Source organism: Crinia signifera, chromosome 9 (genome assembly GCF_055691185.1).
Source record: "Crinia signifera chromosome 9, ASM5569118v1, whole genome shotgun sequence".
Taxonomy (NCBI): domain Eukaryota; kingdom Metazoa; phylum Chordata; class Amphibia; order Anura; family Myobatrachidae; genus Crinia; species Crinia signifera.
The window spans coordinates 73,827,988-73,900,076 of NC_139225.1; the positions used below are offsets into that span (position 1 = coordinate 73,827,988).

The window sequence follows — 72,089 nt, forward strand, 5'->3', positions numbered from 1 at the left end:
GCCGGGTACACACTACTGTTTTATAGGCATGAGTTTCTCCCCTAGTATGTATGCCCGATTGCGGGCTCACTCATTTTTCATGAGAAATCATTCTGTGGTTCATTACATTGTGTAATAATAAAGAAAAATCTCTTTGATACTGTCATAATTGCTGGTCATGCTGGTCTTATCCAGCCTTAAAATAGCTGCAACAGTGGAAGATATTGTGAGGACCAAAAAATGTCTACAGCATTTGTGGCTTCTCATTAGCCCTTACTTCCAAAACATCACTCACCCCTTGTTTTCAGGTGTGTACCTAACCCATCTGTACAGAAAGATTGGCTACATGGAGCAGCACCAAAGGCGCATTGTATAAGAGGAGCTGTGATTCTCTGCTCTACCTGGGTGCTAGTACTGTAGCTTGCTTTAACACAATTTGATATGTTTATATTTGTATTTGCGTGCGCAGTGCAGGTGGACAAAAGCTGCTGTTCTCTATTATGACCACAAGGGCAGAAGTACTAAGCATTGGAGAGTGATCAAGTAAAGAGAGATAAACTACCAACCAATCAGTTCCTGTTTTTTTTGTTTACGCATAACTTGCAACATGATAGTCAGGAGCTGATTGGTTGGTACTATGGGTGGGATGTACTAAAGGAGAAATGTGGTAAAAACTCTGTTTTCTGGATTTGTTCCGTGTTTCCAAATGCACTAAACCCTGCACGTCAGGGTTCCATTGCGGAGGGTAATGCAAGCTGGCCTATGGGCTTTTTCCTTCAGCGCTGGTTTAGGGATCTGCGGCAGGTCCCTCACACCATGCCCTGTGGCCGCTGGCGTCACTCTTTGCATGCACAGATGGATCCCATGGTCAAAAATAGCAAATAATGTGGATGTGACGACCATGCAAGTGCATATATCACTTTACCTCTCTCTCCTTTCTCACTCTCCAAAGGCTTAGCACAGAGCCACTAAAAAGTATGTTTATTTAATATGTGACTGGGTTAACATGTTTGATCTTGTAACTATATATGATGGATAGATAAAATCTACAAAAAGCATTAATATGTATTACCATATATTTTCTAGCTTACCTAGTGGATACTGTATAAATTACCCACCAACAGAGAAATGTGGCCCCGAGGACAATTATATTTGTCCTACATGTAATGTGCCAATTTGTAACTAGATAAATGTATCTAATATAACACATTTGTTTGTTACCATATCAGCTTTGCAAAAAACAGTCATTCAATTAATGTGCGACTCGATTTTCTGTTCTAGGGAATCTGACAAGGGTTTCCAAGAGGTATGGGCAGTGCGGGATGCAGTTAAAATCCCGGCGGTCGGGATCCCGGCGTTCAGAATCCTGACGCTGGAATCCCGACCGCCGAAATCCCGACACATTCTCCCTCCTGGGGTGTCCACGACACCCCTGGAGGGAGAATAAATTAGTGTGCCGAGCGTAGCGAGGCACGGGGCCCGCTGCGTGGCGAGCGCAGCGAGCCCGCAAGGGGGGGTGATCCACGTCCCCCCCTTTTCGGGATTTTGGCTGTCGGGATTCCGGCTTCGGGATTCTGAACGCCGGGATCCCGACCGCCGGGATTCAGTACTGAATCCGGGCAGTGCAACTCCAGCTCCATACACAATAATAAAAGCGCAATACAACAACAACGACAACCATTAATCACATACCAGCTTACAATATAACGACAATTTTATTGCCAATAAGCTCTGAAAGACTCAAAATGATTCTTAATTTCTTTAATGTGTCAGTAGGACCGTTTTCTCCTCCTGATGAAAAATCTGGTCATAGGCATCTCTCATTAAAAATAAAATTATTTGAAATAAATAAATATATAAAATAAATATCATATACATTTTATAAATAGTTTTCATCCTTATGCACAGTATCTATGCTTGCATCTATATAAAGTTCCTTGAAAACAGGAGCATCGTGAGTTCAGGGGGTTAGGTTCCACAGCCGTATCTTCAGGAGAACATTACCCAGGTCACCATTGGATACAAAAGGGTAGTCAGTTCCTTGGTTTTGTTGTCATTTCTCTTCATGGGATGTTCGATCATCCATCCTAGTCATTTAGAGGTGCTAAGTTGACATATATACATCCAATGTTGCAATCAATTTTTTTAACATTCAAAATAATATTTTTGGCCTTATCTTAAGTGCCTACATTAAATACACATACATATGTGAACGATTAGTGGGTATGTGAAATTTAATTTACTGCAATATAGAATATGCACAGCCACAAACAAATGGAGCACTTGTCACTTAGGCAAATGGTGTGATGAGTGTCTGTTTTATAGATTGTTGATTGCACTGTTTACACCTAAGTCTCCCCTGCAACCTTACAGATACAATAGAGGGTGCGGGGCCTTGTGGGTTACATGGCAGTAGCCAGGCCGAGCCATCTGTCTAAGAGGAATGTGTCACATCAAGGTGTACATACCGACACTGTATATGTATGCGTGTGTGTTTGTGTGTGTGTGTATATATGCACACACACATATGTATGTGGTTATAGAAGAGTTATGTCAAGCTGAGGAAAGCTACTAGTGAGAATAACACTGTAATATTGCGGTATAGTGACAAAACTCATAAACCACAATGTAGCCGCTCCCCACAGCTTCTAGTCACGTTGTGCTTGTGGACGGTTTCAGTGATAGTTCACAGTCGTTAGGAATGGTACATGTGTATTTCTAACATGAGCTGATGGTCCATTTAATGATCGGTTTATTTGTAAAACCACTGCACGGGTGTGTCATTAATGGCGCACGCCTCTTATTTCACCCTGTCAGAGATTCCAGAAAGAATCCCGCTTCAGGTTTGTGTTTTTTATTTTAGTTTCTTTAAAAGAAAAGAAGGAACAAACAAGTGATCCCCTTACTATGATAATGCTCTCTTACATTCAAGCACAGTACCATTACTCTCAGTTCAAAGCCTTTAGTAAATAAAGGTGCATAACGGGCCATTATTCTCTGCCTCTTGTCTACTAAAGGCTTTAACTCAACCAATATCAGGAATGGATATTTATATTGGGTTCCAGAGACTGGTAACCAGTGGTATAGGTTTGTTTGTAGAGAATGGTACAAAGTACCCATTGTCTTATTATTTACAAAAGTAAGCATCTCTTTAATATAAAAAGGAAAAGTGGTCTATATTCTGAAGGCCATCTCTCTCCCTTCTAGGTCACAAAACTTTTAAAAATGTCCTCTCACAACGGTTTAAAGGAATTGTGCGTTCAGGTAAGTAATAGCTTTAAACAGCGCTCCAGCCAAGGTAAGTCTCTGTTATGTACATTAGCATCAGTAGCCAGTGGAACATCACCTATAGTGAAAGAGGTCTCTGTACATGACTGGTATTTTAGAAGCCTCCACAGGCCTTGGAAGGAAATGTGTGAACTTCTGTTGTTTTCTAGTCTTGAATCCATCTCTTGGAGAACCATCTTTATTCAGGGCAACATAGAACTGTTTATATAAGGTGGATGCGTAAGTGTTGTACCAATTTTCTTCAAATTGCTCCCGAAAAACACACTCCCTGTTCAGCTTCTTCTGTCAAAGAGAAGAGAACAGACTGGTGAGGTACAGCACACAAAGTGATTACCATATAACTATCAAATACAGAAAGAAAAGGTCACATGGCAAACACATTTACTATCAGTTCTACACACTTTGTAAAAAAGGAAACACATTAATATTGTTTTATCCCTTAATTAAAAAAAAATATATATATTTTTTATTTTATTAAAGTAATGTTCAGGTTCTATTCATTATTGTTACTTTTATTTTAAATCACTGAGCAACATCATAGGGTAAATTTACTAAGATGGGTGTTCTTTTGAAGATGGTATGTTGTTCATAGCAACCAATCAGATACTATCTATTATAGTCTAGAAGGTGTTAAACAAATAAGAAGTTGATTCTGATTGGTTGCCCATTTCATCATCCCATTTTAGTAATTTTACCCCTATATATCTACAACATGCCACATTCATCATTTTTCAGGAGAATCTGGCCACTATGTGGCACTATTCTACTGCTGTATAGTTACTGTCTCCAACATATGTTTCTCAGTATATTAAAGGCGTTAACAGAGACACTGGGCTTTTTCCCTAAAGCATCTTATGTGTGGTACTGTCTGTATGGCCCCTTAAGGTACTATAGACCCCATCAACACATTACTGAACTTTTATTCGAAAATGTGTTTCCTTTTTGCATTTTCAGTTCTCATTTTGAGAATAAATGTAAAAGTATAGATAATTATTAGTCTGCAGAATAGAATTGACGGTAATGTACAACTAACACGGTTTCTATTCAATTATCATAAAATGTATATAAAAAGATCTACCACTCTTCAATTATTCTTTCAAATATATTATATGGGGTTTATTTACAAAGATGGGAGTTCTATTGAAAATGGGATGTTGCTATGGGCAACCAATCAGATTATATCTATTGTCTTCTAGAAGGTGCTAAATAAATAATAAGTAGATTCTGATTGGTTGCTATGGGCAACATCCCATCTTCAATAGAACTCCCATCATAGTAAATAAACCGCAATTGGTTTTGTCTCTAAAAAAATAATATATAAATCAAATGTGGCACTACTCCACACACCACTACTACAGAATGGAAAGGAGATCTGGAATGTAGACAAAGGGATATGGTGAATTATGGAAAGCTTTAAAGAGCAATCTAATGCTGCCCATACACTTATGCAATTGGATTCGATGCAACATCTAAGTGCAATGTCCATCTCATCCAATCGCATCTTATGGCTGCCCAGTGTTTTAAACAATTCTGCCAACACTGCTGACCCCCGCTACCCACTAGTGCTACTGCATAGCCGGCAGTGGTCCCTCCGGCCCCCTCCTCAAAGCCCACATCACCGAAAGCGCTCCCTCCACCCCCACCTGCGGATTGTATTCAAGCAATCGAATGTGGTTAAGAACCATGTGCCATCGCTTCTGCAATTCGAGAAATATTATGCGCAGCACATACTATGCATCGACGTGACATTCGACGGCGGTCCCACGCATTACATGGTCCCTATAATTTGGATGCAATCATTCAATTTATCTAACAGATGTGGTCGTTGTTGAACAGTTTATAGAGAAAAGAACCAGGAAATCTACGCATAATCCGCTACCTTCCCTATGTTGGTGCCCATAACCCTGAAGTACCAGATACCAATCTGGCAAGGTATGAGTTAAACAACTATGATTTTTGCTTGTGTTCTTCCAGCTGGAGCTCTGGGAAGAAAAAAAAATCCTTGACTTTTTCCTTTGGACCAAGAATGTTTTTCTTTTAGCGTTGCTAATTGTGTCTTTGATCATTTTAATAGGAAAATCTCCACCTGTACATAGATTTTTTGAAGATTGTTCCCTTATGCCTTGGCACAGACAGTATATGTTTTCAACATGAATTTTACAGCTTTGACATAAAAGAAGCTGGCTTGCAAGTGACACATCGCAGGGCCAGCTCAAATCCGCAGAGGGAAGAGAGCAGGCTATTGTAGAAACACATTTTTAATCATGAAATGACTACCATATGTATATATGTTTCTGAAAAGCGAGACTTCGCAGGAGAAGAAAAAATGGACCCTTTTTCTTTTTACAGAATATTCTTTCTGCATAGTGCAATGCTGAGTGAGTAGACACAAAAAGCAATATACAAGGTAACAAGACCTCTAATATGGGCAATGTTCTCTATTTCATTCTATTGTCCAGTCAGGCCAGAGCAGGGAGAGCACGGCTTCCCCTTACAGCCATTAGATGCACCTCACATCAGCCATACTATCCCAGCATCAGGTGTAAGATGGCGGGATTGGATGAAACATGGCCAAACATTCAGATATGTAATGTTATCAGATTTCTGTATCTAAAGGGCACAGCAACAACTGTTTTTTTTTTATAATAACAGGACAAACTTCCTAGATGAGTACTGATCAGTGGCCAAGCATGTCCAACACAGGTAGTGCACCAAACCCAACATCTCGCAGAAAATATAACTGCAATGAACTGACCCCTTGGGTTCGGACTGAACCATGATGGGTAATTCTACTACTGACTTTGTTGTTGCAAATGTAAAATAAAGGATTTTACTTGTACTGCTTACAAACTCACTGAACTATATATGGTTACTGATACAGACATACACCTAAGATATATTGCACTACATGTCTTAAAGAGAGACTGCATAGATATCTGTAACAAAGGTCAATGGGTGTATACATGGGCAGGCTGCTGGCTTAGGCCAAATACACATAGACGTGCAGCTAATCAATATTGCCTTGCCTGCACTGTAAATATCACTGGGTGATAGCTACACTCCGGGTCCGAGCAGCGCTATCGCCCGCAGTGTACACATGATGCAATTTTGGCTAATCTAGGCGATTTTGACTAGTCAAAATCGGCTAGCTAAATCGCAACATGTGTACACAGCTTAACCATTCACATTTGGTACAAGGTCGGATTTTGGGAGGTGCCACTGGTTCACTGCATTTAACCCAGCACTTAAGGAACCTGGTGGCTCCACTAACTATGGGGCACAGTTTTGTATTCTATGTCAACCCATTCTTCCAGCTCATGAAGATTCTGAATCAATTATCTCTATGGGTACATCTAGTACAGGATGTATGAGAAATCAGAAAAACTGTTTTAAAATGATAGGCTTTAGGTTTTCCTACACTATATAACCACTCTAGACACATCATAGCAATTAGGATGTAGTGTGTGCACAATTAGATATTTGATTGTATTAGTCTTTAACCCTTTGAGTGCCAAGTGACGTTTTCAAAATAAATGTGAAAATTGCCAAGCAAACATGTATTCATCATAATGAACTGTAATGTTTACCTTATATAGGAAATTTTATATATTTTTTTACACATTTTTAATTTGAATTTATATAACAAATGTGAGCGACGCTGACTCAGTCAGCAATGACAGTATATTATAATCATACTTGCCTACCTGACCCTCGCCATCAGGGAGAAAATACTCTGTTCCTGCACTTCCTGGTAATGTAGGATTTCCATCACCTGTGGTGAAACACCTTTCTTATCACTGACCTAGCTCCCCACAGGTGATGACAATCATACATTACCAGGGAAGTCCAGGAACAGAGAATTTTCTCCCTCATGGAGAGGGTCAGGTAGGCAAGTATGATTATAAATGTATACCAAGTATGTATATCAAGTAAACCACATTGTGTATAAATGTTTACCAAATTGATTGATTCTTAAAAGTATTTAAATATAATGTGTAGTGTAATGTTATGTGGCATCACTTTTGAATTGGTCTGGTACCTCAAGTAGAGAAAGCGCTAACCCTCCAATATTCAAGCACTCTACTACTTAAATTCCTGCCAGTGTGGGCACCGTTCCAATGTATTGTATGAATATTACATAATACAATCATTTTTACCCTTTAGTTTAGTGTTTACTAACGTCAATTATCAAGGCATAGTAATGGGGCCTACACACATGCTGATATTAAGGCATTGCTTAGTTTGGCAAAGTCGCTTAGAAAATGCCCCTACATTGGTGTGTGTGTGTGTGTAGGAGCTATAGCAACAGCAATGCGCATCCCCGCATGTCACTGGCAGAGATTGATGGGCAGCATTCTCCACAGGATGACATCTGGCACTGACAGCTCGTGCTGTGTGTGGGCTGTCAGCGCTGTGTGCTGAGCGACAGTACTGCAGCAGAGACCAACCTAGCATAGCTAGGAAGCCCTATACACATCGCTATGTGTGTAGGCCCCATAACTGTCCAGGTTTTAGTGATATCCATGCTTGACAAGAGACGACTAAATCAAAATAACTGTGGCACTAATGAAATCACCTGTGCTTAAGTATGGCTATCTTTACAATCTGGAATGTTAGGGCGGTTTCACACATTCTGGCTCCTGCCGGGTGACGAAAACCTGCACGGCCAGGAATCCGTGCAGCACACAGTAGTTTATCATGGAGGGGATGGCCACAGCCCGGTAGCCGTCCCTCCCAGTGGCGGGGTCTGGCTGCAACAGGACGGCCGGGCCGTGGCCGTCCCGTGTGAATGGACACAATAGTGGGATTTCGCTGTCTGGCAGGAGCCGGACAGTGTGAAATAGCCGTAAGTGTGCCTTAAGGACCTTGATTTTAAATCCTGTCTGCAGGTTGACGAAAGTTTTTATTAATGAATGAAAATCTAAATAAAAAAAAACGTCATGACTTATGCACTATTTCCAAATGTTTATAAATGCAAACGTGAAAAATAACCCCAAATACAAATAATCAGTATTTTCTCTTTAAAGAGGAGGCTTGTGACCATGGGCCAGATGGACCAAGCTTGAAACAGTGATAAAGAGGAGAGAAATATTGCACCAGCCAACCAGCTCCTAACTGTCATGTTACAGGCTGGGTTGACAGTTGGGAGATGATTGGCTGGTTGTTTATCACTCCAGCTTTTTGAAGTTTGGTCCATTTGACCCTATGTATTTAACTGAAGAATGACTTGTTTTTCATTTCACTGCATGGGTTAAATAAATGGGTAACCAGCTGCAAAGCAAGGAACATGTCATCCAATTTCCAGCTGACTACAAACACACTTATTTAGTTGGGCCCTTGGGCACACAAGAGGTGGGGTTACTGTTTGTAACCTAATTACTAATGTTTTATCAGCTTCACTGATCAAGATGTTTTTCAAATTAAAGAATGTGATTATCACAAGTGAGCACAGCTTGACGAAGTAAAAACTGGGTGAGGTTCTGTTGAAAGTATGGCACAATAGGCATAGTGTTTTTTTTTTTTTTTGCTGTTCTTTGAGTTAATTGAATTACGTTACTGATTTATCTATTTCTAGTAAGGATCTTAACATTTGTACCGGTGCCTAGGATACCATGATGACATCTGCGGTCAATGTGACCACTTGGTTGTAAAACAACTTCTGCTTTATCAGGGAGAAGTTGTATTGCAAATGGAACCCAATGAGTGAAGAGTCCTTTTCATGTACACTAGAACCCAATGAGTGTACTGGAATCCAATGAGTGAAGAGACCTTTTCATGTACACTAGAACCCAATGAGTGAACTGGAATCCAATGAGTGAAGAGACCTTTTCATGTACACTAGAACCCAATGAGTAAACTGGAATCCAATGAGTGATCCAATGTAGATTGCAACCCCCGACTAGAAGCACCTCCCAGGATTTTACGGTTGCATTTATTGCTGCCTTTGCATTCCCTGGTGAATAAGATAAGCTGTGTTGCACTGTGTGTTCTGACAGTTTTATATCACAGCCAACATTATACTATTTGTGTTACACCATGGGATAGGACCACAGAGACTAGCCTTCCCTTCCCACATGCACAATGAGTCTTGGGCATCCATGACCCTATCATCAGTTCACTTATATTCTTATGCTTGCACATATTCCCTCTTCCAACACATCAGCTCACTGGCTACCTAATAAACCCCACCCCTTCCCAGATGCCATTGTAAAGACATAATCAATGTTATTTACTTCACCTATCAGTAGTATTAATGTTATAGCTGTACTAACCTGTAGACCAGTGGTTCTCAACCTCGGTCCTCAAGTACCCCCAACAGTGCACCCTACAGGTGCACTCATTATTTACTAACACATTTTAAAAGATCAGAAGTGGAGCTACTTATTTCACCTGCAATTCTGTGAGGACACCTGAAAAACATGAACTGTTGGGAGTCCTTGAGGACCGATGTTGAGAACCACTGCTGTATACTATCTAACTAAACTGAGCTCTCTGGAGTCTTGTTGATGAATGCAGATGATGAAAACACACACACACTCTCTGTGTGTTTTCATCATCACCACTGATATTGGCCATGACTGTAGTGTTCAATCATAAAAAAGTAGTTAAGCAGGCTATGGTGTTATTGTAGAAATGTTTACACTATTCCAGTGCTCCTTTTTATGTATAAAAAAAGTATTGAATAAGTACAAATCTGATCTGGTCAGTCAGGATAGGTAACAGTCTGCTAATTACACACATAATTGCAAGTCACCAAAAGTAGTGTAATGGTGTGTACACACGGTACAATCTAGCATACATTTTTGACTATATAGTCAAAATCGCATCGGGTTTGCATGCACATTGCACAGGTTTTTTTACCTTGCGATCCCGATGTGATCCCGATGCGCGCTCCCGCACAGCACAAATTGAAACCCAGATAGACTGGGCAGCAATGACTATATAGTTCAAATCTGTACTATATAGTCAAAATCGCATGCACGTTGGGTGGCTTGCCGTGCGATTCGATCCCCATGCGATCTGATCGCAACAGGATCAGATAGCAAGCTTAATCAACCGTGTGTACACACCATAAGGAATAGTCCCATAGTCTGCTCATTTGGCAATCTCCCGAAATAATCGATCTAGAAACTATGTTGTAAGCATACTGTGACCAAACCAGAGAGCATCATCCGTGTAGTTTAAAGACTCCTTATGCCATTTATGGTCCACACTATCAATCAGTGCAGTGCTGGTTTTTGCTGTGATTGTGGTTACAACTTGTAAACTAGGAAAGTCATGAAAGATTCAAACTTACCGACCCATACAGTTCTCCTCTTTCATTCATTCCCAGGTAAAGTCCAGAGTCCACACCACGGATACTGACAAGACCAAAAGCCAAGCTAATGAACTCCAAAATACCTAAGAGATAAACACATGTACAATATGAACCTTACATGTCACAAATCCAAAAATCAGCTGGTAATCTTACAGACAAACTTGTAACACAACTCTGAAATCTTGTCATATTATTATTAAGGATATATTTCATTAAAACATTTTATGAATACCATAATGTCACAAACTAAAAGGGTGCCTTGGAGCACTTGGAGGGGTGCCTCAAGTTGGTGGTCCAGAACCAATTCAAATTATTTATGGTCAATGAAATAGGCAAAATCAGTGCTTGTGGCTGCCAATCATAAAATATGTGGGTAAACAGAAGTGAATCATCACATAACTGGACCTAAGGATAAAATTAAATCACAACTTATTTATTTAATATTTTTGACTGAAATTCTCAGCATAAAATTTTGGCCTAGGGGTGCCGTGATAAATATTTATAAAGTTTGGGAACCACTGGTCTAGCTTATTCCTCCATATTTACTGACTTTTAAGACTGCCATTTCCTCTACGTTGCTCATATCTCATTATTATTATTAGAAAGGATACATTAAAAAAAAAAGGGCTCATGTCAACTAAACTGAAATTTCCGGCTTGGGGTTGTACACATCAAGGAGCGGTGACCACCAGAAAATATCCCATTCAGCATTTTCTTGTGGCCAATGCCCCTTTCAGTATTACAGATGTCCACAGAGAAAACAATGAAATATATTTTCTTTGACACAAGGTATGCAGTCTAATTCCTAGTTATATAGAAATGTCTCTTTCTAATCAGGGATTATACATCAACTGGACAACCCCTACCTGTAGTAAGATTTACCCGGTATAGCTTGAAATAGCTTCCCCATATAGATGCATAAGCAAACGCAGGTGGTGGTGGTGGCGGGGGGGGGGTTCTGGTTGCCCAGAACCCCCCCTCCTCTTGGCAAGTGTCTTAAATAATTATGACAACAATAGCACTGGTATATAATATGATCAATAGAGCTGCCACCACATCAGTGTAAGGGACAAGGCAGAGCTGCTGCACATGCCCTATGGGAGCAGACTCTTCTACCACATTTACTGTATGTGTGGCTCTGAGCCCTCAAACATCACAATGGACCAAAGAGTAGCTACCAGGAGGAAGTGACAGGAGCCTTAACATGAGGTGGGAGAATGTGAGCTTAGAAAGTGCAGCATTGGTTCTATTATGTATGTGTATTTATTTATTTATTTATTTATTTTAAGTTTAACCTTTTCCTGGCCACTTATCTTATTTAAATGTTTGAAAAAGCCGAAACTATAGACAATCTGTACTGTTAAATATTAATACTGTATTCCGCACAGTATCCAGTGTATAAAAAGACTAATTACTAAAACCACTCCCCCAGACTCAGGTACTTACTCCAATATGCTGCAGAGTGGCAGACTTTGGATCACATCTTGAAACCCCCCTCTAAAAATCCTGCGTTTGCCACTGAGATGTTTAGAACATATTATCATATGTTGTGTTTATAACAGTGTCCTATATTATTGTGCTGTTACGTAAACGCAAAAAAGAGCTGTGGTTTTCTTTACATCGATAACTACTCAGAAGTTGCACACTGCATGCCGTCATATTTTTCTGATAGTCCATCCTATAATTCTCTCTGTACATATAACACAGTAGCATCCTTTTTAAATGAGATAATTTCAGCAAATTCCACTGAGCAAAATCTGAGGTCGTAAGTCCCCCCCAAAAAGAACCTGCTCTCTCTGTGTGCATAGATTAGAGGAGTTTCTTTTTTTCCCTAATATGTGTCTATGTCAGGGTTGCCGACCCTCCCGGAATTTCCGGGAGTCTCCCGAAAATCGGGTCCCCCTCCCAGCCCCCCGGAAGGGTGGGCAACCCTCCCGGATTCAGGGGGGACCCTCGCTGTCCTCCGGATCGCGGCATTAAAATGCTGCAATCCTCGGGTCTCAGAGGAGGGGGCAGAGCTAAAATGACACAATCGCGTCATTTTACCCCCGCCCCCTCCACGGAGATCCGTGAATTCGCTGGTTTAACATCATGGGGGCGAGGCCTAGTGAAGTCACACTTAAGCCCCGCCCCCTGAGCGGCTGCTGAAACTCTCGGTACTTATGTAGTATCTGGGCTGCCGATTTTTTGATTGTATGCCTTAAGTTAAGGCATACAATCAGATGCGATGCGATGCGATATCGCATTGCATCGCATCGCATCGCATCCGATATCGGATGCGATGACCCGATTTTTCCATAGGAATCAATGTTAAAATGATTCCTATGGAAAAATGGGTCCTTTTCATACCCCTACTATCCAAGTGGGCATGAAGTTGGATATAAACCTGTGGCGAGCGTAGCGAGCCACCGAGCCCGAAGCGTGGCGAGCGAAGCGAGCCCCGCGAGGGGACGGTATTCGTCCCCTCGCGGGGCTCGCTTCGCTCGCCACGCTTCGGGCTCGGTGGCTCGCTACGCTCGCCACAGGTTTATATCCAACTCCATGCCCACTTGGATAGTAGGGGTATGAAAAGGACCCATTTTTCCCATTGAATTCCATGTTAAAATGGACTCAGTCCATTTTAACATTGATTCCTATGGAAAAATCGGGTCATCGCATCGCATCGAATCGCATGGTCGCATGCGATGCGATGCGATCTCCCGATCCGACCCGATTTAGAAATCGGCAGCCCAGATACTACATAAGTACCAAACTCTCCTCTCCGGGCTTCTCCCAGAGAGGAGAATAATAAAGTCGGCAACCCTGGTCTATGTTAACATGTGATGATTCTACAGGTAAATACATTTTAACCACACCTAACTTATATAACCTACTGAATAATTATACAAAGGAAAGAATTGGAAGTATTAGATGGGCAGCTATTGTGATCTGCCAGTTGTATCTTGTTAGCTCATATACAGTCAATACATTAGCGCAAGAGCTGCGTAACATAAACTTTTAAACTTTGCACAGAATAAAGCCTGCAGTACATTGTGTCCTATACGGAGAGATCTGTAATAGCACATCTGGATTTGGTAACTAATAAACAGAAGATATGTATCTTGCTTGCCTCTGGTAAAGATTTCAAAATGATATTAAATGGAAAATTACTGCTACACTGTTATGTAAATAGTATATGTTATGTATGTATTAATATTATATTGCTTTATAGAGAGAGATAAAAACAAATATAAGTACATGCTTTACAGGCTGGCGAATGTGATTTCCATTTTGGGCAAGTCTTAAAAAGTGATCTTACTGTATATAAGAAAAAACATCTGCCACATGATTGTTTAATGAGAGTTTTAAGTTAAATGATAAATCCTTAATTTGTTATTCATTTTTATAAAATAAAATTTGACTAAGTATTCGGCAATCAAGATGATTGCGTTTCCTCGCTCAGTTAACCTTAGACTGTAGTATTTTGGTGCCCTTCATATTGGTAGATGGTTTGCTAGGTACAGTAATGGTATTTGGACTCAAGTTGTGCTTCTGTTGTATGAAGGTGTCAAATATGAAATGTCCATTAGGTGTTTCATACACATTACCAATGCGACTGCTGCTGTGTCTCCAGTCAGCAGCAAGTACAGTGAAAATTGCTTAATGCGACTAGAAACCTGTGGTCGGATTTGTTCTGACGGTTGTGGCCGTGACTTTCACTAGACAATTTGATAATGCAGGTCTCACCGTGAGTTGATGTGGATATTAATTTGCATCTCCAGACTATGGGAAAAAGGAGAGGACAATCCTTATTTCAATGAAAAATATGACAGGACAATGTGCAGTACCCCTGGGACACCTCTCACTATGAATACTAATGTGTTTATAGGTTTATCATTAAAAAAATATGGGCACATTTTTAGCAGGTGCTAAATAAATAAGTAGATTCTAATTGGCTGCCGATAGCAACATTTCATCTTCAGTATAACTCCCATTGGGGCAGATGTATCATAGCAGCGCTTATCGCGCCGCTATGATACTTCCTGCTTCGCCTCAATAGCGAGGCGAAGCAGGAAGGGACATCGACAAGATGTATTAACATCTTGTCTGCCGAAGCGGGGGAGCGTTAACTCCCCCCTTCGGCGATGTCCCTTTCTGAAGATAGCGCATCAGTTAATACTGATGCGCTATCTCCTGTCCCCCGGCCGGCAGCACTGGGCATGCGCGGGATCTCGCTGTTCACGCGAGATCCCCAGCGCAGCCCAGACCTAACAGCAGGGACAGCGCTGTCCCTGCTGTTTAGATAGGGCTTCGCCAGCCTGATGCTGGCGAAGCCAAACACGGCTTCGTGCGGAACGGTCAGCGATGCTGACCGTTCATACATTCGGCCTGCTATCATTTTGATAGCAGCGCCGATATGGACAGGGGCGCATAGCGCCCCTGTCCATTACCGCATCCCGGCCGCGTCATACATGGGGGAGAAGCGGTATCAGTGCACATAACGTGCGCTAATACCCCTTCTCCCTCATAACGACCGTTCATACATCTGCCCCATTATCTCTTACATATTTCTTGTCTGTAATTTGATAGTCATGCATTTAAACACTGTTGAACCGATTTGGATGAAACCAACGCGAGGTGACTTGATTGGGTCCAGATTAAATTTTTATGGCCACTAAAACCAGCAATCTCCCCCATGGGGGACTCGGGGGCCAAAAAAATGGGTCAGCCCACTACACAAAGCGGGTCTGGGAAGCAAGATATGGCAAAGTTGCATAACATACTTGGTGTTTAATTAAAAAATTTGGCCAGATTCAGGAGCCGACCACAGAGAGGTGTATGCTGGGCACACCATGGGCATGGGGAGCATGTTCAATGCCTTCAACTGGACAGATTTGAATGAGAACTTCATCGAGGAATGGCAAATAGTCATTGCAGTGGCCAGGACCTCTGTTCCGTGTTAAGTTGGTGTACACTAGGCAAACCTTAAACCCGGGGAGGGTATTCTGGGCCTTCCACTAGATGGATTTCGATGACAAATGGTCTGGGATGCTTAACAAGTGTTCTTGGGTTCCTGGTGCGATTTCCTGTTGGTGGGAGCCATGGAGAAATTGACCAGGAGAGCCTGTTCTCGGCCTTTTAAGTGACCAGTTTTAGATGAAAACTTCACAGATGAGTGGCAATTGGTTAGGGAAAATTGGGAGGGCTGGGAGTTCAGGTGAGCTACAATGCCTTCTAAACTAAATAAATCTCTGACCAGAGCATTCTGTGATGCTAAAAAAGGAAGCAACAAGAGCAGCTGAGACTCGCAAATAATACCTCCAAAAAATACAAAACTCCTAAGAAAATAAAAAAAATGTACAAAATGCTACAGATACAAAAAAAAGGCAAAGGCATTGCCCGCACCCCTGACCCGCACCAAAACAACAACAAAAAAACAAACAAAGATAAAGAAGATTGCTGCTCAGAGAATATCTGGGGATTATGGCTACAGGCGAAACCCCATCACCAAGAATGACACTAGGCAGCCACCTCCGGGGGCTGTTGGAAGAGCTGTCCAGCTTAAAACAAGATAAGGATAAAGTTCAAGTATTACTAAGTGCACAACCAAATCTGTGCAGCGCCAGGTACCCCCGCTAGTAGTAAATAAATAGCATTGGGGGAAATTTACTAAGATGGGAGTTCTATTTCAGATAGGATGTTGCTATAGGCAACCAATCAGATACTATCTATTATCTTCTAGAAGGTGCTAAATAAAGTAGATTTATATTGATTGCACATAGCAATATCCCAGGTGAAATAGAACTCCCATCTTAGTAAATTTCCCCTCATAGTGTCTAGTTTTATGCTATTTGTATAAAATTGTCAATGATTACCATTCCACATGTATCTCTAACCTTTTATGAACACACCCAAAACAAAAATATCAATGTTCCCTTGTTTATTTCCTGCCAGAGTCACACTGTTGAAGATGTCACAAAGCAAATGAGGGCATGTGCTACCTCTAGGTGAAGAACAGGGCCACAGTCAAAGAAAAGTGTCCAACTCAAATTATGTAAAATTGAACTGGCAAACACCTTTGTTGTAGGCAGGGTAAACCTACCATAATATGGGCGAGTTGTCGAATTAATGACTATATACTGACCATCAAATAAATGACTATATACTGATCCTATTCCCATTTGAAAACAACCTATCTATATTTTAGTGAAAGGCTCAAAGCATTTTTTTTTACTGATTAACGTAAAGTTCCCGAAAGCCTGGATTTAACTATTTACAGACAAGAAATTGATTTGGTAACTGGAACATTCATGAAAACATCAATTTGAAAGCAAGTGAAAATACATATTACACCATTTGGTCATTCTAGTAGGGAGTTACAGGATGTGAATATTATTAAACAGAGTACAGCTTGATCCCAACTACACAACACATGACTCAAACCTCCAATACAGTTACAGGAATAGAGAACTGTGCACATGTGCTCCAAAGTGGCCACAATATAATCATTAAAGTGTATTACTAGTTGCAGCAGCAGGGAACTCACATTTGTATTTTAATAGATGAAGAACGGTTTGTGCTGTGATGATGCAATTCGTCAAATAAAAGCTGGCATTGTAGCTAACAGACTCATTTCTTTTATGTACCTTTAAATATCAAAGACTTCTTTAATGAGTCCTGTGTACTTGGCAGGGGAATTGTTGTCTAATGGACAGAAGCAGAACATACTTTATCCCAACTTACCTCTTTAGTTTTCCAAGTGTACCCAATGCTGTATACATTTGATAAACCAAATGGATGGAAACAGGGCTACCATCAGGAATTTTAGGGCCCGGGACTCATTTCCAGTCCGAGCCACCTCCCCCCTTGACTTACGTAACCCGGCTCCTGCTCCCCATCTCCTTTTCCACTGAGCTGCAGCCCGGAGCCCAGGCTTCTTCAACTCTGGATGCCGGCGGGCAATTAAAATGCAGCACGGCTAGTGAGCCAATCAGAGCCGCTCACGAACTTTGATTGGCTCAAAAGCTGGTGCAGAATTTGAATTGGCCACTGGCATCCTTGGTTGAATAAGCCTGCGCTCCGGGACCTGCTTTGTTCAGTGCACTGAGTGCAGCGCAGCGGAGGCAGTCGGGGGGTTGCAATGGGCAAAATGAACTGCCCGGGTCCATCCGGAGGCCGGGGCCAGGGACATCTGTACCCACAGTACCCCCCTATTGGCAGCCCTGGATTGAATTGGATGATCCCTTTCACAAACCTTCAGAAGACATAACATCTTACAGTATGTCAAACAGCAAAAAAAAAAAAAGCCATGTTGGCAAGGATCTATTGAAACCTATTTAATCACAATGAAGACATCCACCATGGTAATACGATTTCCTAAGCACCAGACTTGCTGAAAGCAAAAGGATTCATTACTAAGACAGACTTCAAGTTACCCTAAGGAGAACTATGCTCTTTGCTGTACAGTAAAGCACGGGGAGTCACTGGCTCCATATGGAAGCTGTTTATTGGTAGCAATTTCAGTCAAAACACAGTATGTGATGTCCTGGGCATGCCCCTTTGTACTCATATTCACCAGATGCAGCAATTAGGCAGGAGTTTGGATGATAATGTGCCTCCAGCCCTTAACTCAAGCAGAAGCCCCGAACTAGGCGCAGGGATTCCAGCTGTCTGAAGCCAGCTTTCTGGAGTCTTCCTATTCAATGCAGACACAAGGAGTTATTGGTGACAGCGTGACTGATCAGAACCACTAGGAACTAAGGATACCTCCCCATAAATGTGTTACCAAATGTGTTACCAATTTTCTTCTTATCACACACACACATCACATGCCATATATATGATAGAAGATTACATATTGATTCTGTGATTTGGCTAAATAAAAGTACAATTTACAATAGATGATAAAGCAAGATAAGATGGGGATGACTATATGTACAAGGTAGACCTATTTACTATGAATTGATCCCTTTAAAGCAAATCCAACTTCTAATCCACACAAAGGTGCTAAAACATGAAATGGTACATTACCAATAAATAACATACAAATAGTACATTTGTTCGGTTATATCCATGGTTAGTGTAGGGTAGAAATTACACAACAGGTCAGTTATACCCCTTTCACACTGGAAAGCACTTGCAAGCCAGGTCCAAAATCCCATCTGCGACCCGGCTTGCAAGCACTTTCACACTAGCCGGCCGATCCAGTATAAGGCCACGCGGGTGACGTAAATTGGGAGGCGGGGCCGGGCGGTGCGGGGAGATGTTACCATCTCCCAGCGGTGCCTTTACAGTGCAGTGGACAGGACCTGGGTCAATACCCGTTCACAATGCCTCTGGACCTGTGACTGTCCCGGGTCCAACCATAGTCAAGACCCGGGATGAAATACCGGAACATTGGACCCAGGACAATCTTCCAGGACCCTTTCACACTGACCAGTTTCCCAGGTTGTTGCACGTTCATTTGCAATAAACTGGGGGATATTTGGCAGTATGAAAGGGGTATTACTAGATCACAGCTGCTCACACAGAATCCAATTCAGTTAGATAGTGTGAGGAAGTCCATACATACAATGAAATGGAGATGTAGTGTATGTAACATCGTGTCTGCAGCAGCTTTGTGCAATTTCTATACTAGGGAAGAACATTAGACAAGGACGGTGTAACTACAGTACAGATCTTCTGTATGGTCCATATTCCCTCAGAACTCAAATGAGTAGCTTTCCATTTCCATAGGATTTGTTTGAGTGCCTCAGACACAAAGGGGACATTTACTAAAGGAAATTTGTAAAAAATAGGTGTATTTGTATCCAGAAATACACTTATTTTTGACATTTACTATTCTGAAAATACGGCAATTCGTATTTGTATTGATAGCACATCAATTCGAATACGAATTGCCGTATTTTCGGGATAGTAAATTTCAAAAATAAGTGTATTTCTGGATACAAATACACCTATTTTTTTTACAAATTTCCTTTAGTAAATTTCCCCCAAAGTGTGTACAAAAAAAAATGTATCTCAGTTTAGTGCGCAGAAGCTGCTAGTATGGTTTAGTGCAGAAAGGTTCTCCTTCACCCTTCAAAGATATAAAATGACACAAAAGTTGCACTCATCTTCACCAGCGCTACAAAGTATCAGGTGGTATCCTTTCTCCTTCTCTCTGTTTTAATATGGTTCAACCGTTCAATGGATCATGTGGAGAGAAATTCAGGAATATATGTATAGTATAATTTAGTGGGTACATAAAAACATCCAAAATACATAAATGTTCTCATTCAAATCACATATGACAATAATGACAAAAAAGTGCAAATAGAAAGAAGGGATCCTAAAGTAGCTGGACCGCAAACCAATTACCGGCTGTGCTGGAACGGTCAGGCAGTTCTTTATGAGCATAGTAGTGCCAGGCAGTACACCTATGCAGGTCTTCCAGACAGTTGCCGGTGAATGGATTTCATTACTGTCATCAGGATGTGCCCCCCCCCCCCGACCAACGCAATTCCAACTGGAATCTTTATCAAGGTCCAAATAGCATTTGCACTCTTATAGGGTAATATTTGGTGAAATATTTGAAATTGAGAATAGCGTGTTGCTGATGCTATCTTGGCATTACAGTATAATATTACACCAAATATGATCATTACAATATTTACACTGCTCTAAGTTACTGGTTCAAACATGTATTTAACTTTTCATCATGGAATTATATTAGACTTTCCTCTCTGTGTATGTTGACTGTTTGTGCTGGAATTTTGTTACACTGTACGGTACTTATATGTTAGTTGGTCGCCTACTAAGCTATTTGCTTAGTTTTCCGCTACGCTCGCCACGCTTCGGGCTCGGTGGCTCACTGAGCTCGCACTATATAAAATCGACTCCATGCCGACATGGATAGTGTGGGTATGAGCGTACTAACTATAGTGGACACCCAACTAACATATAAGTACCCACTGTACAACAGCAGAACATGCCGGAGCCATGTAACTATTGCATTATAATAATGAGACAGCTTTGTCTAAATGGACAGGAGACATCAGCATCAGTCTCCTATTTGTTGGGAAGAGCAAGAACAAGAGAAAGCAATAAGGTTGTTACGTATATACAATGTGATGAGTCTCTGTATTTAGGTCTCTATTGTCCACTGTGGAATTGTATCAACGTGATATTGTAAATGTTGGAATATCTGTGACAGATCAATAGTGATGGGAACAACAATCCGAAGATAACATGGGCATCATATTCCTATTTTCTCATACTCATAAGTATAATGGACTTTTTACATTGTGAACCTCAACCAAGATCTACAGAAACATCCATGACATCTTCATGCGTATTCAGCTGGAGATGGTCATCAGCGGATGCCAAGAAACTTCTATGAGGGAAGATAATAATAAAAATACATGACATGAACTGTTACCTGCTATAAACTGTTCCTCTAAAAGAAGGGAATGTAATAAACTATTATTCCTATAGTATAGTATCTTCTATCCATATAATAAGCTACCGCTGTCCATTTAGGCACATGTATTCGACTCACCACTGCTTCTAAAAAGAACTTATGACCAACAAATAGTATCAAATGAACAGTATCAGAGAATGTGGCATTCTACACTTGAATATATCAGGCATGGCCAAACTATGGCCCTCCAGCTGTTGTGAAACCACAATCCCAGCATGCCTTGCCATAGTTTTAGCACTTCCTAATAGCAAAACTGTGGCAAGGCATGATGGGACTTGTAGTTTTGCAACAGCTGGAGAGCCATAGTTTGGACATGCCTGATCTACAGTATATAGCATTACTTTGAAGAATGTATAAGAGTTAAAACAATAATTATCCATTTGGAGTTAAAGTTTAAACCTATAAATCAAGTTAGATGTTTGCTGGCCACCCTGTGTTCTTCAGATTATATTCTGGTAACTTTAACATTTTGAGGTTGCAGTGATGGGAATTAATGACATGTCTGCACAGGCCAAGTCCTCTAGAGAAAGTCAGAATATTTCGAACCGTTTTTGAAATGCTGTATAAGGCGGCTCCTTATGTGTGCACTGACTACTGTTATATACAGTCATAGTAAATCATATATATATTTTTAAAAAGGAGCTTTTTAGAGTAATAAAACTATTGATCCTAAAACTATTGATCCTAAAACTATTGATCCTAAATGTGTATCTTATTGGTGACAAGGTTTAGTTTCTCTGATGATGTGGCCACTAGTGATGAACGAATGTTTTGGAACCACATGTGAAGCCCTCTCTAATACCATGGAATAGGAAAGAATCTTTCTACATTGCCAATTGCCCTAATTTATGCAGTCTTATAAATACTATACATCCAAGTTATTACAAATATAATGTCAGTGTTAGACATATGCAATTAACACATAAATACGTCAGAGCTAACATTACAATCATGGGTGTAAGGTATGCTATGCCTCACTAACAACTCTTTGACAAGTAATGTTATGTTAGTGATGCTGCCTGTGTAATTTAATATTAGAGTTAACTGGGACCATCACAACCCTTTTACAAACCGAGACAGCAATGAGCAATAATGCCAATCTTTTAGTATGCACCATATGGGGACATCACACTTAATTTACTAGAAGTGTGTAAGAGTAAGTAGAGCCTGTCATTTTCTGCCATCATACAAATTGTTTTCTCTTCTAGTTCCTGAAATTGGGAGTAAACCTAAATTCAGAGCAGTACCAGTAAGTGATTAGCATAATAGCAGCAAGCCAAACAGGTCATGTAGAGGCCGGGATTATTGCACGATGAGTATTGAACCAATGCAACAAAATCTGCCTGATCAGCTTTATTTACTGTTTAACTTTCTGGGTCAGAGGTTCTTAGATATGTTGAACAGCAACCACAGGCGTTACCAGAAAAAAATTAAATATAGAAGTGATTTTGTATCTTAACTTTGTGGGCAATCTAATTAGCCGCAAGTGGGACAAAGTACAGCGGCTTAGATATATTGGCAACAGTCCCTCATACCGCCCCGGAAATGCAGACATTTATACACAATCCTATTGCAATGTGTCCACAAAAGTCGTCAAGTTCAGGGCTACTATAAGTGAGGCATATGCATGCATGCACGTATTTGCAGGACTAGCCGACTCTAGAACTTTGCATAGCATACATACTCTCAAGCCTATGTGCTCACAGTACAGAGATTTTGGGCATGCAAGATTTTCATGATGGGGATTTCTTCAGTGGTGTAGCAACAGCCCACACTGCCTGGACCTGCAGTCTGTGAGCCAGTCGCCCCATTGAGAATGCCACCCCAAAATGGCCACTGCCTCAGAAAGACAGTTATCATGGATTCTAGAGAAGGCAGCGTCCATTTTGGGAGGGACATTTGGGGGGGGGGGGGGACTCCTCATTCAGGTCAAAATCTCTATAATCAGGTTTTTTCATTACAAAGAATTTAAATGTATCACTCTGGTCAAGGACAATTTATATTGTGTTTTTCCTTATTTTTTTCTGGTAAGATGTTAAAATTCATATTGAAATTAACAAGTCTCCCATCTGCTTCCCCACCAACGCTGGACACGGATGCCGGTTGGTCTGTTTAACATAGTAGCTTACTTAGAACACTGGCTCCGGAAAACCGTTTCCTTGGTAAATGTAGAAACTATTTTAAACTACACTATGTATGGTCAAGTATGGAGAACCTCACTGTATTTATGGCAACTGGTCTTCCACAAAGGATAAAGTAGCCTGAGGAGTAAGCCATGTATTTCTTTATAATGAGCAGCACATTCCTCTGTCAGCTGAAGAGTTAATAGCAAATGAATGTAGCATGTACTGTACATAATATTATAGGCTTGTGGTGCATGATTCAGCTCCGCTTTATGCACAGACACAGGTTTCCAATAAATACTATTGGGCTTCTCTTTCAAATCCAGCACACAAATATTCATTTAACACTGCCTTGGGGAGCTCTGTAACGTTCAAACCCAGAATGTCTTATATTGGATGTCTAGACACGTTCACTCACACGGATAATGGGGAATGAAACATTTATTTTACAGAGACTACAAAGCGAGGGAGACTGGGACAAGGATTAGGTGGAACTACCAGCAACAGCTGGGACCTGGAAGGTAATGCTAAGCTATCAGGCTAGGACAGTATCTTATCGCTACAGTAGCCCAACCCTTACTAGTGGCACAGTGATTGTATGATCGCTGATGTGATGTTTGAGTTCTTTGAGGTAAACTGTGTTAGTATATATTTCCTTAACACCTGTTACCTGTTAGCTTGATCATTCTCCAAAAAAACTACTGTTGCTGAAATCAGATGCTATTGCAAGCTCTTTTGTTGTATTTTTTGTATTTGGAGATAACCCACATAGTAATAATTAGGCTTAAAATATAGCACAACCAGATCACTGAGTAATCATTATGAAAACCAGTAGTTGTCTTTTAAAGCTGGCCATGCACTTGGAGAAGTCAAATGTGATTTCATTTTTTGCATGCAATATATTGAATGCGATCCTAGCAAGTACCACCGGAGTCTGTCTGAGCTAACAGACCCTATGTGCAGGATGATCTAGGGGCTCAGATTCGATGTGCATGGGCCTGCGCATCGGAGTGGATTTAAGACACGTGATTTGCCTGCTTTTTCCGGAAATTCTTAGTCCGATGCATCGGAATAGAGTGAAATCAGGCAACATTGCATAAGTGTATGGCCAGCTTAAGATCACACATGCGCAGAACGAATTTAACATTCAACTACATACAATATATCTAACAGTGACTTTTTTTTTGTATATTTACAAATCAGTGCACCCTATTTAAGAACATAAGGCAATGTTGGTGATAAAAAACAAACAAAAAACAGTAATCACTCACCAGAATGTATCAGTGAGACCTGTACTAGCCAGAGCAACAAGGGACAACGAAGGGCCCGATTTAGCCCCTGATCGCAAATTTACAGCCCTGGCGACTATTGGAGGACTGTGCGTGCGCATGGCCTCCAGTCCGCATGCACGAGCCCCCCGTGTGGCCACAGCAGGTACGCTGGCTGAGTGACTGCTGACAGGCATTTGTGGGCAGAACCCAGCGCTTTCTGGGAGTGCCGCACAAAAAACAGACAGGCCCGGCCGTTGGGAGGGAGGGCCGCTGTCTATGAAGACAATCTATAGGTCAACACCAAAAGGTCGACATGCAAAAGGTCAGCGCTCAAAATATTGACATGAAAAAGGTCAAACACATGCAAATGTCAACAAGAGTTTTTCACTTTTTATCAATTCTTTTGTAGACTTTTCATATTTTAACATCCATGTGGACTCAACCATGCAAGGGTATGTGCTACACTAACTGGGGCGCATGTCAACAGGTGTTGACAAAATACCAAAATAATTAATAAAAACCATATCATGTGTCAACCTTTTTTATGTCTGTTTTGTCAATGCCAAATTTTGCATGTCGACCTTTTGCATGTAGACATTAGGTCAATGTGACCTTTTGCATGTCAACCTTTTGGAGTCGACCTATTGATTATCTACCTAGACACTGTAGACCGGGCATCCCCCAACCACGGTCCTCAAGGCACACCAACAGTGCAGGTTTTAGTGATATCTGGTGTAATCAGAATCACTCAGGTACTAATTAAGTCACCTGTGCTCAAGCCTGGATATCTACAAAACCTGCACGGTTGGTGTGCCTTGAGACCGTGGTTGGGAATGCCTGCTGTAGACCTTTCCATCCACACCCACAAATAGCTGGCAGAATTGGTATATCTGTGATTGGGAAATTCCTCATTGGCAGAACACGCACTGCCTTGATGCTTGTTACATCGGCTTCTGCATGCTTTTCACCCATTTTCGCAGGCGGTTTCGCCCCATGATAAATATGACCCTTAGTCAAGTGCAGCAGCTATTGTTGTACCTATAATAATCATACACTGCTTCATTCTCACTATGGTGATTACTATGATTAGGGAGATATTGGACAATTCACACAAGCCAGTACCCGAGGCAGCCACATACTATTATATAAAACAAAGTCTGATGATAATTCATATTGTCTTTATGAACTGATATTCTCTAGTCCCTTGGGTAATAGAAACGTCTATATTCCATTTCATTATGTGCAAGCTGTTCACAGACATGAAGAATTGTAAGGGGACATTTTGGCTGACAAAAAGTCTGACTTGCTCTGTAGGCTAAAGCTAATGGAAAACCTAAATTGAAACTGCCAGGATATCAAGTTTAACAAACTCCATTTGAATTTTAGTAAATAGCATTTACATTTAAATGAATAAAATCAGTGGGTTCAATTCAAAGCAATATGAATATCACACGGTAAGAGGTCCCAGGGGTATTCAACTGACTCCTTTGAAAAGATCACACTGTGTTTTTATGGGTGCCGGATGACTCACAGACAGTTGGAATTTCCAACTTGCAGGGGCTATTTTCCCTCGTAGGGATCCACAGTTCACATTGAGGGAGAATAGAATAGGTGGCAAGAACAGCCGAGCCCGGAAAGGGCTTGAATGCTCTTGCCCCCGTCGGGCTCCTGACAGTCGGGATACCGATGTGAAGAAATGACTGTCAGAGAGTTATACCCAGGGATATTTTTCAGCAGGCTCCAGCAGGAACTGAGGCCCTTATTCTAGTTCACTCTTTCTGACAAAATATTTCTTAGATGGACAAAACCATGTGCACTGCAGGTGAGGCAGGTGTTACTTGTGCAGAGATAATTAGATTTGGGTGGGGTTTTACACCTGCCTCACCTGCAGTGCACATGGTTTTGTCCATCTAAGCAATATTTTGTCAGAAAGAGTAAACTAGAATAAGGGCCTCAGTTCCAGCTGGAGCCTGCTGAAAAATAGCTCTGGTTATACCATACCCATTTTTTTATTTCACACATTCGTAGCTGCATTTCTGAGCCAGTTACTTTGGTGACTCGTTTACAAAGTAATGGCTTGACAATGTTTAAATCAAGCTTAACTGTAATCTGATTGAGATGTTTGTGGAATATTAAATCAGAGTACAGTAATCTAATATCTAATGATAATCAACTACTTCAGTCAATCAAGCCATGGACAAGCCACGTGGTAGATGTTTCAGTGAAAGAAGAATGCTAATTCATTGCAGGCATTTTCCATTATACCCATTAGGGTTTACCAGTTAGGATTTGAGGGGTATTTGAGGAGAGCTATATATGAGGTAATGTGTCAAATATGTTGATACCTACCTCTAACATCGGCATGTATCAAAGCTAATACTATAGAGATAAACATTTTCTCTTTTGTATCTGCAAAGAGGGCTGCAATATCACTGGAACAATGGCAACCACGACCATGCGCAATAAGGATGTCCCTGCGAATGCAGCACTGACGCCATGCTCCTGGTCTACTGCACAGGTGTAGTAGACTCTGGCAGACTCACAAGGCAAAATCAATAACTTTTTGTCTTGTGAATGATTGCCTCTTTATAAAAAAACGCCTGTGATCGCACCTCCGACAGACTCGGACTCTATTACATATGCCCCCTGGTATACAAAAGTAATAAGACAATAACTAGATATACTGTACATGAACAATAAGATAAAGGGGGATGTACAGTGGTGTAACTATAGTTCCGCAGCCCCCGCGGTGGTGGGGAGGCGCTGAGAAAGTGTGGGCGCCGGGGGTCTGCAAGGCTATTGTTACCTGCTGCCGTCTGCCAGTACCTAACCTGCCGTATCTGTCAGCGGCCACGGCTCTCCAAGCTCTTGCTGCTAATAAAAAAGTAAAAGTTACACGCACAAAATGGCTGCTCCCACTCTGCAGACAGTTTTTGCGGATGCTAGAGACGGCGTCCTTAAAAACGGTCTGCTGTATGGGAGCAGCCATTTTTTGTGTGTCACTTTTCATTATAGCAGCAGGAGCCTGTAAAGACGGGACCGCGACCGCAGACAGCTGCTAATTATGTAATATAATATCGGTGCAAAAAAGGGCGGGCCCCACAAGACTAGCCCAAATTTAAAAGTAGTGTAAATTCTGAACCACTCACTAGATTTACTAGATTACCATATACATACAATCTTATATAAATTGGTGGCAAAAACAAACTGTAACAATCTGTGCTCTGTGAAAGGTCATTTTATTGAAAAATAATACTTGTAATAAATGGACAACTGTTATAAGAGATAGACTGTATAATAATAATGAGTGAATTGGGCAGATATGAACAGAACATCTAATCTGTATTTGTCATCAAAATTTAAAGGAGTTATTTTATTTGGCATAAGTGTCTTTATTTAATTGTATTTTACATGGTAAATTCAACTTAGTATTCATTAAAGACACACAGAAAAAAATAAGCATAATAACACTTCATTAAAGTACTACAGTATATTGCTAAGAAATGTGGTATTTAAAACGTATCATTTATTTATATAATGACAGTTTTTTTTTTATAAAGTACAGGAAATACTTATCAATCATATCAGTACCTGCCCATTGAAGCTTCACCCAAACATAGGAAAAATATATAAACTCAATAAATAATTATTGTAAAACATGTGCATATGCTACTATTTTCTCCTGTCAGTCGGCATGACATGCCTCCAACCCTTCTGGCCCGATCAGGGATGGAGCCCTTTAAGTTAACCCGCTGCACAAAATGTTTTTTTCTCTTTGATACAGCCTCTTACTTTTAGAAACAAAGTATACATAAAATACTTGCACAATTTATTACACTTTTTCCCTAAATATTCTCGCTGGCGCCCGTTTTCAAAAGACCATGTGAGTTTGCAAAATGTTTCAAGCTGGATACACACTAAAGGTCCATACACACAGGGGGTGAAATGTATGAGGATGAGAGATTCAGAAAGTGAGAGATTTGGTAAGAAAGCTCCAGTTTTTTTAAAGCGGCAATCATTTACACTGCAAAACCAGTTTGACTTTGCAGTGTAAATGATTGCTGCTTTAAATAAACTGGAGATTTCTTACCAAATCTGTCTTTTTCTGAATCTCTCATCCTATTAATTTTTACCCTGTGTGTTTTTGCCCAACGTGTATAAAGAGATGATGGGGAAAATTGCTGGGATGAAAAACGCTTAGTGCATACACACTACGTGCTTTTCAATGGTTTTAGCGATTTCCCCGTCTACTCCTCCACTCATCTGCTGGCAATACTGGGCGACTTTCGAGCTAAAAATCACCCAGTGTGTATGAGGCTTAAAGGTTTATCTGCCCGATCGCAGAACCCCCCACAATTGGAACGGGGCCATATTCGGCCCCTTCTGATTGGGTCTGAACTAGGCCCAGAATGTAGCAATGTGCTATCTTAGAGGCATCCAGCCAGACCAATTGGAGATAAAGAGGGTTTGGGCTCTATCTCAGGCGCTTTTAGGGGATGGCAGCTGGGGTATATCAATAGGTCAAACCTTTATGGACCTAAAAAGATTGAATATGTAGCGCTATTGGGTCTAACACATATCACATATGTCATATCCAGCCAGACCAATCCAGAGGCATTGCACCCTGGACTGTGTGGGTGCGGTGCCCTATATTGGTCTGACTGGATGGCTCTGAGATGGCACATAGTCGATATTGTGAATATCATTTGTTTTATCATGTAATGTGTGTGCATCTTTATGTGTGTATCCAGCATAGTTGTGAGCGTTAACAACCCAGGTTGTCTTAAAAGAGCATCACTATCACTGATATGTGTCCCAGTCCCTCTCCTGCAGCCTCTGGCCAGCTCAGACTGACATTCACATACAGTGACATTCACATAGTGTCACTGGAGGGTTTTCACAAATAAGCCAGAGATTTGACTTGCAGGGACAGTGGTTATTGCTACATAGTGAGTGTATGTTAAAATTCAAATATTTATTGCAATACCGATCGCTATTAATGCACATAAGGGGTATACAATTGCCCCCTGTAATACTTTGGGAGCGGAAAATGGACTGTTTTTGCTGTTTTTCCCGATGATTGGCTAAAGTTTTCTATTGGGCTAACCTATTGGATTGCCGATAGAAGACCCATTTTGAAGTAAAAACACACAGGTTCAGGTTCAGTGTAACCTTCGTGTTTTCACTCAGCCGCTAAAAATGGGTTGTAGGATGATGGCCATAGGACTCTTAGTTTTTAATATTTAGAGAAAATGAGGACACTTTGCTGGTGTTTATACTGTATTTACATTGAACACTATAGGGTATATTAACTAAAGTGCAGGTTTCTAAAGTGGAGAAATTGTCCATTTCAGAACCTAGCTATTGTCCTCTAGAAGGCACCAAGTAGATTCTACTTATCAATCACCACTTCTAATAACCCTGCATGTTAGAAAATATACCCCATACATCTACACAAATCACATCACCGCTGGCCGTCATTGACATGAAACAGTCCCAGCACACTTTACACTCACTATGGGGGAGATGTGATCATGGATTTTAAAACTTTGTTTTTTTGTTTTTATTAAAAACTAGATGAACCATGTGGTTCTTATTTTGCAACAAATTCTATGTTTCTATTACTCATACACACTAGACATTATCATCTACGAACGACATTGTCAACGATTTCCCTTAAACTCCAGGGTTAACAATATAGTGCATACACACTGAACAATATCATTAACAATGTCATTCGGTGATGTCATCGGGTCCCCGCTCCGTTGACAATATAGTGAAAATTCAGCTGCATGTACAGACGACATCTTTAACAGCCCACACATTGTTGATGATATTGAGCGTACACACTGGACAATTTTACAAATGATGCCGCTCAGAAGGGCCAATACAACCAATATCGTTTGTGGTATGGATTAAAGAGCATTAGCAGACACTGAGATAAGAAGACCGCTGTGACCCACACATGTTCTCTACCGCAGAGAGACTAAGAGGGGGTTCCTGAAAGCCAGCATTAGGGTCTGCTGTGTCCAGATAGCAGACACAGTGACTGCAACAAATCACTGCCCTTGGAAATACCTTGGTGGTACTCTGGCTGCAGTTAACAATCCAGGAGATTTTATATATGATGCAAGGAAGCAGGAACATCACACGAGACTCTCATGCATTAACCCGGGATAATAGGCAATTATGGGGCAGATGTATAATGCCTGGAGAAGTGATAAAATGGAAGGATATAACACACCAGCCAGTCAGCTCCTGGCATTTTTTTTTAAAACCCAGTACATAATATGACAGTTAGGAGCTTTTTGGATGGTACTTTATCTCTCTTTCTCTACTTTATAACTCTCTCCATGGCTTAGTACATCTTCCATATACCTTCAAAATCTATCTTAACTAATGGATTTGATTGAATCTAAATCTTTATACACTCAATACAGTTATAGGTATCCACAACAAGGCATCATGACATGTTCATAAAACTTAAATGCTTATGCTCAATACATATAAGTCTATAAGGCATAGAGCATGAGTATAGCTAGCAGAATGTTTCCTCACAATGGGCCAGATACACTAAGCTTCAAAAAGTGATAAAGTGGAGAGTGATAAACTACCAGCCAATCAACTCCGAACTGCTATTTTACAGTCTGGGTTTGAAAGATGACAAGTAGGAGCTGATTGGCTGGTTCTTTATCACTCTCCACTTTATCACTTTATGAAGCTAAGTGCATCTGGCTAAATAACAGACATTGTACTGTGCACATTCTCAATAGTCATTGAACAGGTATATTAGGGCTGAAAGATGTCCAGTGATAAATATAGAAAAGCTCAGATTGTCACTGGAATGAATGATAGTTTACAGCAATGTACTCATTTACTGTTTTATTCATCAGGCTAAACAGTAAACCTGCTGAGCAAAGAAATTGGGTTATAAAGTTGTCGCACAGCACTCCAGCAGAACGAATTGTTCAGTTACATTTCCCATCAATCAAAGCCACAGAGCAGATGAGACTATCTGCTAGCATGTGTCAAACATTTCACATATCAATCAATCAATCAATCAATGTATGTGCATAACATATATAACTGCATAGACAATGGATAGATAGTTGAATCCTGCACTGTGATTCTGGAAAAAGAATCCAGGCAGGGCAGGACTCAGGATGAGCTGACTGATCCCAGACATTCCTCCAAAATACTTTTTGTGCACCTGCACAAAAAGGGAAGTCTGAAAAAAAAAAGTAGCTGACATTTCTTAAAAATGAGCACATTTGTTTAGCATTTCAATTCTACCCAAGCGGAAACTGGAAAGGAGAGATGATTTATATTAATCGTGTAATTAGTTTTGTATGTGGCACTGGCGGATGGTGTTTCTGTGTCGGTATGCAGGTTGGCAAGGAAGGGGTTAACCCTTCCAATGCCAGACCAGGCCCGCAAGGCATCGCAGGACGGTGATGAGGGGAGAACAGACATCTAGAGGAAGGACACCTGTTTCCTCTAGGGTGGGTCTCAGACCGAGGGAGCATGGGAGAGGGTCACTGCAAATTCACTGAAATGGGGGCACACCTTACATTTAGGATTAACTCTTTGGTGTCTGGAAAGCAATGGCTTCATTACAAACCACAGCTCTTTTATGGAATAGCTGTGATGAAAATGTACATACAACTTCTCAGGCTGGGCAATCTGCACCAGAAGCCCTACTTATTGCCAGAGATAGACGATATTTCAATAACTAATGAGATAAGTTGCTTGTTGTGCAATATGTCAGTTTTCCGGTTTAGATACACGTTTATATTCCCAGTCCACCAGTAACATACAGTGCACAGTTTTTACAGTTCATGTTCTTGGTCTTCACACATTTTAAAAACGGCAAAACTGAACACATTTTAGGGGGGTATTTATTAAAGTAGGGAGAGAAATAAAATTGTGAGGGATAAAATACCAGCCAATCAGATTCTGCTTTACAATATTGCAGGAGCTCATTTGCACATCCTTTTTATGGGGATGCTTTCAGCATACTGGCGTTCGGGATGCTGGCAGTCAGAATCCAGATGCCGGAATCCCAACACTGGTCAAAAGACTGGCACCGGAATTCCGACTTCACTCACAATGCTGACTCCAGAATCCAGATTGTCCACATCCAGGACGTAAATATACTGGGGCTGGTTAGGGTGGTGGTGGTAGGTTTAGACAGTATAGAGGAGGTTAGGTTTAGGCTGCCGGTGGGGGGAAGTTAGGCACTAAGGGCCAGATGTATCAAGCTTGAAAAAGTGATAAAGTGGAGAGTGATAAACAACTAGCCAATCAGCTCCTTCCTGACATTTTTTGAACACTGCTTGTAACATGGCAGTTAGGGGCTAATTGGCTGGCTGATTATCACTCTCTATTTTATCACGTTTTCAAGCTTGATACATCTGGTCCTAAGGCATTAATGATAGGCTGTTGGGGTGGGGAATTAGAGTTAGGTGTGAAGGGGGTTGGTTAGGGTTAGGCTGTGGGAGTTTGGATAGGGTTAGGCTGTAGGGGGGAGGGGTTTTGTTTTAGGTAATAAAAATCTAGGGTTATCCTGCATGCGGAGGGGGGTTAGGCTGCAGGGGGGTAGAGTTAGGCTGCAGATAGGGAGGGTTAGGGTTAGCAGAAGAGGGTGCTTACCTACCAGGTGTCGGAATTCTGTGCATTGCGATGCCGCTGTCACCCTTTTGACTGCCGGCATCCCAAACACTGGAATCCCGTAGAATACCCATTTTATGACAGCTAATTAAGTACAACAAAAGAAACCGAAACATGAATCAACAGCTTCCTGGATACACCAGGTGTCCCTAACAGTAAGTGTAGATACTTCTGTCTTACAACCTTTTTATTTCATAATGGGAATGTATAAGAATACCATGCCCTGTGTGTGAACCAAGACAAAACTCAATTATCACTAGTTGCTAAGTAATTGCTTCTAACACCTTATAAACAGTCAGGAGGTGGTAGCTTGTGTATTGTATGTAAAGTAAGTGCAGAAGATGAGAACTTCTAGAACGTAACACACTTTCAATGTAGACCCCAGGATCTTATTACCTTGCAGTATAGGATGCTGGTGTTTCGTTTGCACCTGCATTTCACTTTATGTTACTGCTGTAATTACAAAATGTACACACTCCTGTACTCCATGCTGAACATTCTCCACTGCCAGACTCATGTATTTTAGTAAAATATACAGATTCAAATGCAAAAAGAGTAATTATATAACTGTGTGAACAGGAGGCATAATCCCAAGAGCTGACAATCTAACAAAGTAAACAAAGGTAATTGCTACAAGACACAATTACTACGACACATCAATGATTTTTTGAGCTGTGACAATTTGCCTTGTTTATTGTTGTCCCCGTTAATATATAAACACCTTTTCAGAGGTTTATAATATAAGAATTTGTGAACATCCTCTGACTAACAGGATTGACCCAGTCCTAGTGTATACAATTAATATTACTCATTACTATTAGCTAGTAACGTGACAAACACAACTGTAATTGCAATCTGCAGGGTGTCCTTAGACACTAGCTACAGGTAATGTATAATGTAGGGACTTCCTGCACACTTCATCAGTACACAGCTACAGGTAATGTATACTGTAGGGACTTCCTGCACACTACATCAGTACACATCTACAGGTACTGTATACTGTAGGGACTTCCTGCACACTACATCAGTACACAGCTACAGGTAATGTATACTGTAGGGACTTCCTGCACACTACATCAGTACATATCTACAGGTAATATATACTGTAGGGACTTCCTGCACACTACATCAGTACATATCTACAGGTACTGTATACTGTAGGGACTTCCTGCACACTACATCAGTATACAGCTACAGGTAATGTATACTGTAGGGATTTCCTGCACACTACATCAGTATACAGCTACAGGTAATGTATACTGTAGGGACTTCCTGCACACTACATCAGTACATATCTAAAGGTACTGTATACTGTAGGGACTTCCTGCACACTACATCAGTACATATCTACAGGTACTGTATACTGTAGAGACTTCCTGCACACTACATCATTACACAGCTACAGGTAATGTATACTGTAGAGACTTCCTGCACACTACATCATTACACAGCTACAGGTACTGTATACTGTAGGGACTTCCTGCACACTACATCATTACACAGCTACAGGTAATGTATACTGTAGAGACTTCCTGCACACTACATCAGGACACAACTACAGGTAATGTATACTGTATTGACTTGCTGCACACTACATCATTACACAGCTACAGGTAATGTATACTGTAGGGACTTCCTGCACACTACATCAGTACACAGCTACAGGTAATGTATACTGTAGGGACTTCCTGCACACTACATCAGTACACAGCTACAGGTAATGTATACTGTAGGGACTTCCTGCACACTACATCAGGACACAACTACAGGTAATGTATACTGTAGGGACTTCCGGCACACTACATCAGTACATATCTACAGGTAATGTATACTGTAGGGACTTCCTGCACACTACATCAGTACACAGCTACAGGTAATGTATACTGTAGGGACTTCCTGCACACTACATCAGTACACAGCTACAGGTAATGTATACTGTAGGGACTTCCTGCACACTACATCATTGCACAGCTACAGGTAATGTATACTGTAGGTACTTCCGGCACACTACATCATTACACAGCTACAGGTAATGTATACTGTAGGTACTTCCGGCACACTACATCATTGCACAGTGATGACACTGGTTGTGTATAGAATTTCAAGATAAACCAAAAATCTGCTCTGAAAGCAACAATTCTCATGAAAACAATAAACTATAACAAAATGAATCATCTTATAAACACTATCATCAAAAATGCACTTTTGAGGAAGAAATAACTTTCTGAGTAAAATCAGTTGCATTATAGCACACAGGCAAATGTATAAATAAACACAAAATACAATTCCCCAGGATTATATGTGGGCAGCATTACTTTCTATAAATAGCACACATTGGGGGAAATGTACTAAGATAGGAGCTCTATTTCACATGGGATGTTGGCTATGGGCAACCAATCAGATACCATCCATTATCTTCTAGTAGGTGCTAAATAAATAAGTTGATTCTGATTGATTGCCCATAGCAACATCCCATGTGAAATAGAACTCCAATCTTAGTACATTTTCCCCTCCTTAGCATATCAATATAATACTGTAATCAATGTTAGAAAACATGAGGGATCATTACCAAATCTGCTGTGGTCCTGTCTTGTGCCATGCACAGTGCCATTGGGTAAGATTTCCAGATGAAATCCTGTCCTGCAGTAGAGTTGCCTCCTCCTTAGGATGCCCTTCAGGTGGGCAAAGTCAGTGGGAGAGCCTCGCTGTAGTCTTCCTTCTATCTGACCCAGTCTCTCATTCAGAAAGCCAGGAGAGTCTGCTAAAGGCACATTCCCAAGAGATGAAGAAAATCCATGCAAATCTATATCCAAAGAGGCTAGAAACCCACCAACTTCAGCCATGGCAAGAGACTGGCAGGGATGAGCACAGGGTGGCAATGTCAGGAACCTCGGGTCTTACAGGAAAAAAGAAAAACTGGAGTTTGTCAACTGTGTGAAGCAATTAGATAATAGTTTGCTGTTGATAGCTATCAACTTGTCAGTGCCTCTTGGTTCCAGCAGTCCCTCTGTGTCGTCTGTGTCCACGAGTGACCTTGTTCCAGTAGGGAATTGCAACCTTGTCCCTCTTCATTAATCTCCTCTTGCTTTTCATAGCTGGGTCTGTCTAGCTAAGAGATGAAAACTCCACTTTATATACATAACACACTCCCCTTAACATTGAGTTACTGGATATTTAAATACAAGCCACACCTCATTATTATTCCCTCTGGCTAAAACTTTTTTTTCCCTCTGATCCATTTAGTTCTTTTTTTGGAGAAAAAAAAATGTTGCACTCCCTCCTTTATTATAAAAAAGGAAAAATGTGCACATGGCAGTGAGGCAGAACAGATTTTGGCAAAGTCCCTGTAACAAGCACTGATGAAATCATGTGTGTGACCTTACTGGTGTACACACAGATCACGCAGCACTCACACACTCCTCATCTCTGGCCGTCTGAGGTGTCTGACCAAACAACGCTCCCAGTTACTGCGCTCGGAGACGGAGCTGCGTAGCAATTGCGCACTGCTGCTGAGCAACTGGAGATTGCAAACTACTACGGGAGAAAAAAAAAAAGTTGGGCAGGGAGCAGCTCACTCCGCGTCAGGGAAAGTGATCTTTGGAAAAATGATACCGCATAGTTTATGGCGTGATTTTACAAGCCACTGGAGACGGAGGGGGTTATTATATGTCCACCTTTTTCATGTTGGGAACAGGTGTTTCCCCCAGATCATGTGTGCCCTGTGATTCCGCGGCTGGAACCGCAGCTGTCAGGGGGAACCGAGACAGACAATGTGAGCGACGGATCCCAGTATCACCAGTAACAGATTGATAAGTCTGGGCTGGTGGGGAAAACATTCCAGTTAAATTATAATAAATTTAAAAAAAAGTCGTTTATAGTTTAACCTGTGTGTGTCCCTTATACCAACTCTTCTGTATCTCTGTGAGGCTGGGGCGATCGGTAACGGTCACGTTATTATTTATGCACATACTTCTACATCGCCGGAATACTGCAAGATCGCCTTATATTTAAATGTAGCCGTCAGTCTGTCTGTGTACTGTCAGTCTGGCTGTGTGTTGTCGGAGAATTCAGCATTGAAATACTGTAGATCATCCTTACCAGTGATAGCTTCTAATGGCGAGATCCAGATATGTCCACTAGAAGGCCCTGTTGGACCATTTGTTGTCCCAGCCTTGTCTGCTCTCCCCACCTGCACTTGTCCTGTATGATGTGCCGTTCGCAGAGTGCTGCCGAGCTCCTGCATAGCAGGATAGTTCTCCCTCATTACAGCTTTTGGGAACTCATGGGGTCTTGTTCCAACCGGGTATCAGCCCATATGCAAAAGCGTGTAGGGCTGGCACTGTGATCTCTGGGGAGGAGTTATAGAACACTTCATAGACTAGGAAAGCTTCTATTCAGCTTTTACATAGTGCTTTCTAGAGACAATAAACTTCCACAGTTCCTGAATAGCCATCATAGTGTGTATCAGGTCTGCCTGGGACCTACACATAGCAATCTCACGCCTGCTCATGTTGTACTAGAGATATATTAAATAAAGAATTTGCAATATTTATGAAACGAGTTGTTACTGATGAAACTACACATTTCATTCAATGCAATGTTGAAAAGGATGTAATAATTTACTGTTGATATACACTATACTATAGTAATGGACCACTACAAGGGGTAATATGTATTAGTAATTGTGGCATTGCTGCGATTATCAAAAGTCTGTGGGGCCTGTATACTAAGCCTTGGGGGCATTTATTAGTTTATCTGGGCCGGATATTACCACCCAGGATCACATTGCAATATACAATTCTGACAGTGGGATGTATCTCTATGCAGGAGCTCCGAAAGGAGTCTGTCCCTGCGATCTGCCCGGTGCTGGGGTCGGCATCTCATTCCCATAAATGTATGGGGGATGCGGCTATGTGCAGGACTGTTGGCGGGATCGCAGCAGGTTTCGGGTCCCTTCTACTTACATTCGGGAGATACTTAATATTTGAAGCTAACACCTGAAATGGGTTTTGGAGGAATGAGCTGCAAATATTGAATAATAAATGGGTACATTGGAGATATATAGTGGAGCCAAGCAGCTCCTAATTGCCATGTTACAGGCTGCATTTGAAAAATGACAGTAACTGGTTGGTTGGTACTTATCATAATCCCCTTGATCTCCAAGGCTTAATAAAAAGACTCCTTAATCACGATGATGGATATCTTCACTCTGAATGCAAATATCCATGACATGTATAAAAGGTTAAATTGCAGGGACACCTGTAGCGATAACTGCTGTATCTGCGAGTTACTTCCCGGCATATTCTAGGGGTTTTGCACATTTGTAAAAACCTCCTCCGGCGAATCTGACACTACACATGCACTGTATCAGAGGTGTAAGCTGGCCGGAGGCTGCGGGAGAGGGATGGTACCCCCATAGTGACTCCACTGATCCCCAGCATACTTACAGTCTGGATGTGGACTGTATGGATTCTGGTGTCAGCATTTGTAGTGATGTCAGGATTCCGGCACCATGCTGTGTCCTCCGGTATTTTGGTGACAGTGATTTCGACTTCCGGCATCCCAATTGCCAGCAAGTTGACCGTGACTATATCATTTTTGTAATGAAATGTGCAGTATGTTGCACAATATGTAATATTGTATATAGAAGTGTGTGCAGGGTTAGGGGGCAAGAGTACAGTGTTGTGTGCAGGGTTAGGGGGTAAGAGTACAGTAGTGTGTGCTGGGTTAGGGGGTAAGAGTACAGTAGTGTGTGCTGGGTTAGGACCTAAGAGTACACTGGTGTGTGCAGGGTTAGGGGGTAAGAGTACAGTAGTGTGGGCTAAGTAAGTGGCTAAGAGTACAGTGGTGTGTGCAGGGTGTGTGCAGGGTTAGGGGGTAAGAGTACAGTAGTGTGGGCTGGGTAAGGGGCTAAGAGTACAGTGGTGTGTGCAGGGTTAGCAGGTAAGAGTACAGTAGTGTGGGCTGGGTAAGGGGCTAAGAGTACAGTGGTGTGTGCAAGTTTAGGGAGTAAGAGTACAGTAGTGTGTGTAGGGTTAGGGAGTAAGAGTACAGTGGTTTTTGCAGGGTTAAGGGGTAATAGTACAGTAGTGTGTGCAGGGTTAGGGAGTAAGAGTTTAGTTAGCAGTGTGTGCAGGGTTAGGGAGTAAGGGTACAGGTGTGTGCAGGGTTGGGGTAAGGGTACAGTGGTGTGCAGGGTTAGGGGGTAAGTGTACAGTAGTGTGTGCAGGGTTAAGGGGTTATAGTACAGTAATGTGTGCAGGGTTAGGGATTAAGAGTTTAGTTAGCAGTGTGTGCAGGGTTAGGGAGTAAGGGTACAGGTGTGTGCAGGGTTGGGGTAAGGGTACAGTGGTGTGCAGGGTTAGGTAGTAAGTGTACAGTAGTGTGTGCAGGGTTAAGGGGTAAGTGTACAGAAGTGTGTGCAGGGTTAGGGGGTAAGTGTACAATACTGTGTGCAGGGTTAGGGGGTAATTGTACAGTAGTGTGTGCAGGGTTGGGGGTCAGTGTACTGTAGTGTGTGCAGGGTTAAGGGGTAAGTGTACAGTAGTGTGTGCAGGGTTAGGGAATAAGTGTACAATACTGTGTGCAAGGTTAGGAGGTAATTGTACATTGGTGTGTGCAGGGTTAGGGGGTAAGTGTACAGTAGTGTGTGTAGGGTAAAGGAATAAGTGTACAATACTGTGTGCAGGGTTAGGGGGTAATTGTACAGTAGTGTGCAGGGTTAGGGGGTAATCGTACAGTAGTGTGTGCAGGGTTAGGGGGTAATTGTACAATACTGTGTGCAGGGTTAGGGAATAAGTGTACAATACTGTGTGCAGGGTTAGGGGGTAATTGTACAGTAGTATGTGCAGGGTTGGGGGTAATTGTACAGTAGTGTGTGCAGGGTTAGGGGGTAATTGTCCAGTAGTGTGTGCAGGGTTAGGGGGTAATTGTACAGTAGTATGTGCAGTGTTAGGGGGTAATTGTACAGTAGTGTGTGCAGGGTTAGGGGGTAATTGTACAGTAGTGTGTGCAGGGTTAGGGGGTAATTGTACAGTAGTGTGTGCAGGGTTAGGGGGTAATTGTACAGTAGTGTGTGCAGGGTTGGGGGTAATTGTACAGTAGTGTGTGCAGGGTTAGGGGGTAATTGTACAGTAGTGTGTGCAGGGTTAGGGGTTAATTGTACAGTAGTGTGTGCAGAGTTGGGGGTAATTGTACAGTAGTGTGTGCAGGGTTAGGGGGTAATTGTCCAGTAGTGTGTGCAGGGTTAGGGGGTAATTGTACAGTAGTATGTGCAGTGTTAGGGGGTAATTGTACAGTAGTGTGTGCAGGGTTAGGGGGTAATTGTACAGTAGTGTGTGCAGGGTTAGGGGGTAATTGTACAGTAGTGTGTGCAGGGTTAGGGGGTAATTGTACAGTAGTGTGTGCAGGGTTGGGGGTAATTGTACAGTAGTGTGTGCAGGGTTAGGGGGTAATTGTACAGTAGTGTGTGCAGGGTTAGGGGTTAATTGTACAGTAGTGTGTGCAGAGTTGGGGGTAATTGTACAGTAGTGTGTGCAGGGTTGAGTGAAAAAAAATCATCATCATTTTCATAGAAGGTTCACCCCCTCCACTACAGCAGCTTTGGGTACAATAGGCAAATTTGCAGATGACTGCGAGTAGTTAGCAGCCACCTAGACAGAAAGAAAACCCACCCTGTGCAAATATGCAAGTGAATTGCAAAATTACCGGTATCCGGTATCCTGTCACACATTCTGTACATGCACAATTCCTGAACCATCAAATGATTTTCCCAGTTGTTGATGCCACTTTAAAATGCCTGGGCTTACTACCCCAAACACTGACTCCCTGTCACTGTTTGTGTCACTATTTTGGCTCATTCAAGCAGGCTACAATACATAAACATGTGCAGTCATTCAATTATCGAACGTATTACAAATTCAGACATCAGAGATCAACTCTGAATCAAGCACACAGTAGGGAGCGAAGGGTTGGAGGGTGGTGGGAGAATAAAATAGTGTCTGAAGCATTGCGAGCAAAGCAAGTGTTGCGAGGGGCCGTGGTTGACTTCCAACTGTGTCCATGTTGACTGTGTCGACATTCGGGTCAAAAAATAGTGAAAACCCCATGTCGACCTCGCAACCTGTCGACCGAAAGTCATGTTGACTTTTTCACCTTTCTACATTCTATATGTCGGTATTTTGACCTTGTCTTGATTTTAAATGTCGGGATTTTGACCTTGTCAGGATTTTGACCTTGTCGGGATTTTGATCGTCAGTATTTCATACTGAATCCATCTGAGGAGTTCACAGGACAGGGCAGAATACTGCAAGGGGGAATTTAGGGTTCAGGGTTAGCCCTAGGTACATTTTTGGTCTCCCTTCCCCCCCCCGAATCTTTTTCATGTACCCTTCATTTTGGAGCCGGTTTTTATGCCTTCAGCAGTTTCCTGTGAATTAGAGCTCTGTGCTGCTGCTTCTGCTCCTCTTGGAGGATGCTCTCCCCAGGTGTTCTCTCTCCACCACCCCCAGAGCCTGCTATTATTTATTTATTTACAGTTTCTTATATAGCGCAGCAGATTCCGTTGCGCTTTACAATAGAAGACAGTGATAAAACAAACTGGGTAACAACAGACAGACGTGGAGGTAGGAGGGCCCTGCTGCAAGCTTACAATCTATAGGGATAAAACGAGGAGCACGAGGAAGAGAATGTTCCAGACTGACACCTGCTTGAAGCTCCACTGTATGGGCTGAATCATGGGTCACTCTTCCTGTGCATCACATTCACAGACACACACAAATTATAAACATACAGTACAGTCACACACATGTAGTCACACACATAGACATATGAGCTGCTTCCATAGGACACAATAAGCCAGACATTTGTTCAAGTTATTTAATATACTGGTGTCCATGGGAACTACCTGTTAGTAGTGTTCAACATCAATACAGTCATTAAAATTGTGTGAAGTTAGTGAGCCACCGTTTTTTAAAACACACCTCATCTTTCCCTAACAAATTATGTTGGTTTGTGTGTTTTTATATCTCGCTATTTTTTAACTATGTTAATAAAAGTTAACTTTTACTGGTGTGAGTCCATATAGGTGCACCACGCCGAGACACTCTTTTCTCTTCATTTGTCTATGTTCATTCAAACTGTGTCTAGTGGTAGCACCCCTCCCATTAGTAACGATTGCAGGACTATACCTGGCCTACAATACTATTTAGGGGGGTCCACCTATTTTCCTCCAACGTAATGAGGGTCCTGTGCGAGTAACAATCCCCCAGTTTCATACGGTCGACAGTAAGCTGGTCGACAGTCAATAGGTTGACCACTATCGGTCGACAGGCCATATGTCGACACATGCAAAAGTACGCCATGCCATAGGTCGACCGGGTCGAAAATTCGACAAAGCAATAGGTCAACATGGAAAAGGTAGACACGAAAAAGGTCAACATGGGAATTTTGGTGTCTATGTTGACATACGTCAACACTGTATAAGTGTACCATGTCTCCTTGCATGGCTTTTTTCACTTGGGGGAAAAAAATTAGAAAAACACACATCAACCTTTTTAACGTCGACGTTTCCCATGTTGACCTATTGCAGGTTGACCTTTTGACTATGTCAATCTTTTGATGTGTCAACTTATGGCCTATTGACTGTCAAGCTTTTTTATTGTCAACATGCCGACCACATACTCTGCAATAGACTTGTGCCCCCATGATATTATATATAAATACATACGGCCACTTAGTATGTTAGTGCAGTGGAAAACTTGCCTTGTGTTATCTGCATGGTTGCTTAGCAGACATTGTTCAGATTGTTGTTTTTTGTAATAAAGACCCATCAAAGTCTCAATTTGTTTAAATTCAATATAACACAGTACTTCATACTTCTAGAGAATATGCTTTGAAAGTCAAGGAGAAAATAAAATGTATACAGTTTTAGCCTGGATCCATCAGCAGTACTGTAACAGCTGTAAGCGCATCTCAGATTTGGGAAAGCAACTGTCTGGGCCCCCATCCCCCTACAACTAGAAACAAATATAATAATCTGCCAGTCTAGAACGCAGGGTCTGGGAGAATGTGTCTGCAGAAAGAAGACCCTCATTAAGCAGATATGTTTGCAAAGCAGCAAATAGGAAATAGCACGTGTTATGTACATCAAAATGTCTTCCCTGTGTTCAGATCTGTTCGAGAACCAATCAGTTTCCTGAATTATAGCAATTGACCAGTGTCGGCTCCTACCTCTTTCGGGGAGGGGGGCTGCCTCTGGCCGCAGGCACCCCCCTCTCCTTGTCACCGCCGCCGTCTCCTCTTACCGTCCCCGGCGCCTGTACTATAATGACAGATGCCGGGACTGGAGCGTGCGCAGTACAAACATATGTACTGCGCATATGGCCAGCTTCTATGGGCTGCTTCCAGTGGCGTAACTATAAATTGTGCCCCCCCGGGCTGCTCTCCAGCATGTTTCCCCAGGGTGTGACGCAATGACATCACACGCATAACAACGGAGAAGCTGAAGCAGGAGAGAGGAAGAGAGACCAGCAGACACTGCAGAGTCCCTTGGCTCCCACGCATCCCAGGCCGCCCGCCCATCCTGTACACAGTAGCCAATAGCTGGCTCTGTGTACAGTCAATTGAATCAGTGGGGTGGGGGATTTTTTGTCTCTGCCATGGCTGCACCCACGCTGCGGCTGACTCGCCTTCAATGCCCAGCCAGTGGGCAGTGGCAGGCAGCAACATGTCAGTGCATCCAGCGGATGCTGGCACCCACATAGACCCCACTGTGGCTTGCTCCCCCAAGCGGCAGCTGGGGCTGCCTTACAGTAGTTATGCCACTGGCTGCTTCGGCAGCAGCCCATAGAAGTACTCATGGTCCTGGCGCCTGTACAATATAATTTACAGGCACGCTCGTGCAATGTGAGCGTAATGTGGGCATATGGAAGGGGCTGTTACAAATTTGGTTAAAACTGGGCATTAACCAGGGCATATACATGGGTGTTGACAACAAGTGCTGAGCGGTGGCCTTGCTCGACTGAGTGATAGCTCGGGACGCTAGAGCTGAAAAACCTTCGGTCTGAAAAAGCAGGTTTCACGCCTCGCAGGTCAGCCAACTTAGCGGCTCCACATGCGCTCGCTCAATAAACACGCAAAATAGATAAAATAGTTGCACCTGTACACAATATTAAACCATGCACTAGTCAATTTTCTCTTATTAACCAATGACCTAACTACAAACCACACAGTTCAAACATTTTCAATTTCTGCATTCATACTGTAGGTCTTATTTATTTAATTGTTTCCCCCCAAATACATCGGGAATCATAACCACTATTATGTGCCATTTCAAAATCTACAACCTTAATACACAAGTGTGCCTGTCATGTTTGGACAATATTACACACAACTACAAGAAGTCGACATGTGTCAACTCTCATACTTGCATGCAAACACAACCATGATGTAATTACATTACACACATCTATCTAATCATGTATTCAAATACCACTGATGTGTTTGCAAACATGTGACTGCCAATACATTTCCTTGAAAATTATTTTATGTAGGGAGTCCTGGAAATTTTTACATTATGACACTCACTGTCACCATCCATCAATGGGGTTTGGATAAATTGTTTACTCCTGCAAACCATAAACTACAGCAAACCATAACTTCATCACCCTACCAACCTTATACAATATGGTACTAACCTACACATTATTATTAGATGTATGGGCAAAACTGCATAGAAAACATTGGACATGACACACATTGTTTATTTTGTGAAAATTTGTTGTCTGGGGTTACACCTCAGTCTGTTCGCTCGTCATCACACTCGTCAGCATGCTCGTCCGCCCCCTGGCTGTCCGTGCGGACAGGGCGAGATACGTGTAAACACGTCAGCGAACGTGCGGGAGAAAGCCACTCCCCTTTGGGTTTAGTGGCGGACAAATGAATTCTCCGGTCTTATAGGTGTGCATTCGCTCTACATGCACGTGTGCAAACCGTTCGCTTGCCTATGCGCGAATGTGTGAGCAAACAAATCAATCTGAATAAGGGCCATAGTACAGAGGTTTTGTTATACAGAAAACGCAAAATGTTATACAGCACAGAAACTTGGCTTTTTGTCACCCAGTAAAAGGCAGTAATTTGGCAACCCCACCCTCAAGCTGTCAAATAATAAACGAATGGGCCAAAAAATTGGTGGCTACCACACTGCCTGCTGAATGTTTTGTGTCATTGACTGCAGTGCAGAACCTTCCTTGCTGTCAGGTATCCGCATTCACCTAGCCAGTCAATCACATAAAAGCTCCGCCCCCTCCAGACTAGAGCGTGAATCTGCTGTCCTCTTATTGGTGGGAACTGATGTGTGTAGGAAACCACTGCCCTAGCCTGTTGCATGTGAGTTTGCTCTACTACAGATGGAACCCAATCCAGTAACTTGTCTAGTGCCCCACGGGGTCGTAACCAGGTTCCAGATAGTATATACAGTATGCTTGTTTCCTCAAAAATATATCTCATTTGGGGGCCTATTTAGCAAATAATATGAATTCATATGCAATCCATGCATTATTTAACATGTTCCACTTTTAGTTTACCTTCATTAATGTTCATGAAAACTAAAGAGAACTAAATAAAAAGTATAATGAATAATAACAATATTGTAACTGGCTGAAGATGGTTCTTCATTACTTACAGCACATCTGAGAAGTGGCAAAGGGATAGAAAATAGGGTTGCCTTTAAGAATTCATAACTGGGTGGTAGGGTTCCATGGACTTTATTAAAGGCTCCAAGCTCTGTATAACTGTGGCTTTGTTGGTTCCCCCTTAGTTTGAAATGTTTGTTTATTAGTTTTCCCATTAGAACCGGAATAAAAATATTATGAACTCACTAATTTTAACAGTTCTGTATATTGAATGTGTATCTGTGCTGCTTGTTCACAACTGACCTGGTCCATACATATTCACCCAGTGTAATGTAACATTGCGACATTTGTACATGCTATTTTATAGCCACACTGTAGCAATGTAGTTTGTGCTGTGGCCAAGTGTCTAAATACGACCATAAAAGACCCATGTAACTAACAGAATAAAAGCATAGAAGAGTATGGGTCAATATAAAGACACCTGTCATATGACCATTAAACAATGTACCTTGCGAGGCGCTATAATAGTGACTGCCACAGCTGGGTCCTAGTCATACTTGCCTACTTTTGAAAACTAGTTTCAGGGAGATTATAGTTGGTAGTAGACTTTTGCACAGCGTCCCATTGAGGAGGCGTGTCATGCTCCTCCCAAAGGACGTGTCTAGTTCTATATATATTGAGAGATTGTGAAAAACACTGTGAACGTGGCACCTAAACACGTGGGTCTGCACTGCTACATCTGAGACAAATCTTTTAAAATTACATATCCAAAGACAGATGAGCCACAAAGCTGTTAGTAAGAGCTACTATACATGGTAAAGTGCTGAGAAATGGTGCTGATGATACAATGTAACTGTATCTGTCTCTCATTCCTTTTCCCCCCCAAAAATGTAACAGTGTAATGTGGGCTAGGTGACATGAGGGAGATTGCTAGACTAATGAGGGAGAGAGGGAGATTGCTGCTATTTCAGAGAGTTTCCTGCAGAATGCAGGAGGGTAGGCAGCTATGATCCTAGTGAATGGATAGGATGGTGGATCACACAGCTTGGCTACTTACACTAAATATAGGGAACAGATATGTGCTGAATACCTTGTATAAAGTAGTTGGGAGGCTGTCTGTACTTGTAGTCCAGATCTATTTCCAGGCACAGAGAGATATTTCCTTTCCAGTCCAGACTCTTGTCACATATGCTTCTTTGCATGTGCTTGAATAGCTCAAATATCCTTATAAAGAAAGGAAAAGCATAGTATATGTTCTGTACATTCATAGCACAGTGAACCCAGAATTTAAGGAAACAATCCTGTCCCTAAATATATATTTTTGTCAAGTATTTTTAAATTATAATCATTGTCTATTAATTTTTTTACTTAGTCTTGTAGTAAGATTTGTCAAATGTACGTAGAACACATGAGGTAACAAATTATGTAGAAGCATCAGCATAGTCCGCAGAGGCATACACTACGTGACAATGTATAGGCTCAGCAGGCATGTGTCGGGAAGGAGTTAAGGTGCTGCAGGTATTTAAATATTTGCACTTGGCACATAGAATACTGGTACTCTATAAGAAGTGAGTACACCATGTCCTATTGTGGGAACACTGTTAATGTAATAAAATGCATATTGTGTACACCACACCTACACTGTATGTCCTAACACTGCAACCTTAAACCATTCTATCAAAACTGTATTTATGAATGTAATTATGGCTTTAAAAATAAAATGATCCTATTTTGCTAATGATGTTTAAATCTCATATACTTTATCTTATTATTATATACCTTTCAGTTATCATTTTAAATTGAGGGAAGGATTATATATATTGTACAAGAACAGATTCTGCCATGTCTACAGGAGGTTGTCCTTACACCTGCAGGTAGTGTATATATACAGCAAGCTACCTGATTTATAAAACAATGGACAACGGGAACAATGAGAGGCCCCCCAGTCTGTATCAGACATGGGGTCAGTATCCTCATTCCTGCAGGGACATGCTGGCAACGAGAGAAAGGACAGTCTGTTGTGATCACAGCAGAACACAGGTAACCTGCTGGATCACCAAAACACAGGTGAAACATCTTTTGTATTTATGTTTCATTTTTTTTACCACCCCCCCTCCCCTTCATATCTTGATCCTCCAGTGAGCCCTAAACCTGTAACAATGCAAGAAATGTATTTACTATATTCTGGTATCACAAGTCAGTGGATACATGACCTCTTGCTGTAGAACTTATGCGCCCAATACACGGTCTGTTTTTGCGGTCCGCTCTGTACTTTTAAAGTACACATCGTATCGGATCGCATCCCTTGTGCATGCATTGTGCATGCACTGCGATCCGATACGATGTGTACCTAGTACAAAAAGTATGTGCAGCACATACTTTTTGTACCGTACTATGGGCCTTATTTTGGTTCATTCTTTCTGACAAAATCCTTCTTAGATGGACAAAACCATGTGCACTGCAGGGGGGGCAGATGTAACATGTGCAGAGAGAATTAGATTTGGGTGAGTAATTTTGTTTCTGTGCAGGGAAAATACTGACTGCTTTATTTTTACACTGCAATATAGATCTCACTTTGAAGTAAAACCCCACCCAAATCTAATTCTCTCTGCACATGTTACATCTGCTCCACCTGCAGTGCACATGGTTTTGCCCATCTAAGAAGGATTTTGTCAGAAAGAATGAACCAAAATAAGGCCCTATGTGATGCACGGGAGCGCGCATCGCATAGTACAGAACGGAGCCGGCAAAAACGAAGCGTACGGTCTATGGGCTCCTTAAGTGTAATTATGGTGAAAAATGTTTACTACTCCTACACGAATTGGGCCCTTGTAGCCAGATTTAGTAACACGTAGACCCTACAGATCACATCTAAACACTAAGGGGTTCATTTAAGAAGGAAAGAGAAATGCTGAATTAAGAAATCAACGTTTTTTGCTTTTAAAAAGACCAATTACCAGCATTTACATCTTTTGAAGAACGAACGTTGTCTTCAAGCACTGCACATGCACTGGTCAGAGGGGGTTATTCAGACCTGCTAAATTGCAAAGCCCTGTGATCAGGTATATGTTGCCCCACCAGATTGAAATCCCGCCCTGGGCAAGCTTACACATTGCTTTGCTTAGTAGGGTTTGTGAAAATATTCTGGATTGGTGAAATCCATTTACAAGCCACTGCATGGAATGTTTTTTTTCATGTGTGGTCTGTACATAACCCAGGACTTATTCTGCAACTGCGATACAAGCAGTCAGTCACTCCCAGAAAACGGCCGGTTACCACCCACAGACGCCAGCTTCATGTCAATCAACTTGTGTTCAGCCAGCCATAAAAAGAAAAATAGAAGGAATTTATTGCAGGATGACTTCGCGCATGCACGCTATGATCCGTACACATGCAAAGTCTATCAGTAATGGCTCAGCTTGCAAATTCGCAAGCCTTGAGATCAGGTCTGATTAATCTCCAGGGTCAGTAATGTCAGATAGCTGGCCAGGGGAGCGGGTGGGAGAGCAGCCAGGGGAGAGGGGAGCGGGTGGGAGAGCAGCCAGGCGAACGGGTGGGAGAGCAGCCAGGGGAGCGGGTGGGAGAGCAGCCAGGGGAGAGGGGAGCGGGTGGGAGAACAGCCAGGGGAGAGGGGGGGGGGGGAGTGGTTGGGGGGAGCAGGGAACCGGCCAGGACAATGAATAAATGTGAGAGGCAGCAGGGGAGGCAGCCAGGCTAGTAGAGAAGAGCAAGAAGAGAAGGCCTACAGGTATAATACAAGTAACGATCGACAACTATGTGTGGCTTAAAGCAATTCCGGGTATTATGGTAAGTAAAACATTGCTTCCTGCAGTAGGTTGGCTTTCACTTCTATGCCAAATATAACCAATGTTTTGTATTGTTATATTTACATACCGAGGAATGTCCTTGCACCTGCCTCGCTTATCATATCAGCACCATAGTTGCCAAAATTTGTTGATTGAAATTAAGCAACGAAGATGCACAAATATGGGGCTTAATCGTAAAGCAAATAACACAATTACTAGCACACAGTTACTTCTGTTGATTACGTCCGTTGATTGTGAAATAGATGAATGAACTGAATACATTACCTGAGATTTAATTGTGGTAACTGTCAAGCAGTGACTTGCAGAAACTCAGACAAACTATTATAAACCATGTTAAAGCGGTTGCCATTGCTTTTCTACTTAAGCTCAATATTTATTATATTCCCATTTGAGAGAGGAGCTATTGTACATAGGGGATATTTAGTGCCTGCAAAGTTTTGGAAATAAAATTAAATGAGCAAAGAAGCAGTTTGCAAGGTTTTGGTTCCTGTGGGGAGGGAATATGCTAAGTGCCATAGTAACAGACTTACTTTTAATTAATGTGGTTACACATTCTTGTGTTGCCCATTGAGTGAAAAGATGTGAAGACAGAATGGAGCACATTATGCTTTAAAGGGGAAATTCCAAGCCATCTCAACATACATTTCATGCTAGTACCAGATCTATTTTTAACCTTTTTTTTTGTTTACTCAAGGATACACGTTTTATTTTATATCCTAAAATGCATATTCTAACTAAATGTAACATAAATACATTTAATTCTATTCTGCCAGCCCCATAAATAGATGTAGAAAGAAATTACAAAATGTATACAGTAACTGTGTTTTACCACCCCATCTACTATATAAATAGAACAAGAATGTTTAGTTGGGCGCAACCTTCTTAAATGATGTTCAAGGCAAAAATAAAAATTACATGAATTTATTTGAAACTTTCAAAGATATAAATAAATGTAAAACAAATTTCATGTGGACTACACTTCCTATCCTGGGTACTTACAATGACAATTGCTTCAATTGAATATCTCACCATATATTGGTCCTGTGGTGGACTATACTTCAATGCAAGTATGCGGCACCACCGCAGATGGCTTTATATGATGAAGTCCCAGGATAAAGTGCAAATAAAGATAAAGAGTGAAAATGCCTTAAGGTGCTCAGTTTTCAAAGTGCATGGACATGGAAAGTTCTGTGTCCAAAGGATGCAAAGCTTTTCAGAGCACTAATAGTCTCCTTTCTCAAGCTGGATCCAGCTTGAGAAAGGAGACTATTAGTTCTCCTTATGGCATTTGGACACTTGGGGGGTTATTCTAGTTCATTCTTTCTGACAAAATCCTTCTTAGATGGACAAAACCATGTGCACTGCAGGTGGGGCAGATGTAACTTGTGCAGGGAGAGTTAGATTTGGGTGGGGTTTTTCTTCAAAGTGAGATCTATATTACAATGTAAAAATAAAGCAGTCAGTATTTTCCCTGCACAGAAACAAAATAACTCACCCAAATCTAATTCTCTCTGCACATTTTACATCTGCCCCCCTGCAGTGCACATGGTTTTGTCCATCTAAGAAGGATTTTGTCAGAAAGAATGAACTAGAATAAACCCCTTTATCGGATGCACTTGCACTTTATCCTGGGACTTCACCAAATAAAGCCATCTTGTACCCAGGATACAAAGTGTGGTCCATATGAAATTGTTTTGCGTTTATGTCTTTGAAAGTTTCAAATAAAATCATGTCATTTTTATTTTTGCCTTGAACATTATTTAAGAAGATTGTTGTGCCCAACTAAACATTCTTGTTGAATATGTTTGCTCTATAGGAGGAGGTGTACTCTCTTTTATGTTTTAGTAGGCAGCAACTTCTTAATTCACTGCGCTTCCATTTTCACAACAAACCCTGCTTTTGTACTATATCAATAGAACATAACATAAAAGTGTATGAGTTCTATTTGTTTTTACAAGACCTACAATATAAGTATAACATAAAAGCACATACAAAAACCTTATACACAGTGGCGTAACAATAGCCCCGCAGCCCCCGCAGTAGGGGGTAGGCGCTGTGTAAGTGCGGGAACCGGGGGGCTGTGGGGCTATTGTAATGCCACCACCACAGACCCACCCGCCTATAATAAAGCAGCACCCCCCCCCCTGGCTGCCCATGCATCCCCCCCATCCCCCGCAGATTTACCTGTATTCGCTGCTTTGGTCCCGGCTCCCCTCCTGGCTTTTTTTCTGATGCTATGGAGACGGACCATCATAAAATGTCTGCCCGCATATAGCAGACTGTTCTCTGAAACTGTCTGCTGAATGGGGGCGGACATTTTGTGATGGTCCATTTTCCATAGCATCAGAATGAAGCCAGGAGGGGAACCGGGACCACTGCAGCGAATTCAGGTAAATCTGCGAGGGGGGGCGCTGCTTTATTATCGGGGGGGGGGGGGGGATTTAAATTACGCGCCCCCCATAGAGGGAGAATAGAATAGGTGGCGAGCGCAGCGAGCACGCAAGGGGCATTGTCGTGCTCGCCATGCTGTCTGAGTCCGGCCAGTCGGGATCCCGACGTTGGGCTAATGACTGTTGGGATCCCAACTGTCGGAACACTATACCACACCCAAAGCTATTATGTATGCACAGCAGCCTTTTGAGGAGGGGGCCCATATGCAGACTCCAGCTGACTCTGACATTGTGCTAGAGTCCACTGTGCATGCGCAAGTCTCCGAAACATGGCGTTCACCACGTTCCAAAGACTAAAATCGGTTCTGTGCATGCATGGAGACCCATTTTTTAGGCGTGAATGCAGCGGCCAGCACGTGACTCTGGAGAGGTAATTATTAAAACATGGATGCATTGTGTGTGTGGTGTGGGCTCCCTATATGTATGTATCCAAAAGACAGACAACATACCTGTACTTAGGGTCTAATTCAAAACTTGATTGCAAAGAATGTACAAAACCATGTGCACTGCAGGTATAAAATGTGCAGAGAGAGGTAGTATTGGGTGGGGTGTTTTCAAACTGAAATCTAAATTGCAGTTTAAAAATTGTAATCTTTTTTTACCAATCTTTACAAATGATTATTGACTTTTAAAAAATACATATGTATTGCGTGCTTTGTCCTGTTTTCACATGTTTTCACATGTGCAGAATGGGTCCTGCATATGTGCATAGTGCCAGTACCAACAATCTGTACGCAGCATATCCAACCATGGGGGGGTTCAATTCCATGCTGGATTTTTCGACAGTCCAAAAAAAAAAAAATTAGGTCAAATTGACATCATCAAAAAACATATCGATCGGCTAATTGTTTTTGTTGAAATTGCAGACGTTTTCGACTATCTTTTAGTCATGGTTCGCCGATGATGGGGACTGCGAACTCCAACGTTAATTCGCATTCTGTAGGATATTTCTGTGAAATCTCATGTAATCGGCTAAAAGTACATAGCAACAATTCATAAATATGCAGAAACTGATGTTTTTACGCAATTTTATGAAGAAAAAAAAAGTTTGATAAATAAGCTACTATTTCCTTGCAATACACTGGGGTATATTCAATGCTGATCAGACACGCTATGATGGTGAGAAGTGCCTATTTCTCGCCATCATAGCCTGCCCTCAGTATTCAACTGACCCTCTGCACTCACCATTTCCACCTCGCTATTTCTAAAAAGCGAGATGGAAACTGCAAGTGCGGCTGTCAAAACGGCGAGTCACATGGCTATATGCAGCAGGCTCGCTGCATTAGGGGCGAACCTCGCCTTTCGGCAAGGATTCCCCAGAACATAGAAAAGGGCGAGCGGTGGCGAGGGGGTTAAATGGTGAGGATAGCTTGTTTTTGGTGATCCTTACCAAAAACAAGCCATCCTCACCATAAAAACCCTGTCGCCAGCCGCATTGAATACACCCCACTGAGTGAAAAGCCGATTGATCCATGAGATTGTTCTTCCAATGCTTGTAGATTTCTTCTTATTCCCCAACGCCAGGTGCACACTACGCAGTGTATTGCCAGCATCGGCATGTGCATACAAATTTACAGATGCTGGTGGGGAGGAGCAGTGGAGGGGGGAGTGCGGGCCATGATGCATTCTGCACTCTGAGCCTCATTGACAATGTTCTCCTTCATCTGTACAGGCAGTATGACGGAGGGCATTGTTAACGACCCCCGGGAACAAGCATGCACGCTGATATTTAGCATATACAGTAAGCAATGTTTTGAACAATATCGCTCAGAATGGGGGAAATGAGCGGCATTGTTTAGTGTGTACTGTGTACAGGGCCGGCGCTACCCACTCAGCACAGCCTGCAAAGCAGGTAGGCGCCGGCCCTTAGAGGCGCTTCCTCCCCTCCTGCCGCACTGTAGCTGCCGATGCCTGCGCCTGTCAAAATATATGACAGGCAGCGGCACGTTTCACAAGCAGCCGGGCGTTGTGAGCAGTGAGCACTCTTGGCTCCCCGCCCAGACCCGCACTCACCGCCCGATGATTTTTCCCCCGCCGGGTGCCGGCAAATCAGCTGAGCTGTGCTCCCCTCTGCCCCTCTGACTCTCTCCTCCCTGCTGCTGCTGCCGTGAGCTGAAGATACAGCTGCTGGCAGGCAGGGGGAGCACCTCTCAGACAGATGACGTCAGCCTGAGAGGGGAGAGAGACACCGAGGAGCAGCAGCGCTGTGGCCAAGAAGAAGCTTTCTAAAAGTGAGTGGGCTACTGTGGCTCTGGGGTGACCAGCACTAGTCTGTCACTACTGTGGGGATGATGCAGTATGGGGGGGGGGGGGGGGGGGGTGTTAGGGGTTTCTCTGGCTGCATTAGGGCAGAGTCTGTAGACTCTGAGATACGGTAGGGAATACATTAAACTGCATGTGCCAGTAGGCTGTGCTGGAGGGGATTCTGTAAATATGTGAAATGCCTGTGACAACTCAGATCCCCCTCCAGCTCAAACCCCCATAGGCAGATTCTGTATATGTCTGACATGTCTGCCTATCGGAGGGGGGGGAGGCTGTGCTGGAGGGGGGGGTGAATATGTGACATGTCTGCCTATGGGGTGGGGTAATTATTCAGGGCCAGAACGGTGGGCCACTATAATGTTCACTGTGGCCTCCCCCCTACATGAGGAGAGAGGCACCATCCGTATTAACACAGACTTGGCAGTGGCACTCACAGAAATATTTAGAATTAGGTGAGATAGAGAATTGTCTCTGAGTGTTTATTCATATGCTTAATTCTGTGAGTGCCACTGCCACCTCGGTGTTAATACAGTACAGTGCGCATGTGCAGGGTTTCTGTGCAGGTGCCTTCGCCACCTGCACAGTCAGCGTGATTCTCGCACAGGGGCGGTGGGCCATGGGAATGCCCAGCGTTTTATGGGCATCCCCATGCAAACGCTGGGCGTTGCCATGTAAATGCAGCCATGACGGAGTGTGACGCAAATATGTCGGTCTCCATTGATTTCTCCTGCTGCGGGACATGTGAAGGGATGTGTTTTCATAACACATCCCCTCGCATGGTTGCGAGGGGTTATGGCAGTGGGCGGGGGCATATATTTGTCGGGGCGGTATGGGGCACTACTCTGGTCATTATGTCTAAGCGTCATTATATGTAAGCGGTATTATTGTGGGCATTATTTGCATTCCTCTAGTCTGGGCATTATGTGTAAGCAGTATTATTGTGGGCATTATGTGTAAGCGGTATTATTGTGGGCATTATGTGTAAGCAGTATTATTCTGGGCATTATGTGTAAGCAGTATTATTCTGGGCATTATGTGTAAGCAGTATTATTGTGGGCATTATGTGTAAGCAGTATTATTGTGGGCATTATGTGTAAGCAGTATTATTGTGGGCATTATGTGTAAGCAGTATTATTCTGGGCATTATGTGTAAGCAGTATTATTGTGGGCATTATGTGTAAGCGGTATTATTGTGGGCATTATGTGTAAGCAGTATTATTGTGGGCATTATGTGTAAGCAGTATTATTGTGGGCATTATGTGTAAGCGGTATTATTGTGGGCATTATGTGTAAGCGGTATTATTGTGGGCATTATGTGTAAGCAGTATTATTGTGGGCATTATGTGTAAGCGGTATTATTGTGGGCATTATGTGTACTTTATTACTCTGGGCATTATGTGTAAGCGGTATTATTGTGGGCATTATGTGTAAGCGGTATTATTGTGGGCATTATGTGTAAGCAGTATTATTGTGGGCATTATGTGTAAGCAGTATTATTGTGGGCATTATGTGTAAGCAGTATTATTGTGGGCATTATGTGTAAGCGGTATTATTGTGGGCATTATGTGTAAGCGGTATTATTGTGGGCATTATGTGTAAGCAGTATTATTGTGGGCATTATGTGTAAGCGGTATTATTGTGGGCATTATGTGTACTTTATTACTCTGGGCATTATGTGTAAGCGGTATTATTGTGGGCATTATGTGTAAGCGGTATTATTGTGGGCATTATGTGTAAGCAGTATTATTGTGGGCATTATGTGTAAGCAGTATTATTGTGGGCATTATGTGTAAGCAGTATTATTGTGGGCATTATGTGTAAGCGGTATTATTGTGGGCATTATGTGTAAGCAGTATTATTGTGGGCATTATGTGTAAGCAGTATTATTGTGGGCATTATGTGTAAGCGGTATTATTGTGGGCATTATGTGTAAGCGGTATTATTGTGGGCATTATGTGTAAGCGGTATTATTGTGGGCATTATGTGTAAGCAGTATTATTGTGGGCATTATGTGTAAGCAGTATTATTGTGGGCATTATGTGTAAGCGGTATTATTGTGGGCATTATGTGTAAGCAGTATTATTGTGGGCATTATGTGTAAGCAGTATTATTGTGGGCATTATGTGTAAGCAGTATTATTGTGGGCATTATGTGTAAGCGGTATTATTGTGGGCATTATGTGTAAGCGGTATTATTGTGGGCATTATGTGTAAGCGGTATTATTGTGGGCATTATGTGTAAGCAGTATTATTGTGGGCATTATGTGTAAGCAGTATTATTGTGGGCATTATGTGTAAGCGGTATTATTGTGGGCATTATGTGTAAGCGGTATTATTGTGGGCATTATGTGTAAGCGGTATTATTGTGGGCATTATATGTAAGCAGTATTATTGTGGGCATTATGTGTAAGCAGTTTTATTGTGGGCATTATGTGTAAGCGGTATTATTGTGGGCATTATGTGTAAGCGGTATTATTGTGGGCATTATGTGTAAGCAGTATTATTGTGGGCATTATGTGTAAGCGGTATTATTGTGGGCATTATGTGTACTTTATTACTCTGGGCATTATGTGTAAGCGGTATTATTGTGGGCATTATGTGTAAGCGGTATTATTGTGGGCATTATGTGTAAGCTGTATTATTGTGGGCATTATGTGTAAGCGGTATTATTGTGGGCATTATGTGTAAGCAGTATTATTGTGGGCATTATGTGTAAGCGGTATTATTGTGGGCATTATGTGTACTTTATTACTCTGGGCATTATGTGTAAGCGGTATTATTGTGGGCATTATGTGTAAGCGGTATTATTGTGGGCATTATATGTAAGCAGTATTATTGTGGGCATTATGTGTAAGCAGTTTTATTGTGGGCATTATGTGTAAGCGGTATTATTGTGGGCATTATGTGTAAGCGGTATTATTGTGGGCATTATGTGTAAGCAGTATTATTGTGGGCATTATGTGTAAGCGGTATTATTGTGGGCATTATGTGTACTTTATTACTCTGGGCATTATGTGTAAGTGGTATTATTGTGGGCATTATGTGTAAGCGGTATTATTGTGGGCATTATGTGTAAGCGGTATTATTGTGGGCATTATGTGTAAGCGGTATTATTGTGGGCATTATGTGTAAGCAGTATTATTGTGGGCATTATGTGTAAGCAGTATTATTGTGGGCATTATGTGTACTTTATTACTCTGGGCATTATGTGTAAGCGGTATTATTGTGGGCATTATGTGTAAGCAGTATTATTGTGGGCATTATGTGTAAGCGGTATTATTGTGGGCATTATGTGTAAGCGGTATTATTGTGGGCATTATATGTAAGCAGTATTATTGTGGGCATTATGTGTACTTTATTACTCTGGGCATTATGTGTAAGCGGTATTATTGTGGGCATTATGTGTAAGCGGTATTATTGTGGGCATTATATGTAAGCAGTATTATTGTGGGCATTATGTGTACTTTATTACTCTGGGCATTATATGTAAGCAGTATTATTGTGGGCATTATGTGTACTTTATTACTCTGGGCATTATGTGTAAGCGGTATTATTGTGGGCATTATGTGTAAGCAGTATTATTGTGGGCATTATGTGTACTTTATTACTCTGGGCATTATGTGTAAGCAGTATTATTGTGGGCATTATGTGTAAGCAGTATTATTGTGGGCATTATGTGTACTTTATTACTCTGGGCATTATGTGTAAGCGGTATTATTGTGGGCATTATGTGTAAGCGGTATTATTGTGGGCATTATGTGTAAGCGGTATTATTGTGGGCATTATGTGTACTTTATTACTCTGGGCATTATGTGTACGCAGTATTATTGTGGGCATTATGTGTAAACAGTATTACTGAACTGACTTTTATTTCCACCGGTGTCTGCCTAAAAGGGCGGATGGGTGCTGAAGTCATGTGTTCCTATGGTCCAGAGCCGTTTCCACCCCTTCCCTCCCCACAATGAACGGCCTAGACAGTGTGTAACGCGCTGCCAGGATCTGCACATGCACAAATATGCCCATACGCAGACCCCCCACCATTGGAATGGGGATGAATTCAGACCCCTCCAATCGTTAGAGAATCACCCCCTTTGTGTAGGCAGCACTACTATGAGCATTAGGTGTAACTTGTATTACTCCGGAAATTAAGTATAGGCATTATGTGTAAAAGGCACTACTACTATTAAAATTTTATATAAAGGACACTACTGTGTGGCATAATGTGTATAAACGGTACAAATGCCTGAAGTAACATGAATAATGGACTCTGCGGTATTTTGAAATGGGAATAAGGGAATCAGATGTGTGGTAGAATGTGAATCAGTGGCACTACATGTGAATAACATTGTGCTACTGTGTGGTGTAATTTTAGAACACATTCCTTGTGAGAACACAACTCCTTTTTTTGTGGCATGTACCTCTAGCATGTACTCATTTATTAGGTATGGGAAGGCGCAAATTTAGAGTTTGCAGGGAGGCGCCGAACACCCTAGAACCGGCCCTGACTGTGTATACAGTGGGGCTGCAGAATCTCTGTCTGATACATTAGCAAGTGACTCCTCCAAAAGCAGCAGGTTTTGAATATTTGATTTTGGTAGCCCAGATTAGTCTTCCATTGAATTACGAGAAGTGTTTCCTTTCCATATTTTAAATAAATGAATTATTCAACTGGGAATAAATAATCTGAAAATAATAATTGGGATAAAATATCATTTTATTTAGTTATATTTTTGATAGATGAAACCGAAGGCCTAGTCTGACTACCAGTTGCACTGTGCATGAATAAACCAATTATTTCACCACAGCTCCTCTATAGTTGGTGCTATATAAAACATAATAAAGTAATAATACTCACATAAAAGTAATAATGCTCATATCTTTGATCCTGTACACCCCTGCTACTTAAACCTGTCACTGAATGTCTCACTTTGTTTTGAGGACAGTGTCTCCTTAATAGCAGATAAAGGAAAATAACTTGGATGCAGATTTGTTGTGTACTCTTGTAAATGTGCATAATTTCATTCTCTGGGAAAACGACCTCCGTGCAAAACTCTTTGTAAAAGAGGTGACAATTAATTACACAAGGCGCTCAGTAAATGACAGTGTTAGCAGACGTGACACTTTTCACACTGTGATGATGAAATTCCATACAAGCAGTGAGACTAGATTATCACAAAGGTGCAAAAGACAAGCGCCCCAAAGCATATCTCCCAGTGTCTTTCACATGGCCAGATATTTGTGGACCTGATAAATGGGATATGGAGGAAGGTAGAGTGTAGTGCGGGAGGGGAGGGGAGGGATAGGCCATAGACTGGGTTGGGTAAGGGTTAGGGAAGGGTTACAATACATACCATTGGTATTTTGACTATTGGGATGTCACCGACGGCATCCTGATTATGGATACTGACTGCTAGGATTTCTCACCCAACCCTTTTAATGAACTATTTGTTTATCTACAAAGCGTTCACATATCCGACAATACTGTACAGAGAATTCACATTAGTCCAGGGTTTAGAGTAGCTTTAATTCTATAATCCGCTATATATACACACACACATTAGGGTTGATTTTTGGGTACTTATGTATTATCTGGGCTCCCATGTTAAATGCACCCCATTTTTTCATACCCCTACTATCCAATTACGCATGGAGTTGATTTTATATAGTGTGGCGAGCGAAGCGAGCCACCGTGCCCGAAGCGTGGCGAGCGCAGCGAGCCCCGCGAGGGTATGCGGTGTCATAAGAAAAACGGGAGCCCAGATATTACATAAGTACCGATTTTTGTTACAAGTCGATAACCTTACCATTATGTTTTTTGGATTGTGGGGGAAACTGGATCACTTGGGAAATTGGTTTGAATTGTACATGTGCCTCTAGTGCTGTAAGGCAACAAAGCTAACCACTGTGGCACCATGCTCCTCATTGTCAGAACAACCCCTGAAACAATATGGTGAGGCTCCTCTGTCAAATGTAATTTTATGACTAATATATCAGAGGGTCAAAATTGGAAAAGAGATTAACTTAACTATTTCCATTGACTCCTTTTGATTTAATAAGACACAACATATAGCAGTCGAATGCTTAGCAACATCAAATGCTTCACCAAAACTTGAAACAACTAGAGAACAAAATAATAGTGTTGTAGATACTGGCACTCACAGAATATCAGAATGCAGAAGTAAAACCAGACCACACTACTTAAACATATGCCCACAAGGTCAATTCAGCCTCAAATGAAAAATTGTCCCAATAGTGTAATAAAGTCATTATAATATTTTGTATTAATGCAATGTAAGAACGTGAATCTATGCAAACCATTAACTTACCAATATAAATGTTGGGGTCACACAGTCTAATAACTGTACTTACTGCAAACACGTTGTATGAAGCGTTTCAGAACACATCCATTGGTCTAATACAGGCATGTCCAAACTATGGTCCTCCAGCTGTTGTGAAACTACAAGTCCCATCATGCCTTGCCAGAGTTTTGCAATTAGGGAATGGCAAGGCCTGCTGGGATGTGTAGATTCACAAAAGCTGGAAGGCCATCGTTTGGACATGCCTGGTCTAATAGATCAATGGAGACTTCTCACTGAGGGATGGTGCCCACATCAAAATGGTTAATAATCGGTATTTAGTTACACCCAGTACAGGAGGGAAAGCCTTATAGGTGTGACAGGCTGCACCCATGGGAACGCCCATTGTTTCATGGGCGTTCCCATAAACAAATGGGCGTTCCCACTGTAATTCGGCGATGACACTGGTGCCAGGGGCTTCAAGGTAGCTGCAAATCTAAGACACAAATACCAAATACCAAACCACCATGTTTCAATCTCAGAGGCATCTTTCTCCCCTAACATGGAGGACTGTTCCTGTAACCCATTATTTATTTATCTAACCAATTACAAAGGCTACAAGTACATTATTCCTATCCATAAAACAAGCTTAATTTTAAATATTAAGTCAGTGATATCAAGGTCCCTGAATAAAATGTGCAATCTGGTTCCAAATATTGCTTTGTAATATGTGAACATATTGAACTATATGGATATATTATTAGGTTCCATGCCCCCAGTGAAATAAGTCTCCTCCCTAATATCAAGCAGAGAGTAATAAAGATTTATTTGTGTATATCTATGGTTCCATAAGAGCAGGCATGTCCAAACTATGACCCTCCAGCTGTTGTGAAACTACAAGTCCCATCATGTCTTGCCACAGTTTTGCAAGGCATGCTGGGATGTGTAATTTCACAACATCTGGAGGGCCACAGTTTGGACATGCCTGCATTAGAGGATCATTTTTATGTGAATTGCGTCTAACGGAAGCCATGTATTATTTCCCAGGCTGGGGGAAAATCCATGTTAAATTGGAGGTATATTGTAACAGATAAAGGACAATTAATGTTTGAAATTTAATCTTGACATAATTTACAGGCCTGCCAAGAAGATAGACAAGAAGCAGACGTAGTGCCACATGTGACCAGGGGTGTACCAAGGCGGAGCACGGGCTCCAGGCGCCGAAAGTTCACAAGGCACCGGAGTTGTGCTCCGTAAACTCTGCCGCCTGCCCAGCTCACCTGCCCACTACCCCACCCTGTCTCCTGCGCCGCCTGGCCATATCAGCTGTGGGAGCCATGGCCCTCGCACTGCTGTACAGGAAGTCGGATGCAGTGCAACTACAGCTAGTCGTTACTTCCTGGTACTGTTGGCCTGGAACAGCAGGGCAGCATCCACGTAGTCGGTATAGCCGGCGCCACATTCCTGTAGCTGCACCAGTGTGACCTTGTTATTAGGTACTGGGTGCCCAGTAATTCTCTATCACAGTGGGTGTGGAATTCACATGCAGTGCTTCTTATTTTAAAATCCCCTCAGAGATGTTTCATTAGACTATACCTGTAATTCTACAGCCATGAACCAGTGGTGCCCATGGATTTTGGTGGGTCGCTTACTGCTACACCATAGGCAAGAAGTAGGGTACCAATGGGTTTTCAAAAATGCAGCTGCTGTAAAGGCACAGAGACGTAATTCAAAGAAATTGTTCAATTTTATCTTATATGTTCCCTTCATCTGAAAATGCTCCTTGTGTTAGTTGTGAATAAAGTCAATGAGTCTGCCAGCAACAGTGCAAATGTTTATCACACCTCTGTATCTCTACAGAATATCCTGCAAACTGCTCGTTTGTAGCTGCATTTACTGTCCTGTTTGTCTGAACAAGGTGAATAAATTGCTAATTACATTCAACATGTTTTTACAGACCCTGACAATAATCAAACATAGTTAACATGTTACGTATTGCGCTATTAAACCAAACATCAGATGATTGAATTGTAAACTAGGCATTAATTAATATATTATTGTGACAATAAGGCCCAGGGCTAAAACTAACCTAAGGTGACAAGAGACAACACAGTTTGTTCTGGAAGCAGAGAAGACACTGACTTACATTATGGTTCAATGCAGTACAAATTCCTCATTTCCAGAAAATTAAGTTAAAGTATACTGGAAGGCAGAAAGATAGCAAAATCTTATTTCCCCCAAATACCCAAAACAAATCTCTAGTAAAAGCCTCAATTGGGAGAGAATAAGACCTCCCACTGACTTACAGCTAAACGCCTGGAAGGTACCAATGATTCAATTTACATTAGAGAGGAATATTCAAGACGAGGCAAAAGCATCTAATTATGTTAGCCAAAGTTTGAGCTTGTGATACTACACAAAGTGGATATTACTAAATAAAAGACACACCATTTCTCATTTATCTAGAGTGGCTGAAGACATAGGATTACGTACAATGTTAATTCAGAGCAAAACATCATAAACGATTTAAACGATTCTCGTGTAAAAACATTTTCAATATTCAGGCTTATTTGAAATAAATATATAAGTATGTATGAGACACAAACACCCTGAAGAATAGACCCATTTTGGTCTGTTGTATGTGTTGGTATTGGAGTGTGCTACTGTGAATACTCCATGTTAGTTCCTCCAGGGAAACCTCATTCCCTAAGCAAGATGGGCAGCAAGGATAGGACTGCGCAGGTGTGGTGCCACGTTGTAACTGTGTAGTGGTGACATGGTGGGAGACAGATGTCTCTTACTTTGCTCCAATGAACCCGGTGATTACCTGTAATTACTGCTGTTCCAGCATCCCAGCTTTGCTACCGTTTTATATACAGGTTGGTGAGCCTGATCAACCACCCTCCACGTATCACAGTGAGTATTTACTATTGACAATAAACCATCCTACTAGTTAAGCAGTTGGACTGTCACAGTGTCAGGACATTGCTATGGTGTGTCTAAACCCTCTGACATACCGCACACACCTCTACACACATTGGAGGTTATTCTGGTTCACATGCAGAGTTGCGAATTTCACAGCAATGCGTGTGGTTTTAACACCGCCCGCCGCTCTCAATGCCGCCTGCCCCCTCACTGCTCACTCGGCCAGGTCCCTGCACTGCCACGAATGGATGTTTTGCAAGGCATCCATTCGCAGCCTTGCGTGTGGGGACCATTCATACGATAGCTGCCAACCATCAAATGATTTTGAGCGTAGATTCTCAGGTGCCTTAGCTTTGCGTGCACCCTGTACGGGAACAGGGCAGGCAGCTGACATCTGGTGATGTCATTTGCCCGCCCCCCGGTAGCCGCTTGACGTTCTCATGGGCGTGTCCACCCGCTGCCGCCCCCCGCTCACAGTGCGGATGGGATGAATTTCTCGGCTCCTGATTGGCCGCTAGGCGGCCAATAGAATCATTCGGAGGAGAGGCGCGGAAGATAAACATTCTGCGCTTCTCCTGTTCACTGGCCCTGGGGGTCGTTTTGTTATTTTGCCAAGTTCCGGAGGACTACTGCGGAGAGAAGAGGACAGATCTACGCCGGAGGATACCCGTGAGTAGAATTTCCTTCCACAGGTCCCCTATGGATTTCGCCGGACCCCGGAGCCAGACCCCTGGACCATGGAGCTCCGGACCCCTGGACCATGGAGCCCCGGACCCAGGGACCTACCTAAGGGTTCAAGATAGGTAAGTATCAGTATGTATGGGCTTTGGATGTAATAATGCTTTATTTTTCGTGTGTCAGTGTGTGTTTATTTCACTATTTTTCATACTGCGGAACTACAAGTGTCAGCGGGCCATTTTATGCCCCGCATGCTGGGACTCGTGGTTCTCCAAGTCCCAGTTTGCGGGGGGAGGCTTGCTGGGACTCTATAGTATTAAACAATAATTTAGTATTCTTTTTATTACACAAAGATCAGCCCGGTGACCACCGCTCAAGGTCACCGGGGACAGCACCAGGCTTCAGCCTGGTCAGGTAAGTCCTGTAGGGGGGACCCCTTTATTGGGGGGGTCCCCACTCCCCAGGGCCCATGGCCAGGCTGACTGGTCAGTAGGGATGAATGCTTTGGCCGGGGGGACTTGTATAAAAAGTCTCCCCCCGGCTGTGGCATTACCCTGCTGTCTGGTTTGGCCTGGGGCTGGTTCTTAAAATACGGGGGACCCCTAATAATTTTGTCCCCTGTAATTTGTTGGGAACCAGCCCTGGACCTGGAGCCTGGGGCTGGTTTTAAAAAATCGGGGAACCCCTATTTGGTTGGTTTCCATATTTTTTAATACCAGCCCTGGCCTTTCAGCCTAGTGCTGGTTACGGCTGTGCAGGGGGGGGGGGGGGGGTTAAATGGCGACGTGCGATTCTTGAAGAGTTCTGGTCACTTCCTGGCCCCTCCTATTCCACCTATCCTTTTTTATCAAACGGTGCATTACGTAAATTGCATGATCAAATGCAAAATGAAATACACTAAAATGCTTTTTTCATGAGATTTATCGAATGCTGAGCTTCAAGGGAAATCGATCCCGAGATCGCATTGAATGTAATCGCACATAAGACCGGTCTTTCTGATGTATGGCCAGCTTTAAGAGACCAACTGAATAGAGGATGAAATGTACATTTTCTGCAGCATTGAGGCTTTCATTTTTGTTCTATATTACTAGCCTCATCTTCAGTCCTCATGGCAATCACACATTGACGGTTAGAGATGGCTTTTTAACGCTTAGGGGGAAATGTACTAAATTTACGTAATCTAATTTTTTATCACTGCAATGGTTTCAAACCATGGATGAATGACAGTTACAGTAGCAGTCATGGAAAGGGAGCATTTGATCGAAGCTCAGCATAATCTATTTACAAATTAAAAAGTTGTGTTTTGATTCAATGAAATGTATACAAAAATACAGCAGGGTATCATGAAGTAAAAATACCAAAAACTACAAACAATTTTTACAATTTTCATTTAAACCATAAACATGTCGGACATAAACAAAGACTTGAATGGCCATGCTGCAGCTGCCCCTGAAGCCGCTGGTTCCGTCGTTTGCGGCATCGCAAGTGTGGATGCACTTGCCGATGCTGGTCCCCGCTTGCTGGGTCCCATGCCGATATTGGCGGTGGGATCATCCCAATGTGTATGGGGCTTAAGTCTTAAAAACAAAGAATAAAAAGTAATATACCCTGGAGGATCTCTAGCAGAAAAACATAAATATCTATTCTCCCTGTTTTCAACTTGACAAAGGGGCTAGTCCCCGAAACGTTGGAGATTCTTTTTCTGCACATTAAAAAAACCCTTGGAGTGCCACCGCTTGCTTGCTGTTCTTCTATTAAACCGATCCGGAGTGCACCCAGGTACTTACCCAAGATTGCTGGAGTGCCGATCCGCCACCGCAACCCTATTCTCCCAGATATATATATAAAAAATTCTAGTATATAGCTAGTACTGTATATAGTAAAAAGATATGAAGACAGGAAAAAAAAAACATATTTGAAAAAGAAAACACAATGTGATAACAAGATCATAAATGAAAAAAACAAAACAAAAACCACCAAATGCCTACCCGAACACCAAAGTTGTCGATCCATCCATAAACAGATCTATCCAATCAGTAAAGATTAAGCAGGGGAGAATGAGAAGATTAGAAATAATCATAGACTAGAAAAAGGGGATCAGAGGATAATGGAGTATCTATTTCCTAAAAGGTGGATTTAACCCCCTCAGTGGTGTTTTTCTTTAAAGTTTTTTATGGGGAGCACTCCCTAAAAAAAATCCCACCACACTCTCCCTGGGTCTGGGCAGTGCCACTGAACTGTGAATCAGCCGATGCCCGACCCTGCTCCACTCCGCACCGTCCCTGCTCCCGGCAGCCGGCTTGTCATAAGCCGGTGCTGGACAGGACAATACAAAACCCAGAGTGGAGGGGGGGGAGGGAGGAGGAGGCGCCGCAGAGGGGAGGGAGCCGGGCAGCGCCAAAGCTGCCTGAGTTCAGGGATTGAACTCAGCAGGCTCTAAACAGTGGCAATCCCGAGAATTTTCCGGGCTTGCCAGAATGGGCACTGAGGCACAGCCCGAAAAATTCTAGGGATTGCCACTGAAGGGGTTAAAACACGTCCTTATCTCTAATTTAGAGGGGGGGGGGAGGGTTTATATATTTTTCCCCAACATTGAAACAAAGTGGCGGTCAGAGATTACTTATGCAATGTTGTTTCTAGCCAATCCATAGTGAATAAGTAAAATAATCTAGACAGTGGCATAACTATTATATTTGCGCCACCTCCCCCCTGCCAAAAATGGCAGTTCCCAAGTAGATTTAACCCCCCTAACCCTGCCTTACCCCTCTGCATCATGCCAGATCCACCGCAGGTCTTGCCTGCGGTCTTGGGGCTCCTCGAACTCGGCTTCTGCTGCTACTGAAAACTAACAGCAGGCTGTTTTTAAGGATGTTAGAAGAGGCCGCTGCCTCCTCTAGCATCCTCAAAAACTGATGAGTTTCTTATCTTGTTTAAGGATATTAGGCTGGTCAGTCAAAAATTCAAGGCATAGTGCATTGATAGGATACACCCAGGACTATCTTGGCATAACAGTTTAATTCACGTCATTTTTGGATATGACAGCAGTCCTAGAAACAATGCAGAAGGTAAGCTTCTGTATTTAAACACTTATGCAGGGTATACACCAGGACGATTTGGGCTCCAATTCCCCGATTTTGACGTGTCGAACGACTGATTGTATGTAAAAAAAGCAGACTCATACATGTTTTCAGTACGGTTCCGATCCCATCAGTCGTCTGTTGGATTGGAGCTTTTACCTACAGTACAGCAAAGATTCGTCATCTACATTGGGTACCGATTGTGTGCAGCTTGTGTACTCCAAACCATTGTGAGCCCATTGTGCGATTTCAAAGGAAATCATTTCATGATCATTGCGCGATCATGGTCGTCCTGGTGTGTACCCTACATTATAGCAGCCCGCTCCTTCAGATATACCCATCAAGTAGTGTTGTTTTGGTGATAGGTATGCTCTCTGTAGAATCCTATATGCCATTTCCCGGTATCACCCAGCAGGAATAAGCTTCAAATTGATTAGAAAAATGTCTAGAATAATATTAAAAGGGAGAGATGGAATTTGAGAATTCCATTTGGCTAGTTCCAGTAAAAGTGGTGTTTTGTTAATGTTTTGATATCTGCTATACCTGCTGGATATGCATTATGCTCCTGCACACCTGGGGATGCCATGCAGTTGGCAGAGCATGTTTTTATTTAGTACATATCAATTTCAGCAGCCATGAAAATTAGCCACTAGATTTAAAAGGTTAAAAATGAGGATAAATCTCCAACATCAGGCAGGCTGCCCAAGGACTGGCAGGGTCCTCAATCCGGCTCCTTGCTGCTAAAGGCAGACAAACTTTGCTAAACTGTCAATTTATATAAAAAAAAAATCTGTTATACCAAAAAACATTAACATTGTTAATACATATATATATATATTTAATTAATTAATAATAATAATATGGATTAGTAAATTTGGTCAATTTATCATGGGGCATTCACTGTCACACAGGCTCTAATAAAAGCCATTGATGATGATTAGTAAAATATTAAGTAATGTTTCCAAGTTAAGTCACATCATTGCTGCAGTGGGTATCAGAAAGAGGGCCGGTCCGCAAGCATCTGAAGATTCAGTTCTGGCTGGGTTTCTCCCATAAGGAAAAGTGAGCTAAGGCTACCTTTCGATGGTGGTAGCTAACTTAGTCTCTGATCCCCTTTGTAAGCATATGTACGCAGCCGAATGATTATAGGAAGTGGTCAAACTGTACATGCACCAATTTATCTTTGTGACGCCTCTGACAGTAATTATGTATTCTCAAAGTGACTGACAGTGACAGTTTGGAAGCGATAACGGGTAGTGGTGGCCATAACACAAGATGTCTCACAACCATTTTCGGGGTGTGTCTCCACCTACATCTGCGATCATGCATGCAGAAAACATGGAAACTCTCAAGGCCATTCAGCAAGACCATAGACTCACACAGGGGGATGATGGTCCTCACATTTGTGGCTGCGCAGAGAATGTGTACGTAGTTGCTGAGACTGTGTAATGGCTTTGGTGGGTGATTCGATTCATGTCTGGGCTTATTGTTTCTCAAGTCTGTAGGATGAAAAATGGCAGCTAAACCACAGAAACCTTGGGGCAAATCCATGGAATGTACACTTCCAAAGCAGGAGGTATCTCCAATAGTTTCTTATTAATTCATTTGTTTAAATAGGGGTAAAGCTTAATTCTGCTTTATACATTTGCAATCAGGCGTTTCCACATGTTTTAAGGACAGAATAGCTTTGATAATAAATAGGCCCGAAACACAAACTGGCACAGCTGTTCACATCCAATAATATATCAGTCAGTCTCTCTAGTTCTATCACACACTGTATAAGCAGGTGGTATAAACAAGCGATCTCTCATGAGTAGGTTCTTGACAACACAGTATGCAGACACACACACACATACATATATATAGGAAATGTGTAGTGGTCTAATCCATACTTATGAAAACTACTTTTGAAAACTAGTTTCAGGGAGATTATATTCGGTAGTAGAATTTTGCAGAGCGCTCCATCGATGGGGCGTACCATGCTCCTCCCAAAGGGCGTGTCTAGTTCCATATATGTAGAGATTGGGAAAAGAGACTGTGAACATGGCAACTACAAGCATGGGTGTGTACTGCTACTACATCTGAGAGGAATCTTTCTAATGACTTATATCCAAATGTAGATGAGCCCCAAAGCAGTTAGTAAGAGCTACTATACTTGGTAAAGTGCTGGGAAATGGCACTGATGATTCAATGTAAATGTATCTGTCTTACATTCCTTTTTTCCCCAAAAATGTAACATTGTAATGTGGGCTAGGTGAAATGAGGGAGATTGCTAGACTAATGAGGGAGAGAGGGAGATTGCTGCTATTTCAGGGAGTATCCTGCATAATGCAGGAGGGTAGGTAACTATGATTTATATTTTTACAATGAATGCATTTATGACGCTTTGTAGCCAATGTTATGATATATTTAAGAGCACTCTAACACTTCAGTAGTTATAGCAAAAAGGCAGGACAGGCCCAGCAAGTCAACAACATGATGCCCGTTTTCCCTGGCAGAATACAATAGGGACTCAGGAAACACTGTAGGTGATAAACACAGAGTCATTGTTGGGTAATAAAAACCAGCAGCTGTGAAAAAGCACAAAATACTTCAAAAGCCGTAGACAGAATTGCACAAAAAAACACCCCCCAAAAAACCCCAAAGAGGTGGCGGAGAGGTGTATTAACATAATGTACAATGTATGTGTGAGCTGAGAGCTGCTATGCACAGTGACATAAAGTAAACCTTATGTACTACAGTCTTACTAAAGGGCTTGCTGCTATAAATAGTTGCAGACCACTGAATGACTTCAGATAGGGGCTTTCACTGAATTGTCTTTCACTTCAAGCAAATAATTGCATGGCTATTAGCTTGTCAAAGGATGTTATTGGCGCCATCAACGGAAATAATAGAAAAGGGGGAATGAGATGTTTGCACTAAGATGCCTGACCCCACCAGAGGGCATTCTGGGTACTGTCCAGTGACTCAGTATAACACAGGTGATGCACGGGAAAAAAAACAATTAACTCCAGGTCCCCTGTGAGGTCATTTATTAGTGGACAAAAGAAGATAACCTGAATGAAAATCAAGGCATTAAAAAAATATTTTTATATATATATTGTAGCATGAATGATGTGGAAGGGCCAAAATGAGCAATATCTTTAGAAAAATTGTCTAGTGTATGAGAACGAATCAAATGACCCATGATTTTACCTACTGTGATCTCACTACCTACTACTAGTGAATGGCGGTCATTAGCCTATATGATAATATTTCCAACCATATTTTCACACAGGGACCAATTGAAGGAACTGGGATTTCTTTTTAATGCATATCAAATAAAATAACTACAGTATTTTAGCAAATAAATAACTGTCTACTCCCAAATTTTCTTTACTTTTTATCCTATACATACCTTTTTGTATTTACTCTATTGAGCACAACAATATTGCACCAAAAATGTATAAATTATATGTGCAGGATGATTTATGAACACATTATCAGCCATAACTGAGATTACTAACTAATATTATTTTGTAATTGTCAGATACCTGTGTCCTATACACACTAGGCGATTTTCAGCTGAAAGCCGCCCAGTGTGTACAGGGCAGCAAACAGCAGTGAGCGCTGATGCGTGCACCCGCATCATCGCTGGCCTGGCCACTCATCTGTTGGTATTACCAGCAGAAGGAAAAGGGAGTGGATGGCTTTCCATAACGGGACCTGTCGACCGCAGGGAAAATTGCTACATGGGTGAAGAATGCTCAATGTGTATACACTGAGCATTTTTAAGCCCAGTGATTTGACCCATCATAGTTATCCATACATGCTAGGCAAAAATGCCTATCCATCTATTTTTTGGATCTCCCATATGAAATCTGTTGTAATGCAATGGTTGAACAAAACAATAAATATGAGGAATGTTCATATATACATAAAGTTGTATTTTTGTCATTTAGTACAGGCTGCACGTTCGTGAGACAAATGTAAGAGCAAAAAAATGGCTGCAAAATTGTGGCTTAATGTGTTTGCGTTGAACTGATGTCATCCTGAATATAAAGTATGGCCATTATCATAAAGGCAGTCATTATTAATGATGCATGCACACCGCTGGCACATACCAATGTTCCACATGCTGAGCACCGCAGTGGAGATGTAGGGTAAACATGGCTTCCAACACTTAGGTAAGCAGGTTTTTATAATATAGGGTCATTGCACAGACAACATGTGGAATTAATAACAACAAATGTATGTCTCGTGAATTAAGTGTAAAGGTGCCCACACACTAGAAAGATCTGCGATCTTAAGATGTGCGCATAAATTAGCCTTCAAATCTTTTGTTCGATCTGGACAAAAGATTTCAGGCAAGCGCACATCTTTACCAAAGATTTTTCTTAAGATCCCCTGTGCGTTCCTATGGATCTTTTGTTAAATCTTCTGATCTTTTGTGCAGCACGTAAGATCAGAAGATTTAGCAAAAGATCCACGGGAGCGAGCATCGGCCGATTTTCGACCGATTTTTGACCGATTATCGGTAAATATCGGCCGATATATCGGACGATTTATCGAAAATCGGCCAATCGTCCCAAAAATCGTTGTAGTGTGTGGGCACCTTAAGATGTTGGATGTAGCTGTCACACCCTATTCAAAATATATTAGATTCATCATGAGTAAATAATGATTTAGTTGGCGACACATGTGATAGTCTTATATGAGGTAGATGTTGGAGATGGGACACCATACCCTTGACAAAGTACAGAGGCCCTTATTCTGATCTGTGCGGCCAGATCAGAATATGCGGCCAGGACCGTGCAGGCGAATCCCCGCCTTCCATACGGATCGCCACCTCCGTCCGTACGCGGATATGTGGC

At 42.0% G+C, this 72,089-nt stretch overlaps 1 protein-coding gene across 5 annotated transcripts; it reads right to left on the minus strand.

Annotated features, from left to right (window-relative positions):
* Nucleotides 1–1,718: 1,718 nt before the first annotated feature.
* On the minus strand, nucleotides 1,719–37,394 carry FGF16 (fibroblast growth factor 16). 5 transcript variants are annotated; one of them, XM_083159240.1, is made up of 4 exons: nucleotides 37,189–37,394; nucleotides 35,660–35,986; nucleotides 10,565–10,668; nucleotides 1,719–3,546 (listed from the first exon to the last, which is right to left on the minus strand). In XM_083159240.1, exons 1-4 carry the CDS (start codon nucleotides 37,352–37,354, stop codon nucleotides 3,322–3,324), a joined length of 822 nt encoding a protein of 273 aa, XP_083015366.1. In that variant the 5' UTR covers nucleotides 37,355–37,394; the 3' UTR covers nucleotides 1,719–3,321. The 5 variants fall into 5 exon arrangements, with proteins under 5 accessions (XP_083015366.1, XP_083015365.1, XP_083015367.1 ...); XM_083159239.1 differs by having other exon boundaries at nucleotides 1,719–3,549; XM_083159241.1 differs by having other exon boundaries at nucleotides 1,719–3,549; nucleotides 35,660–36,199; nucleotides 37,189–37,322.
* Between the last annotated feature and the right edge of the window lie 34,695 nt (nucleotides 37,395–72,089).

Coding starts and splice junctions, on each gene's coding strand:
- FGF16 (XM_083159239.1), bottom strand. CDS start 37,354: ATGAGGGAGAACTATCCTGCTATGCAGGAGCTCGGCAGCACTCTGCGA. Junction 35,987..37,188: donor GCCATTAGAAGCTATCACTG/GTAAGGATGATC, acceptor TTTTCCTGTAAG/ACCCGAGGTTCCTGACATTG. Junction 10,669..35,659: donor ACAGGACCACAGCAGATTTG/GTAATGATCCCT, acceptor TTTATCTCTTAG/GTATTTTGGAGTTCATTAGC.